This window comes from Cyprinodon tularosa, unplaced genomic scaffold (genome assembly GCF_016077235.1).
Source record: "Cyprinodon tularosa strain WSP-4 unplaced genomic scaffold, ASM1607723v1 ctg449, whole genome shotgun sequence".
NCBI lineage: Eukaryota > Metazoa > Chordata > Actinopteri > Cyprinodontiformes > Cyprinodontidae > Cyprinodon > Cyprinodon tularosa.
Window position 1 is genome coordinate 95864 of NW_024039173.1, and position 60948 is coordinate 156811.

Below are 60948 nucleotides of genomic sequence, written 5' to 3' on the forward strand. Positions count from 1 at the left end.
TCGATGAGCAATAACAACTACTAGCACTAATATATATATATATATATATATATATATATATATATATATATATATATATATATATATATATATATATATATATATTTTTTTTTTTTTTTTTTTTTATTATATATATATATATATATATATATATATATATTTATTATATATATATATATAATAAAAACCTAAGCCTGGGAGCTTGAGGGTTCTGCCCCAATTACCACAGCTAGTTTCTCATATTCTTTTTTCCTGATGTTGCCATCACTTGGTATTGCTATGTCAAGCACCATGACTTTCCTCTGCTTTTCGTCCACCACCACCATTTAGAATAGAATAGAATTCAACTTTATGGTCATTGCACTGTCACGAGTACAAAGCAACGAAATGTGGTTTGCATCTATTCAAAAGTGCTATACAGGATATAAATATTATTACAGGGACTGTAAAAAGTCGTGTATAAATATGAATATGATTATACAGAATATACAGGAATGTTAGGAAAAGGATTATGTATTAGCGGGTTTATAATACAAGATAGATAATGGCAGATAAGAGTTACCTTTATGATTATAATTAGAAACTGTTTTTATTATTAGGGTAATTGTTTTGTTTTTTGAGTTATAATAGTGTTGATGATTTTTTTTTCTTTTAATGAGGCAGGGAAGTTTATGAAATGTTTAAGGGACAGCTTTACCATTTGCTACTGGTGTGGGGGAGCCGGAGCACCCGGAGAGAACCCACACTTCACGGTGTGCCTGTTTGCTAAACAGTGCTCCACCGTGCAGCCCCAATGGTTTTGTTAAAGGGCTTTGAGCTTTTTTTTGAGAGGAGTGTAGTTAAATGTTTATTTAATTTATATATATATTTTTTTGTTTTGTTTTGTTTAGTTTTATATATATTTTTTTTAATATAAATGTATGTTTTATATATTTATATTTTTTTGTTTTTTTTTGTTATATAAGTTTGTTTGTTTTTGTTTTATATATCTATTGGTGCAACCTTATTTTTCTTTTTAAAGCAAGTTTTCCACCATCTTATAATTCGACGACATCTCTCAAAGCAGTTGTTAAGTATAGGGAAACACGTGGTTGAACAAGCATCACTTGGAGTCTCTGTATCAGGATCTTTTTCTGCCCCATGTACCAGAGAGGAGCTCTGAAGCAGCACGTGTTTGCCTTTTGTAAGGTCTTCAAAGAGGAGTTGTATGTCAGAAATCATTGTTTCTTTGATAGTATCCAATTGCGTGTAATCTGTAGCTTCCAAAAGTTTTTTGGTAAAATTGTCAAAGGTTCTTAGCAGCTCATTAATTATTGCTTGTTTAACGAGATCCAATCGCTCTGCTGGCTTAGAGGCAATTTTGTTGTCAACAGCCATATCTATTGGAATACCCTTCTTAAGCAGCACATGTCTTCCTTTTGTAAGGTCTTCAAAGAGGAGTTCTATGACAGAAATCATTGCTTCTCTGGTGGTACCCAATTCATTGTAAGCTGCAGCAGGAATGTTTGCCAACGGATTTTTGGTGAAATTTTGAAACATTCTTTCCAGATGGTTAATCATTGTTTGTTTAAAGAGATCCAATTGCTCTGCTGGTATAGATGCTATTTTGTTGTAAACAGCCATATCAGTTTGATTATGCTTCTGTCCAGTATGCTCTCCTTTTATGGGTAAGGCCATCTCACTTACAGGTTTAAACTCCGTTTTAATCTCCTCTTGTGCAAATCCTCCGATTTCTTTCGCACTTGTTAATTTTGTATTGAAAGAACTGAGGTCTGATTCTCTTGCCGCTGATTTTGTGCTATGCTGTTCAGTCTGTAGTGAGGGCACATTGCAAGGTTCCACTTTGATAAGTGTGCCTAGTGTCTTGGTCTTGATTAATTTCCTTTCATCTCCACTATGTTCAGAGGAATCCACATCCAGGGGACAGAGTTTGGATTTTAATTGGTCTGATGCTGTGTAATTGAACTTTTTAGTAGTTGGGGAAGGCATGCCGCATGCCATCTCACAAAGTTTAACCACTGTTTGGATCTCCTCTGGTACCACTCCTCCAATTTCTTCCTCACTCATTGATTTTGTATCGAAAGTACGGAGGTCCGATTCTGTTGCCGCTTTTGTGCTTTTCAGTTCAGTGAGTTGTGAGGGCACATTACAAGGTTTCACTTTAATTCGTGTGCCCAGTGTCTTGGTCTTGATTAATTTCCCTTCATCTCCACTATGTTCAGATGAATCCACATCCAGAGAATAAATTCTGGAGATAATTTGGTCAGATGCAGAGTAATTGGATTTTGTAGAGTTAGGGAGACATTCATCTTTTGATGTTGTAGAATTTTCTTCTGAACTTAATTCAAGTGATACATTAAAAGATTCACTTGTACTGCTTCTGTACGATGTCACATCTTCAGAGCCTTTATTTCCTTTTTGCATTCCTTTATCAAGAACTATCTTTTTTCTACTTCCCTTAATGATAGTTTCCCTCCTTTGAAAGGTTTTAAAGGGTTTGGGTTTTGATTGCTTAACTTTTGTATCTGGAGAGTTTGTGTCTGGGCTAGATGAAGATTCTCCATGTGAAAGTTTTGGATCCTGTGGTAATACAAAATTACGTGTCTTTACAAGACGTTTGTGTCTTGGTCCACTGCAATCCGATTCAGACGATTCCTTTTGAGATGTGCTTTCACTTGCTGAGTCCGTAATTTCATTTGAATCTGTCAAAGAAGAATCTTGTTGAACTCCACACAGTGGATCAGTGTAAGGTTTTTCAGTCTCCTCCAATTTGAATTCATCCTTTCCAACCTCACTGATCATCTCTAAATGGACAGGGTAGACATCACTGAAAACAGCAGATGGCGTTAAAGATCTTTCTGGAATGCCTGACTCACCAATTGTCTCACTGTCAGGTAACATTTCAGTGCATTCATCTTGTGGTCTTGTAGAATTTTTTTCTGAACTTAATTCAAGTGATGAATTAAAAGATTCACCTGTACTGCTTCTGTACGATGTCACATCTCGTGAGCCTTTATTTCCTTTTTGCTCTCCTTTATCAAGAACTATGTTTTTTCTACTTCCCTTAACAATAGTTTCCCTCCTTCGAAAGGTTTTCAAGGGTTTGCGTTTGGATTTCTCAACCTCAGTATCTTGGGAGTCCGTGTCTGGGCTAGATGAAGACTCTCCATGTGAAAGTTTTGGATCCCCTGGTAATACAGAATTACGTGTCTTTACAAGACGTTTGTGTCTTGGTCCACTGCAATCCGATTCAGACGATTCCTTATGAGATGTACTTTCACTTGCTGAGTCCATAGTTCCATTTGAATCTGTTAAAGAAGAATCAGCCTCAGTGATTTGCTCTACATTGATAGGGGAGATTTCAGTGCAGTCATCTGGTCTTGTTTGAGATTGTTTCTGAGAGTTCAAGTCAGAAAAAAACTCAAGAGCTCCATTCATTACAGTAGTAATGCATTCCTGAAATGTAAGTGCTGGTTCTTCAAATTGAGAACGAGCTTCCCTCAAAGCTGCCCGTTTACGAGCAAAAAAATCTCTCAGATAGGATGTTACTTTATCGTCATATAGATTGGTTCCATTAATCCGGTCTTCTTCTTGCCACATTGAACACAAATGCTGTAATTCATTCATATCCCTTGTAACAGTGGCATGCACCTCTGAAAAGTTAATTTCAGCCATTGTTTATAGTAAGTAAAAATACCTGCTTCCTTCTATCTCACAGGCTACTGTTCAAATGAACACCCAACTGTCTGCAGACAAGAACCAGACTGTGATGTCATCAGGGGCGGGCCTTTTCTTTGAAGTTAGATGATGTCACATTTCTAAATGTTATCTCTATCTCTACCTTAACAGCTCTGAATATTTGTGTATTTTTAAACAATTCCATTCAGTTAATTTTTCTTTTTTCTCTTTATACTGTATACAGCAGGTAAAATATGAGGAAGATGAACAGAAACGGGTACCCCAATTAAAGAATCTTCCTAATATATCTATTAACAATTTGAGTTAAAAATAGGTACATTAGTGTGTACATTTAATGCCTGGATGCATTATGAGCATCCAGCCACTCTAAATCTAAACCTTATCAAAAAGGAAAGTTTTAAAGTTGTAGGAAAGTCATATTTAAATGTCAAATCATTCTGGCTTAAAAATGTATATCAATGTATTTTTTTATCAGACTTAACAGGCTAACAGCAGCCAGGGCTAAGGTTAGCCTGTCTGCAGCAGCCCTCTCACGGCATAGCCGTGTGTTAAGTGCTTTTGGCTGACATGGCGATTGTTTTGTTTGGCTTTTGCTTAATTTGGAAAAACGTTTGATTTAATTTTATCTCATAAACTTATGATGTTTTATTACCAAAGACCTTATGGAATTATTTTTGTATCTCTAACAGCTACAACCAAGATGTCAGAGGACGAAACTCACAATTGTAAGCTAACTATTGAAGTCTTAGTATTTTTAAATTTTCACACAAGAGGGAGAGGAATTGGGTGGGTGAAAGAAGAATTTAACAAAATTAAATTTTATATATATATATATATATATATATATATACATATGTATATGTACAGTGGGGCAAAAAAGTATTTAGTCAGCCACCAATAGTGCAAGTTCTCCCACTTAAAAAGATGAGAGAGGCCGGTAATTTTCATCATAGATATACCTCAACTATGAGAGACAAAATGAGAAAAAAAAATCCAGAAAATCACATTGTCTGATTTTTAAAGAATTTATTTGCAAAATATGGTGGAAAATAAGTATTTGGTCAATAACAAAAGTTCATCTCAATACTTTGTTATATACCCTTTGTGGGCAATGACAGAGATCAAACGTTTTCTGTAAGTCTTCACAAGGTTTTCACACACTGTTGCTGGTATTTTGGCCCATTCCTCCATGCAGATCTCCTCTAGAGCAGTGATGTTCTGGGGCTGTCGCTGGGCAACACAGACTTTCAACTCCCTCCAAAGATTTTCTATGGGGTTGAGATCTGGAGACTGGCTAGGCCACTCCAGGACCTTGAAATGCTTCTTACGAAGCCACTCCTTCGTTACCCGGGCGGTGTGTTTGGGATCATTGTCATGCTGAAAGACCCAGCCACGTTTCATCTTCAATGCCATTGCTGATGGAAGGAGGTTTTCACTCAAAATGTGACGATACATGGCCCCATTCATTCTTTCCTTCACACGGATCAGTCGTCCTGGTCCCTTAGCAGAAAAACATCCCCAAAGCATGATGTTTCCACCCCCATGCTTCACTGTAGGTATGGTGTTCTTTGAATGCAACTCAGCATTCTCTCTCCTTCAAACACGACGATTAGAGTTTTTACCAAAAAGTTCTATTTTGGTTTCATCTGACCATATGATATTCTCCCAGTCATCGTCTGGATCATCCAAATGCTCTCTAGCAAACTTGAGATGGGCCTTGACATGTACTGGCTTAAGCAGGGGGACACGTCTGGCACTGCAGGATTTGAGTCCCTGGCGACGTAGTGTGTTACTGATGGTAGCCTTTGTTACTTTGGTCCCAGCTCTCTGCAGGTCATTCACTAGGTCCCCCGTGTGTTTCTGGGATATTTACTCACCGTTCTTGTGATAATTTTGACCCCACGGGGTGAGATCTTGCGTGGAGCCCCAGATCGAGGAAGATTATCAGTGGTCTTGTATGTTTTCCATTTTCTAATAATTGATCCCACAGTTGATTTCTTCACACCAAGCTGTTTACCTATTGCAGATTCAGACTTCCCAGCCTGGTGCAGGTCTATAATTTTGTTTCGGGTGTCCTTTGACAGCTCTCTAGTTTTGACCATGGTGGAGTTTAGAGTGTGACTGTTTGAGGTTGTGGACAGGTGTCTTTTATACTGATAACAGGTTCAAACAGGTGCCATTAATGAAGGTAACGAGTGGAGGACAGAGGAGCCTCTTACAGAAGAAGTTACAGGTCTGTGAGAGCCAGAAATCTTGCTTGTTTGTAACTGACCAAATACTTATTTTCCCCCATATTTAGCAAATAAATTCTTTAAAAATCAGACAATGTGATTTTCTGGATTTTTTTTTCTCATTTTGTCTCTCATAGTTGAGGTATATCTATGATGAAAATTACCGGCCTCTCTCATCTTTTTAAGTGGGAGAACTTGCACTATTGGTGGCTGACTAAATACTTTTTTGCCCCACTGTATATATTATTAACATCCCTTGTAACATTGTCAAACGTCTCTTAAGAGATTTCTTCAGCCATTGGTTATGTATGGTAAGTAAAAATAAGTTTGAAGAAATGCTTTCTTCAAGATCACAAGATAAACTCCCTCCGTCTTCTGTTCTAATTAACATCCAACTGTTTTGTCTATATTTATAGACTAGAACCATCTCTATGGCTCTATCTTAACAGCTCTGAATATTTGTGTATCAACAATTTGAGTTAAAAATAGGTACAATAGTGTGTACATTTAATGCCTGGATGCATTATGAGCATCCTAGTGCCTTAAAAAACAAACAAAATATCCATGATTTACAAACTTTGTGAGCTTGCATTTGTCGTCAATCAATTGTCCTCAGCCAATACTTTATAGAGCCACATTTAGCTGCTGTTACAGCTTCAAACCCTTTTGCTTATACAAACATTGACAAAAATGATCGTACCCTTAACTTAATATTTTGTTGCACAACCTTTTTAGGCAATCACCACAAAAAATGATTTCTGTAAGTGTCAGTGAGACTCTAATAGTCCTTTTCTAAGGTCTGACTTTTCCAGATGGCATGTTTCAGCTCCTTTCAAGGAGTCTATGCATTTCTCATAGGCTTCGAGAACGGAGAGCTCCTCAAGGGAAAAAGACGCTCATACACTGGGTGACGCTAGTGCCTTTTCTTTAAGCCCCACCACCAACAAACAAGTTGAGTGTCTGGTAACTAGTAACAACCTGAAATACGCTGAGAAAACAGATTACTGAGGTGAAATGGAATCTGCTACGGCACTATTGCTGTCTGTGTACGCCACAGGTCGGTATCGTGTGTGTGTGTGTGTGTGTGTGTGTGTGTGTGGGTGGGTGTGTCTGTGTGTGGGTGGGTGTGTGTTCTCATTTTTGTTAAGAGGCTGAAAAGTAACTTTCTAGAGCATAGACTACCTCCATCTAGTGATGTCGGTCTATTGATTTTGATGTATTGATTGAAAATTGTTCATTATTATCTTGGTTAATTAACATCTAATGTTAACTGTACTACATTTTATAGCAGTAGGGTAAAATGCTTGTCTTTGTTCAAAAGACTGTATTAACTGTAAAGACTGTCTTTTACATCAGCCTGTTTTCAGGGCCTTTTTTTTGGCTACATATTTGTTATTTTTTGCTACATGCCTCCCCATCTTCTTGCCATATGTTTCTATGGCATAAATCAGTGTCTGTGACCTGTTTTCATTTTAAAAAAAGAACATTGGCACAAACCTAGCCTGTATGTATTTTTTGTATGTCATCGAGAGTATTTAAATGATTTTCAATCAGAAAAAAAATTTGCGATTAAAATGCGATTAATCGCGAGTTAACTCAGGCATTGATGCGATTAATCGCGATTAAAAAAATTTAATCGATTGACAGCACTAATATATATATATATATATATATATATATATATATATATATATATATATATATATATATATATATATATATATATATATATATATATATATATATATATATATACAGTATATATAAAATATAAGACGTTTTCCCTTTAAGAAAAACAAGCTTTGCCCTGAGATCCTTGACATGACACACAGACGACGTCAGCTTTTTAATGTAATAAATGACAGGTTTATTGTTGCACAAAATATACAAAAGAACAAGCAAATGGAGAGCCCCTCCCCCTCCCTCTAGTTCATTCATCATAATGAAGCTGAAATTCTGAAAACCTATGACTACGGCAAGTCTGATGGTCCAAGCCAAACGCATGGTAATTCTGAGATACAACACATACCCGAATTCAGCATCACCGAACAATTAAAAATGAATAGAAACACCTTATTTACACAATCTTGTCAGAACCTTTACAACATGCCATCTATGTATGTGTTACAGGATGCGCTCCGGCACACACCCCCGTGTAGAAAATAGATTATAAATTAAATCAGACTAAGGTCTATAGACATCCAACGTACAGCACTTTTTTTTAACGTTTTCCTTCAACTGTCTGAATTGTGTCTTCGGGCTCATAGTAAAAGAAAGAAGTCTAGCTTGCTGGAGGCGGGAATGTTGGCTGAGAATCCAAGCAGAGCGTGTAGATGTCAGACAAGAAAGGCCTCGCTTATTTACATCAGAACACAGATCTCTCTTCAAATACCTGATTTCTTTCTGCTATTTCTTGTGTTTAAGATGATCAGTTATGTGTCAGGGCTACAAAACACCCCTGTAGCCCCTTTGATGATATAATAAGAGTGTAAACGAGTCAGCTTTTGGCACGAGGTGAAGGAGTGTGCTGTTGATCCCATTGATTCTAGGATCTGCTTTATTTAGCTGTAAATGGACAGCAAAACTAATATGAGAAGAACTGACTTTCCTGGTTTGTTTTTCTCTCAACATAGTGGAAAAAGCTTGATATAGTCAGTACTGAAACATCTTTTTCTTTAGTTTTGGGTGTCGTATTTGAGCCAGATGATATCTCTAAGAAGCTAGGGCTGGGATATCTGAGCAACATTAGCACCATGGAGAACGAAACGCAGATATGAAGCTTTTCAAGTAAGGCCAGAGAACTGATGAAGGTTTTTGTGCTGGAACATGTTAAACGCCGGAGCACATTTACTTGAGCGGATGTTTGTTTTTTGTGCTGAAGGAAAACTATAAATCAGATCAGATGGATGGATAAATGGATAGATGGGTAAAAATTAGAGATCCTTTCATCCTGTACCCCACAGCTGTACTGATGTGGGGGAAAGAAGGGACGGAGGCGGAAGCAAATCTCCGGAGTGGATCCATCACATTGCTTCGTTGGCCTGCGTGTGGAAATCAGTGCAGCTGAGGGATACCAAGCCACCACTTCCACCAGGAACGAGAGGGCTTCAAGGGACCACTTCAGGGGGAAAGAAGATGGCATCGTTTTTTTCAAAGGGTGTGTATCTACTCTTACATTTTGGTTCTGACCTTAATTTTCCCAATATAGCTTCTTCTCTTATCCTAGCAAACTGTTAATCTGAGGCTTGTGTTTCACTTCTTTTAATAAATATCTATAATCTTCATTTCTGGCTTTCCTTCTTTTTTTTTCTCTTTTCTTACTTTACAAAATGAGAGACAGAATGATGGACAGCTGATAATATATATAATTAAATTCTTCTTCTTCTAATCGTCAGGTTGCTCCTAAACCAGAGATGGCTCTCTCCGTCCGTTGTAAACAGCTTTTTTCAGCCTCTGGTGTCTTTTTCCCTCCGTCTTCAAGTGCGCTCCGACATTTTCCCCCTTTCCTCTGGAGTTCTTTCATTGCAGCAGGGCTCTGATTTGTTTGGAGGTGCTGTCATCGTTTAGATGCCGTGTCGTGTACCTAAAGAAGAAGAAAGAAAATGAAACAAAAAAGCCTTTTAATTACAGCAACAGCTACATATATTGGTAACTCTGGCAACATAACCTCAATCACAAAAAAAGGAGAAATATAAGCCTTTATGTTTACCTTTAAAAATCATGTTAAGAAATAATTGATTATTATTTAATCCCCTTAACAAAAACAATACCTGCTGCATTTTAAATCATATTGATCTTTCTGTCAGCTCGAATATTTGGAAATAAGGTAGGGTGGAAGATCTGTGATGCTGAGGGCTTTTTCTATTTTAAAGGCCCTGAGGAGCTTGAGAATAATAAACTCATTGAAATTCCAGAATAATTTTAATAAAATAAAACGGTTTGAACGCTGGAAATAAGTCACTTTTGAGTTTTTCTACAGGATAACAAACGATCCGATTTTCTTCCTGTATAACTAAAAGAAAAAAAAATTTCTAAATTTCTTAAAGTCAATCGTTTCCTTTTATTCTTTTTCTGTGTGTTCTTAACAACAGGAGCAGAATATGGGTCAGACTTTCAAATCATTTGCTGTATTCAGTTTCTGTTCTAAATTGTAGTTTAACTTATTAGAAATCAACTAAAAATGTACGGAATAAAGAAGGTTATTTAAACATGAATCCATTCCAATTTTATTTGTTAATCCCTTAAAAACAACCATATCTGACCAAAGTGCTGTACAGAAAAAAAAGATAATAATAAAATAAGTAAAACAAAGAACAGTACAGATAAAAAAAAAAACCCAAGAAAACAGCTAAAACATTGGTAAAAAATAACATTCACACAATCAAATCAGTAAAATTGGGTAAAAGAAAAAGGAATAAAAGATAAAAAATGATAAAATAAAATAAAGCCCAATGTCTTGCTAGGTGTTAAAAGCCAAAGAAAAAATGTTGGCTTTGACAGGAGATTTAAAAACAGCCAGAGTCCCCTCTGAGCTTCAGCTTTAGGCTCTCTCAGGAGAACCTGACCACCTGGAAGAGCCTGTAGGTCTATAAGGATGAAGAAGCTCAGAGAGGTACGGTGGGGCAGCAAACATTCAGGGATTTAAAAGCAAATAAAATAATTTTAATATGAATTCTAAAATGTATGGACAGGCAGTAGAGTGAGGCTAACATGGGAGAGATGTGCTCATACTGTGTGTACCAGATAAAAAGCGTGCAGCAGCATTTTGAACCATCTGGAGACGGGTGATGGAGGAGGCACTAACCCCCACATAGAGGACATCGCAATAATCCAGCTGAGTGGTAACAAAGGCGTGGATTACCATTTCAAACTGTTTCTTTGAAAGAATTAGCTTTATTTTGGCCAGCTGTCTCAAATGATAAAAACTTGATTTAACAACTGCTCTGATCTGGCTGTCAAACTTCAGATCTGCTTCCACTCTTACCCCTAGGTTAGTGATAACTGGTTTGATATGCTGGACCAAAGAGCCCAGATCTATTCATGCTGTATCACCAAAAAACATCACTTCAGTCTTTCTTTTATTAAAATGTAAAAAGTTCAGAGATATCCAGGCCTTTATGTCATCAATATGCTTGATTAAGGCAGTGATAGAGTGGGCATCTTTCTTTTTAAGAAATTTTTCGTTTCAGATGATGCTACTGGCAGCCGTTTTTAAAAACCTTAAAGCTTAGATGCTAGTCTCTGCTTTACATCCATCTGTACTCACCTCAGTGCATTCAGGAGACCCTCCACGCTGTTGGACGGTTGCTCTTTCAGCACCTTGATGCAGCCTTTCATCTGCCAGCCAACAGAGATGACAGGACATTAGAGGAGAGGAAAGGTCAGCCGCCTGGGATCAGCCTCTTCTACAAGCTGCTGTGTTTATTTACAATTATTTACTGTTTTAACATGGATTTTATTGAACTTTCAATTTTTCTTACCGTTCTATTAAATTATAAACTAATTCAAGTGTTTCCTTTTATGATGGCTTCCCATTTAGACATGACTTTCTTGTTGCCACGGCAACAGAAGAAAGAGAACAAGGTGCACGAATGCTGAGTCATGTTTGGTTTTAAAAAGCTGAATCTGGTCACCAGCAGTGGAGATCAGAAGATTAAATTAAGAATCGGTAATTTATGGCTTAAATATTGAGGCAGAGCTCATACCTCATAAGTTGGCAGGTTGTGTAAGATCCAGTAGATGGAGAAAATCTGACAGTGTCAGGCTTATTGGTAGGTTATCAGATTCGGCCATAAGTTTTGCATTTGTGCTTTCAATTTTTTTAGATTATAAAGTGCCTTAATATCCCAACACTGCTTTGAGTGTTTGACATTTTTCTGAAAATATTTGCAGCACTCACATCAATTTTAGAGGTTTTGGCGAAGGCTCCGACGGGATGGACATGGTCGTAGAGGATGATGACGCCCACCATCACCCTCATGCAGAACAGCATGGTGTCTGTGTTGGTGAACCGGCAGCGGTACTCCCTGCAACATGGAGGATCACAGAGAAAAACGACTTATCTTACAGCAAGTCATCACTTCAAATTAAAAAGGGGGACATAGGCTAAGGTGTGGGTGGTTATAGAGCCGCTGTAGTGAAAACATACAGTACAAATGTTAAAATAAAAGTCCTTTTTTCGTGCAATAAAGGTATTTTTCCTTCATTTGAGCAGGAAGGTAAGACAGTTTATAGCTGGGATAAGATGATTTACAGTTGCAAAAAAAATATATATATATATAATCTTATTTGAATTGGATAATATGTAATTATCTTATTTTAAGGGCACAAATACTCGTTCCATCTGCAGATCATCTTATTTACCTACTCAGTGTTAGGGCAAATACACTGATTTTTCAGACCTTTTTTTCGATCAGTTTTTGCAGTATAATGCTACGTTCACACCGGACGCACTTTTATCAAAACATCTGCTGCTTCATTTTTCATGCTCGTACACATTGAGGTCAGACGCGCGTCAAGATCATGGTTGATGTTCCTGAAGTGCGTCCAGTAAGGTGTGTACAGATACTTCTGATGCCTCTGCTGCTCCTGTGATCAATGGCAGAGAGCGGCTTTGCTATATTTGCTGTGATCAGCTGGTAAAAAAAAAGTTTTATTATATTTTCAAGCGAGAAAATCCACCTCAAAACATCGTCTGTGCAGTCAGTTCATCAAGAGGACGATCCTGTGTTAAAATATTATATTGCTGTGGGAGCCGCTCAGATCCCCACATACTGACGGTGCTGTCACTGGATATCCCCAGCAGCAGCTGGGGGGTTTCTGCTACAGTTCATTGCAGCTGGAAGTAGATGTTATCTCAGGCATGTGGTACAAACTGCAGGCACCAGAATAATAAAAGTAAACATATTTTGCTGGCAGGTTTAAAAATTTTAAGTTAATTTAAGCATTAATAAACTGGTTTAGAGAAGTGATGATAGCGATCTGCATCAGCAGTGATCTCCGTCTCCCTGCCAGCTCCCAGATCAGCTTCTTTGATTGGTTGATATGCGTGTCGAGCACGTCCAGCGCCTCAGATACTCAGACCCTGGTAAGGCGCTGCTTAAGCTGCTCTGATGCGACGACACGCTGCTCATGCTGCCCTAGATGCGCTGCAGGACCTTTTGATGCACCTTGACGCGTGTAAACCATTAACTTTGCATGTAAAACAGCTGTTTCTGCTGCTTCAATCGCGTGCAGTGTGAACATTAATGTTCTTTCTTGTTTTTGCATTGTTTATTATCTATTTTTTTCCCTACTTGCTTTGATTCTGCTTTTTTTCCCCTATATTTTAATCATGTAAAGCACTTTGCATTGTACTGAATTGTGCTATACAAATAAATTTGCCTTGCCTTGCCTTGCCTAATAGCAAATTAGTTGATATTCGCTGACAGCAGGACATTTCTGATTGGTCTGATTTAATGTTTCACCTTTGCAATTTCCTTCGAGTGATTATTTAGAAATTGCGGTCAGTTTTATGCTTCAGTTGCATCAAGATAGGATAAGAGTATTCATCTGATCAGGAGTCCGAAACCTTGGATATGTGTCTCATGAGCGTCCTTGCCCTATTGTTTTGTGTGTCTGAGTTTGTTATTTTTCTAGTTCTCTGCCCCCCATGTAAAAACACTGGCCCCCCCTGCTCATTTTTCTCTAGAACCGCCACTGGGCTGAGGTGACCCCAGATAACAGGGAGCTGAAGGAAAAATCCAGTGAAAAGGAATTTTCTACATTTAGAATCTGTGCATATTAGACTGAAGCTGTTGGATTAGCTCCTCATAGTTAGATCAGCCTCTTTTCTTCACTTTGAAAGCCTGCTAATTATAAAGTAGGTCTCTGGCATCATGAGGGATAGAGAATGAGAGAATGATTATTGGGAGGGAAAACACTTACGGGGTCTCCAGCATGACACGGCACACACAGGCCATGGTGCTCAGGCAGTCTGTGGTGTCCTCTATGGGCAGAGTCTTGTTCTGCACAGAGACAACCACAGAACATATACATATTTAAATCACAAAAAAATATACAAAGAAAGAAAAAACCTGCAAAGCTGTGAAGTGAAGATCATCTTAAACACTAGGGGGAGACAAAACACCATGGAAGAGTTTTGGCTAAAAGGCAGCAGTGAACAGGCTGTCCTCTGCATTTTACATGAGACTCTGCAGGACCCATGACCAATCGGAAAAATGGCATCAAAAAACTCTGATCATGTTTTTATTTTCTAAGATGCCCATAGATGATCATAGAGAAGATCTAATTTCCTTTACAAGAGCACCATCATACTGACAAATATGTCAATATTACCTAAATAAAACCAAATGGAACAATAACAACATTCGTAGAAACTGAGAAACTCTGGGTTAAAATCAAGGAAACTATTGGGCAGGATTTATTTTTTAAACAATGTTATTACACCTTCATGACACTTTCATGTTATTACAGAATGCATGCATGCATTCTTAGGCGCTAAAACAGCTTTCGCTCTTTTAGCAAGGCTTTGAGTATCAACATTCTTCCAGAGACGTTGACGATCATATTCCTAAGAAAGCTGTTTCATATCCTGATATTTTAATTGTTTTATCTAGAGCTGCATTGATCCATTGGTGTTCGACAGTATAGCACCATGCATTGGTGCCTTGTTAAAAAATGTAACTGATTAACACAGATATAACTGTACTTCATATTATTTACTAACAAATAAGCAGCAATAGAAAGAAAAACAGCTCTATGTAAAGTACACTGGATTGGATCTCTGATATCTGAATTAATTTGACTGCATGTTCTGGTTGAATTATAAAGTGCATTGAGCTGACATGTGTTGTTAATTGGCACTATATAAATAAACTGAATTGAATTAATATCTAATTATTTACTAAAGATCTGACTTGATATCCAATTCAGGAATCAGATCAGTGCATCTCTAGTTTTATTATAAACTTTGACTTTAGTTGTCCATCATAGGGCCATATAAAAATCAGCCGTTATTTTAATTGGGGCCAAAGTTCTTATACGTTACCTACAATTAGCAGCAACATTTTAAAGTTAATCCCCCAACATACTTCAGCTGATATTTTCTGCAATGAGGGGCTTTAATTTACTAATTAGGTCCTTTATTCGCCAGGTTTATTGATTGCATTAATACCTCCTTCTTTCCCCTATGTGATCTTTGTTTGTTTTGTTTTTTAAAGTTAGAGTTTGACCTCAGACGACCGTACCTCTGAAACGAACTTGGTGGTGGCGTTACTCAAGGTCTTCAGCATCGGTGTTGCTTCAGCGTAAAACAGGGACATCCGGTTGGCCATTTCGTTGTTTACCTCATTCTCTGCATCCAGCTGTTTGGACCCAAGATGAGAAGCAACAGTTTAATAATCACAACTCACAATAACAGCTGCATGATTATGCCAGCTATGAGACAAGTAACATTACTCTTAATTACTTATTGTGTCAACTAGAATATGGATTGTTGCTAAATGAATGGAAGGGAAGCAGAAGACCCATTTATAATCAATAAATAGTCATTTATTGACTTGGTTATGATCCTACCTGCTGGTTATTCAGCCTGTTCCTACTTATAGTCCTCCTGTAGTAGCTGAAGTCATTCTGAATGGCTGGATTTGTCATCTGCCAACAACATCAGTCAGATTTTATGACGTTATAAAATAGAAATGTCTTTTTTATACATGCAGCAGTGGTGATTATTGGAACAAATGTGGACAATTATTTTCACCTTTAGTTCATCAAAGCTGAGTGTAAAATGCAGAATCTCAGCAAACTGCTTGGCCAGGGCCTGTTCTCGCTCCAGGTGCTGCATGGGCGCGTAGGGTGGGCTGGTCAGCGCCTCCAGCAGGCTGCGCAGAGCGTTCTCTGCAGAGAAAAACACCAAAACCATCGACTTTAACTACCAAACTATCTGTTTGATCAGGTTGTTACACACTTCTGAACTTTTCAGATCATTTTAAAACAAGTTTCTAACAGATTTACAACCTGTTGTATTTATGATACGATATATTACATTCTTTACTGATGTTTTTAATATCATCCATAAATAAATCCAGTAAAGCCAAATATTTTCACAGCTGGGCTAATGTCTCAATATTAACACACCGAGGGATATTTCATAAAACTCAATCATTAAAAGTCAGAATTAGACCCTCAGTTCAGAGATATGTTAGGTCACGATCACTAGTTTCACTAAAATAACTCTTGCTTGCTTAATATCAATAATTCAGGTTCAACTAATCAGTGTTGCTTCTCACATAAGTAGACCATGCAGTCGATCACAGAGCTCATTTAGGAACCATGGTGAAATGTGAATGTAAATCGTATTTTATAAGTAAAAGGTTATGAGGAGTTTAGAAATTTAATGGAAAAATAAAAGTGAAATACTGTTAAACAGGACAAAGAGGATGGCAGGCCATGGCTGAGAGATTAACACACATTATTTCACAATCCGTCCAATTTAAACATGAAATTTAACCAGTGTCAGTTCTTACAACATTTCAATACGTATTAGTATCAGTGTTTTAATGGAAATGTTAAAGATTTTAATAGAAATGTAGTTAAATCTAGTGTCAGTATGGGAATCTTAGTCATAGTTTTAGACCAGAACTGCATTTTTTTAAGAATTAGTCAGATTTTAGTCAGCTACGACCTTGTTATACATATATATATATATATATATATATATATATATATATATATATATATATATATATATATATATATATATATATATATATATATATATATATATATATATATATATATATATATATATATATATATATATATATATATATATATATATATATGTCTGTGTATGTCTGCATTGAGCCAAGCCTTTATATGGTGCTATACTGTCTGACACCAGAGTCTGACCTCTGAGGCTGCATGGTGTAGAGATGCATCAAAAGCAAAGCCTTCTGTCACCTCATCACTTCCCCTGCATTAAAAATGCATTATGGCCTCCTATAAATACAACAGAGAAGTGTTTAATCTAAAGGGCCAGGGCAGAAACCCCTCTCTCCCTCCTGCTGCTACCATAAAGCACCTGCTCTCCATCCTGTGCACTGACTGCTATTGATTGCTGCGTTGCATCAAGTATCACTTTGCTGAATTGTATTCTATTTTCTACGTATAATCTGACAAAATATGTTGAAAAAAATGAAATAAGTACAGGTTGCAGAGAGAGGATGTGGAACATGTAGGATGGATCATAAGGATTGTATCCTTCCCTCTCCATCATGATGGAGGCTGAGCTCCCTTCTGATAAGGTGGAATCATTCTCATCAATTATTAGCTAGCCCTCACTTTATGGTAAGCTGAGAACACCGTGTCCCTGAAATGGAGATATTATTGGAAGGCAGAGCAGAGGCGGCTGCTGAACTCCGTTTCGCTCTCTCTGTCTTTTTCAGCACCGGACAAACCATGTACCACTGTTTCCTTAGCAACGGCAGCCTCGTGGCTTGGTCAGGATGCGGCAGAGATGCTGTCGAGGACAGGGCTTGGTTTTGAGCGTGAATGCATGTTTAGGAATGCTGAGGAACTGAAAAGCGCAATTCCAAAACATCGGAATAGCTTCAAACTAACATGACAGCACTGCCATCTGACTGTTCAGTTTTCCCAAGGTGTATAACAAAAGCTTCATTTACCACTTTTATGCATCTTTGTTTTCCCTGATTTAAATGAAAAGTATACTAGCAGAGATTAAACTCACAAGAGTGAAGGATTTCAGTCCCCTTTAGCAGGATGTTGTGGCAGAAGGTTAACTAAACGAAAACTATGCTTACATTACAGTGACTTATATAGAATGTTTGCGTGACGGAGGATCTGTCAGTTCAATCATTTTCTCATCCATACAACCATTTTGTCTATTACTTCAGAACAAGACTTTCCATTTCTAAACTTTCAGCCATTCCTTGGTGGATTTGCGCCATTGTCATTTTAAAGAATCCAAATCTGCTTCTACTTTTTAAGAGACGATTTTTACATCTTCCGTAACCTGCCTCTGGGACACGGTGATAATCATGGTGGATTCTAGACTCTCTATTAGGGTCATTTCCTAAAATGCTATATTTGGTTTATTCCCAACAAGTCTTGTTATGGTTTTGGTTCTGTTTCATTTTTATCTTTGAGTTTTAATTGGTTTTATTTATATTTTGTTTTAGCTATTTTTGATTGTATCTGCGTTCTTATGTATTTTCCTGTTTGCTCTCTGTTGCCCTCTTGTGTCAGTCTCCTTTTCCTTAGCTCCCTTCTAGACTCCTCTGTTCACACCTGCTCCCAAACTGCTGATTAGCCTGGTCTTTGTTTCTCTCTCCCATATATGCACCTCCTGCTCAGTAACTGTTTGCGATTTGTTATCATTTCTTTGCCCTCTTGTTGTGAGTATTCCCGGTTCTCCGTTTTTGTGGATTTATGTTTTTGGATTTTTGCTTCTGCTGAACTTTTTTGGATAATAAATCTTCTGGTCTTCTGTTCTGGTCTTTAAATAGTTAACTTCAAAGCTAATTTGTTCAAAGAAAATTATTCCAGAAAACCTAGTCCGTGTTAATTTAATGCTTTTCTTAAAAAATTTGTGCATCAAAGCCTTTGTATTTCTGTTAGAGAGCAGACAGTTTCTCACCTCCCAAAACTCAACTAATGCCGCCGCCTCTTTCTAGTTGTACAAAGAAACCCCTCTGCTATAGACAGCATCTTTCAGCATCTTGTTTTCTGCTGTCTTCTAGTATTTCTATTCTATGTCATCTACTTGAAGACTATTTTTTGGAAGCTGTAAAGGCTAATTTCTAACTATTTTCATCCCTGTAAAGCCTAATCCAGTGAATATTAATCAGAATGTTTTGTTTAATTTTTTTAAACTATAAGGGTTATTGAAAATGCTGACAAATATAAACAAAAAATGTAATGAGTCACATTAAATATGCAATTTGTATTATTTGTGATACAGTAGGCATTACTGTGCAGTTAAATATAGATGTTCTGTCCAATACATGTGTCTGATGTGACACTGATGATAAAGAGATCTCATAAATTCAGGTATCAAATATGATAAAGTGGGTGTTAAAGGGTTAACACCTTTTTAAATCCATACTGGACTCATAAGCTGCTTCTTTTCTCAGAAGGCAACGGAAAGTTTAAGTCTTTTACACTTTAATTCTGCTCTCCTTTGTCAGGATTACACCAGTTCAAACCCTCATGTGCTCCGGATGTAACAGATGCCTGTGATTTTAACCATTTTAAGTCGAGAATGAGCCAATGCATTCCTTACCTAAAATTGAAGTTTACTAAAATAATTAATTGTATTTCCCTTACTTTCAGTTGTTGTAATAAAGGATCACTTACTGAAAATCAATAAAAAAAAAAGTCTATATTTTATTTCAGGATGCTGCATGGTTTCCTAATTTCCCAAATTGAATGTAGCTGATGCATGGCTATAAAGGAGTTTAAAGTAAATATTAAATTGTTTCTGTTTATCTACATGTTATAAAGTTAGTGCAGCAGCACAGCTGGCTGGTGTAAAAACATAGAAAAGTAGTAACTTGTGCTTTTACATTCTCTACCTTCTATTGCCATTAATGAAAGTAAACCATGGCAGTAAAACATCTATCACATTTCTGCTGCATGCCACCCTGCTGCAGTTTTCTCCACATCTCCAGTAGTTCATAAATATTCAGTTGCAGTAGCTTCTTTGCTTAGATTTAGTTTTGAGTTCTAGTTAATTTCAGGTCACTTTGAGCTTCTGATCCGGATTAGACGGCCATATTGTTCTGTCACCCTCTTGGATAGTTTTCAGCTTTGGTTTTTAGGCTCACCCAGTCTGAGGGAGAACTCATAGAACCTCTTCAGTTTGGCCACCAGGGGGCAGACTGCGTTCCAGGCTTTCTCCTGAAGAGCAAGGTCGCCAGGGTTCTGGATGGCCTGCAGGAGGGTACACAAAAACAGATGTCATAATTAAAAATAAAAAAAAAACCTTCTCTGAACTCTTCTTCTGCCATTTTTTTCACGATAAAGAAACATTTTCCATATTTGGGTTCAAGGTACTTTCTTACCACAGCATCTCCAACTGACGGATACATATCTAGATCTAACAAGTTTGCATTACAAACCAGATATATGAGGATGTATAGGTTCTAAAGAAGGAACTCAAATCTGGCTAAATTACTTCGACTAAACTAATCAAATTCAGGGGCATCACTTGAGTTAATTTGGTATTAAGTGATTATACATAAATCTATTTCTCATGAGACGTAGGCAGCAGCATTTAATTATGTTCATACTTCTATTGAAGTAAAAGTCTCTCTCAGAATAAGTGGGATTTTCTCCCTTTTCTTTGCTTCATGCTTCACTGACTGAAGGTGGGGCGTGAAAAGTGAACCAGGTCCAGAGAGATGAAGACTGACTGAGATTTTTGTGCTTTATAACATTTCTTCAAGGTCTGCGCGTCAGCAAAGCAAAGAAATGATTCAGCGCTTGTCGCTGAAGTCATAAAAGTAAAGTCAGCAGCAGAAAGCATTCCTGCTGAGGATAAAACACATTTTCTGGTACATGTTGCTGTGAAAAAAGCTTAAAGTACTTTTCCTGCCAAAAAGGTTATCGTATACTGTGATCATTTAATGTGTAACAAAAAAAAATGCAATGTGTTTTATCTGGAGTTTATTCAAAAGAGCAATGCATATGGAAAAAAGTCGAATGTGTGACCTTCATGCATTTATGGGATGTCACAACTGTGCCCATGGAGAAACATGGTAATAAAGATGTTTTTCTTCAACAAGGGTATTAAAGCTGGTTAAACGGAGGGAAGTTGGAGCTAAAACAGGAATACAGGAGATAAAACTGTAAAGAGATGGAGTCACCTTTAGGTTTACCTAAGAATATAAATTGATTTATCATGTGTGGAAAGAGTTAAAGGTATAGTGGAGGATGTTCTTTTTCCGGGTGGATCATCAAAATAAGTGGTCCATGTTTATGTAAAGCCTTCCTACGTGCTCATCCCCATTTTCACCTACTGGTGAGAGTCTGACTTAGTGGAAAAAATGCTAATTTTCTTGTGGAAGCTAAGCTTGTATGAGCGATGAACACAGCAACTTTTAAACAGAGCGTGCACGAGGAGAAATGGGCTTGTGCTCTTGCACGCATTCTCGGGAGTGGATACAGGGTTGTGCATGTGCACTTTTTTTTTAAAGTGCAGAGGGCAGTTCTTTACAAGAATTTAACAAAATCCTCCACTATACCTTTAAGTTAAAGTTCAGAATCTGTGGCAAGACTTTAAAGTTGACTTGACTTGATGTTTGAGAAGGATTTGAGCTTCTAGATATATAAAGCTGTTAAAGATTGAATAATATTATGGACTTGTTTTGCTTTGCTGCAGCATATATAATCCTAATAACATGCCATGAAGGTTGTAGCTTAAGAGAATGTGAAAAAGTCAGAAGACTATAAACCAACTTTTGCAGGACAATTTGCTTTTTGAATTTCGTTGGCCAATATTTTGTTTTTCCTGTTCATCTCTGAGCTCCTCACCTCTCGTATCTCCTGCCCCGCGCCGTTATAGGACTGCAGCTCAGCCAGGATGCCGTGGGCCTCCTCCAGGACGGCACTGACCTGGTTCCACACGGCCGTCTCTGCCTCGGTGGGCTGGGCATCTGCCCCGGTGGGGAGGGAGAGTGGAATATAAGGTAAAGGGACCAGATCAAAGTGTTCGTAGAGAGAAGGCAAAGAGCAAGAGAGAGGGGTGAAAAAGAGCAGAGAGGATCGGAGGAGAGAAGAAGGTTAATAAGGCAGAAAGAGTTAAAATGTTGTTCTAGACTAGATAAAAACCTGGGATTAATCTCTCTGCTGCTACAGCACTTTATCAAACTGAGGCTTGAATCTGACCCAGGCATCAAAGATTCACTCTGACTTTAAAAGCTTTCTAGATTTTTATTTTTTGGGAAACCCTCTGTCACACAGTGAGGTCTGATTACATGGTGACCGCCTGAAAACCGAACTACAGCCTGTCTTTATGGGATTAAAGAATTAAATGAAGGGTTTTTAGAAGCCTGAATGACATTACATGGAAAATATGTCTCAGCTGAGGAAAGATTTCTACAGATCGTCTCGCATCTACAGGATTGTCTTATTAATATTTGCATCCCATGTATAAACCTCTGCTAAGTATTTGGATTAATTCACACTGGCATGACAGTGTATTTAAACTTTTCAGTTATCTCCATTGAGTCAACTTTAAAAATAAAAATAGTAAACATTAGGTTTGATTTCACCACGATAATGTTTGGATAAATGCAGCCTGTTATTCTGCTTTATTTATTGGAAAACCAGTTTGTGACGACCTACAGGTGCCTTAATCTTATTTATACATTTTTTTTCATCGGTTTTGTCATTTTTTTGTTGTTAGTTTCAAAGTACATTTAATTTTTTTGTGCATTTAGATTTTAATGCTCTCAGATCACTGGTTGCATTTTATCTGTGCGTCAACTCAGCTTTATTAGTGTAAATTAGTCCTTTTCTCTCAGCCTCTCTGCTTACCACTTGTTTCTGCTGTTCTTAATTATTCCATCAGATTCTATGTCTCTCTCCACACTTCCCTCAGCATTGGCCATTGTTTCCAGCTGGATCCTCCCCCTACACTGCCTGCCATCTCCTATATTTCACATTCTCCTCTTGCTCCATATCATCTTTATCTTGTTTTGTTTTAGTAATTTTTTCTCATTTCTATCATTAAATCTTCATTTTGCACATCCCATAGTCCTGTTTGTGCTTCGGTCCTGCAAACAATATTCAGATAATGGGAATGGTTGGTATGATTCTCTTCTTTTTAACCAGTTTCAAACATTTTACCCCCCTCCAAAGAAAGACAATTGTCAGAAAGCCACCGAATATAAGGCCTGAGATGCTAGAATACCCAGGTCACAATGTAAAACTTTTTTTTTTTTTTTTCATCAGTAAGGATTAAAATGATGCCTAAGTAGAAATTAGTAACTTTAGAAATTTCAGCAAATGGAAAAGCCAACTGTTTTCTTGAGATAGGTCACAGTGACAAGAAGCATGTTGGAAAATATCAAGATGCTTTTAGACCCCCAAAAATTTTATTAATAGCCTAAAGTGGTGGCAGTATCATGCTGAGGGCCATCACTGATGCATGCATCTTTACAACTTCACCTCAAACCAGCTGCTAGATAGTCTAGGCTTGTTTCCAACCTCTGTGTTAGTAAATTAAACTTTATTGTGCAGACATAATTGCTCATATTAAAGGTTTCAAACTGAACAATTTAAAGATCAGATTATTTTATATGTCAGCTGATGAGATGATGTAACGTTCAGGACGTACCAAGTCATAACTAAGTTTGGTTTTATTGTCTTTCTGAAGGTCTCAGGGGGGATGGAGGGACTGTGGAGCGTTACCAAGCAGCTCACTGCAGATGATTCCTGCACCCGAAGGCGCCGCCGCCCTGCAGAGAGCCGGTAATCATTGGAAATGTGCTGTCCTGTGCACACAGCGGCTGCCCTAATAAGCACAGCAACCTTTTCTATATTTATAAAGCCTCATTACAGCCTCCTTTATTCTTCAGACAACATGCTGTTTTTACTAGGTATTAATTAGAGAACGATAACAAACCAGTCTCAAGAGCTAAACGGGAGGATCAGTAACTCTACTGTAAGCTTTATGTATACCTGGACTCAAGAAGCTGTTAGTTTATCTTAGATAAATAAAATAATAAAAATACAAGCAGCTCCTTACAGTTTAGCTTCTCTCTGTAGCATTAAGATAATCCATCTCGTAATTATTATTTATGAAATTATTGTCTGAATGAGCAGTTGCTCTGATCTCCTTCTTCCAGTCTGCCGGATCAGGATAATCTGCATCCTATAAAATGTTTTATTTCTGAGCTCTTCATTTTTTTTAAGGGCATTTCAGACCAGGAAGGCAGAAATGAGATCAATGAAACTCATATTGGAAAAATCTGGAAAATAAAGACACATTAGATATCAATACAAACTGAGGTACATCTAAAAAAAAAACCTTCCCAGGAGTGGCTGTAGGTAAAAATACGCCCAATGCTTGCTAACGCTTTTATACCTGTGAGAATGTTCATATCTCTCAACATCATCTTTAATCATGTCTAAGTGGACATTTGGCAAAATTTTATTTTAAATTTTATTTTATTCTAAAATGTATTTTAGTTGAAACATTTATCTTATTCTATTTTTATGTGTTTATGTATTTTAGCCTTTAGCTTTTATCTTATGTTCCTTAACTGTGATTCCTGTACAGCACTTTGGTAAATGTGCTTTTATAAATAAAGTTTGAGTTGAGTTGAGTTATAAATCTTTTACTTTGTTTTAGCAGCATTTTTAAGTCATAAAGAAGTCATCTTCCAGAATGACCCATTTTCAATGTGCTAACACCATATATATATCTGTACCGGAGGCACCATCAGCTCATTTGGACATGTGCAACCTGATATTCATCCAGATCACCATTAATAATGAATTTACAGTACATAATGTTCTTGTGTCCTTAAATCATCAAATAATGCAAACTATATTGTATGAAAAATGATTAATGACTTTTGTGAAAGAATTGGATGCGTTTCAGACTCTTAGTTATATGGCTTGTCTGACGTCCTGATCAAAATGCAGATTTATTGAAATTATATAAATCCCCAAACGCTTCTATTTTATGTTGTGGTTTTAAATTCACATATCCACCTGAGTCTCTGTAACTATTGATTTATTTCAGCTAAAAACATTTTTTGCAACATTTAGACATTTTCTTCCTGAAGTGTCATGATGGACCCCTAAATGACATCCAGCTTATTCTTTGTTGATTTTCTCTCTCAAACATGGTGCTGTAGTTAAGTTTCCAAGCAAAAAGGTCGCCTCTTATGGGAGCTGAATGTAGCTCGTACCAGACTTGTGTGACAGAGGTGAGTGCGTCCCTCGGCTCCGCAGAGAGAGCTCACAGATGGCCCAGAGGTGGCTGAGGAGGGGGGAAGGTCTTCTAAAGCTGCCATTCCCGTCTCTGACTCATTCCTTTTCACTTTTGAAGTCGAGTGAATCACATGCATAATGAAACGGGGGGGAAATTCAGCCTATTTGAGAGTTTGACGTCTCTCAGGCCAGCTCCCCCCAACTCCCCCCACCCCCATCCCCAACATGCAGCTGGCAAAGGAGGAGAAGGAGGAGGATGTCAGCTGTTAAAGGAGGAAAGTGGCAAAAAAGGGGCAGGATATGAGGGGATACAGTGCAAATACAGCGTAGTGAGAAAGTATTTTCCCCTTCACAGATTTCTTCTATTTCAGATGAAGAAAATTACAATTACATAGAACGATAACATCACTAAATACGTAAGAAAGCTATCAGAATCAACCTGACCACGTGTGAAAAAATGCTTTCTCTTCACTATTTATACAACATTTTTGTGGTTAAAAACAGGTAACCACTCTCTGGTGCCTTGGCCAATTACTCTTTTCAGTTGTGCTAATTTCATCCATGTTGTTCAAGCGAATGAACAGCATTTTTAAGGTCATACCAAAGCATCCTAGCCGGACTTATGTCCGGCCATTCAGACATAGACTTGCTTTTGCTGCTTAAAAATCCAAGTCCACTTGAACCTGCTTTACACCTGATGTTCTGCTAAACAGTTCTGAGTCAAAGCGAGCCCCCTTGAGTCCTTAAGCAGTAATGCAGTACTAAAGCAGACCGTATTTGACTGTATGATATTCTATGCTATGGCGTCACATTTATTTCAAAACTCCTATAGCGAAATAAACACACTCGTATGTATGTTAACCTACTTCTGCACATGGTTTATCTACCACTGCACACGATCACACAGGAAGTAGTGTCAGGAAGGCTTTCGTGTCTGCAAGGCCCAATCAGGAGAAGGCTTATAGAAGAGATTTGTCTGTGTCAAAAAACTTTTCTTTGCGCAAAGAGAAAATTAGTCCGAGGGCAGAGATGCTTTGGAGAGCGCCGCTGTCCTCGACCGTGGCCGCTGGACAGAAAATCATGGGCGCAGTGAGATCCCGAGCACAATCCAGAGCGTCCGTGGAAGGAGCTGGTGCACATGTAGAGCGATGTTTCTCCTCTCAAAGTGGCGTTCTCGTGCATGTGTGATTTAGCTGTCCATTGATAAATAAAACATGCGCAGAAGTAGTTTTTTGTAGTTGTATTTTGTTTGCAGGTTTTGAACTAAATGTGACGCCATACTTGTCCTCTTCTGGCAATAAAGGAAGGCGAGCCGCTCCTTTGAAGATTGAGCACCGTTCCATGTTTTCTCGTATATTGATAACTGTATGTTGTTCAAGCTTTAAAAATCCTTTATGAATTCTTGGTAGAATGATAGAAGCAAATGGCTCCTCACCAGATTTTGGAAAATAATTTAAATGCAGGTAAAAATGAGATTTTTTAGATCTTTTAGCCTACTTCTTGGTGTCAGATAATTACGATACATGTCGCATCTGCAGGTTGTTGAAACGACACAACCAAAATTTGGTTAATTGAATTTGATTATTGATTTAAATAGGGGAGCAAACAGACTTTCAGAAAAGGTCAGGTTAGTTTGGATAGCTTTACCCCACAATTAATAAAAACTGCATGTTGCTATTTTATGATTTTAACAGTAGATTGGTCTGAAAAGCTTAAAATATAGCAAAAAGCAAATCTTTAGGGAGAAATACTTGTTCACCACATTGTGTATCTACATCCTAACAAGCTCTTGTCACTTGTAATCAATTTTAAAATACTCCAGGCCAACTTCTTTTAAGGTAGAGAGAAAAAAACAGCCCAAGAAGATGAGAAAGATTTGAAAATCTAAAAGATCTTGTTAGGATGGGTGATTTTTGCACTGCAACGTCTGAAGAGGGAGAGAAAGAAGCACAAGGGACCATTTTTATGAGTATTTTCTCCACAATCATTCTCTCCTTTCCAATCTCTTCATCACGCTCATATACATCAGCATTTGTTAGTGAAAAGCAAAAACACGCAAGTCGATCTGACATCCAGCAGAGGATGAGGGGATGAGGATGTGCTTGGATGACGATAGACTGTAACATCGTCATACATGAGCAACAAAAAGACCCACGCAGGACTGACATTTGCTGTTTATTTGTTCTCATCTTTTTTGGCTGCGAATACCAAAGCGTATTGTTTCCCTTTCTGCAGCAATGTTGGCGTACTTTTGTGCTTCTCTGTGATAGAAAGACTCTTTCAAAGGAAGCCAAATGATTTTAAAAAATGCCAGTCCTTGAAAGAAAAGATAAATTGTGAGGAGGGAAAAAAGAACAGAGAAGATGTTACAATGGTTAGCTAAGATGGATGGAACGATGAGAAAATAAAGGGAAAGGCAACATAGAGAAAGGTATAACTCAAAAAAAGAAGCTGATGGTCTCACGTTCAAAGTCAAGGAAAACTATTGGCCCATGCTCAAGTTCGGCGCAAGCCAGCACTTTCAGGAGGTTTCCCATGAGCCCCCTGGAACAGAGAGAGGGAAGAAGTCTGTGGGTGATGAGGGGATGGCCCTGTCGGGGGTGGTGCGCACATGGGTGTATGGATGTGTGTGTGTGAGCCGTATTTGTGTGTGTGGCGTGCAGGAGGTGACGTGGTGGAGGTGGGCGACCGGATGAGAGAATGGCATGATGGGAGTAAGGCCTGGGTGATGCATGAAAACACTGACAACAGAGCGGCTTCAGTCGCACTCTCATGGATGCTAAACAATTCAGAACAGACCCACATATAAAGGCCCTGATTCAGAACCACAAAGTTCTACCAATGAAAATCAAACGTGTAAGATTTAATCCCATTAATCTTTGGCCACATGAAACAGGAAAATGTTAAGAAAAACTCTCATACAACAATTTCTAATTTACTATGATAGGCATAGGCTGGTTTTAAAGTATGCCACTGTCTAAAATGATCCTTTTTTAAAATCTATTGATATTTCATCATGCTGTTTTTTAAACGCCTTTAAGTAAGAAAAGGCTAGCTTCCCATCCCCCACTTGTTGCTGTGAGCTGATAGCTTTGTATGAAGGTTCTAATTAAGATGGTTCCCTTTAACTTTAATGATTAAAAATGTCAGTTTTTTTGTTTCAAAATGGCGTCTATAGGCTTGCTAGCAAAGCAGCTAATATAGCTAAAGCAGTTATTGTAGCTAAAATAACCTTGTCGGGCTCCCAGCATTAGCATAACAATGCTGTAGCATTACTTTATAACTAAATTTAGTTGGTCTTCTCCTTTTGTTTTTATTTACCACATGTTTAGCTTTAAAGCTAGTTTCTTAGCTTTTTGGTGTATTAGCTAGCATGCTACTTGAGACTAAATTAAGATTATTTAAACAAAAATCCACACACTTCCGATTCTGTGCTCGTGTTGCATCCTGAGAGCACCATTTTTCATAAAGTTTGTGAAAAAAAATATATATTTGCAATTTTATTACATCCAGAAGAAGTGCATGCACCTCTGTCACTAAGTTAGACTGAGGATGAGGATTTAAGCAGTTTTGTCAGTCTCACTTTTATCACTCGGGCATGTTTTAGGAGGTGTTACAACACGGTGGCATCAGAGGGCTTCTGATAAGCCTCAGGAACATTGAAGGAATCCAAATATGCATCAGGTGGAAGTTTAAACTGCTGAGTCATTTCTTTGACAAATGCATGAGGAATTTTCTATAAACATTTGTCACTAAAGCCTCAGTTAGCTAAAGCTGTCAAGTAAATACACTGCAAAAATGATCTAGAAATAAGTAAAAAATTCTTAAATTAAGTGTATTCACCCTTAATTTGAGTAGGTAAATGAGATAGTTTGCCAATGGAATGAGTAATTTTACTTTTAAAATAAGATAATTAGATAATATGCACTTGAAATAAGACAATGCAATTGTGTTTTCTTACTTTAAGTGTAAATTCTCTTGTTCCATTGGCAAAATGTCTCTTTTACCTCCTTAATTCAAGAACAAATCAACTTATTTTAAGAAAAAATGACTTATCAAGATTTAGATTTTTGGCAGTGTATAACTTGAAAGCTCTGAACTGCAGAGAAAATCAGACTTTATCGGAAACTATTTGGGTTTAAACATGAGTTGAGTAAATGCCAGAATTCCTGTCTTCCCTAAGCATGTGTGGGATTTCTCTGGGTACTCCAGTTTTCTAGCCATAAGGCCTGTTGTCTGAAACAGGTACAATGTCCCCCAATGACTCCAAAAACGATTTAAGTGATTTTTTTTGGCAGCACTTACTATACAACAGCAATTTAGTTATGCTTATTTTTTATTTTTGCTAATGCCATAATACTTTAAAACCAAAGTATTTTTGACGGTCAAGACATTAGAATGTCCTTCCCGCCTATGCCTCGCCTGCTGCAGATAACAGTGTTCTGATTCACAGAAATGCACGTGTCTAAAGATGGTATCTACACGATTATCTGACTGAGAGTGGGACTGAAGAGCATCTGATAATGAGAAACAACACCCTCAACAACACTCCATCACACCATCAATGACTAAGCCGATTGCATCCGAGCGTGTCCCCCTCCGAGCCCCGTCAACCCACCTCCCACGGCGCCACCTTCCGCTCCACACCCACAGTTCAAGCACACAGACACGTGCACACACACCCTGGCGCTCACTTACTTTCAAAGTCCAGGAAAAAATGCGGACAGTTCTCTAAATCCTTGCCAAGGACCTTAATGAGGTTCCCCATGGCCAGCGACCTGGACAGGAGGAAACAACAGAATGCATACAGAACCTGGAAGCCCGCTTGGAAAAACACACAACAGACACATGGAGAGCACCTCAGGTTTGTTCACCTATCTGCCTATTCCCTCTTTGTCTCTGCATCCTTCTGATGAAGCAGCATCTTCAGAGCGGAAGCAGACATTCCAGTCATCAGTGACACTGATCACAGTTTATGTCCAATACGCTGTATCCACTTACAGCAGGGTCTAAATCCAGCACTGAATCATTTAGTTCACTTAGTGGGAGTCACTAGAGCTGGGCAGTGGTTTTAATCCATTTACATCACAAAAGTAACCCAATAAAAACCCAACATATAACGACTGCTCCCATCTAATGGTTTTTATAAGCGGTGGTCTATAGATGCTTTATGGAGAATTTTCTTAAACCCTCGAACCGCCAGGGCAGATGCCAGGGCTTAAGAAACCACAAACAGCGTAAGAAGTAGAGTGCTTTGCAAAAGTATTCAGATAGGTTGAATATAACGTGTATTTTATTGGGGATTTCATGTGATAGACCAACAAAAAGTAGCACGTAATTGGAACGTAATGAGAAACTATGTATTTTCTCCATCAACCAGCTCTTTAAAATCTAGCCACTTCTTTCTAGAGACAGATAGTTCTGCTCATCCTTGTTTTCCAGATAGAGTGGATGGTTCTGAATTTCTCTGGACTTTCTCTTGTCTATTTTCTCACACATGAATATTGTCTGATCTAAACCAGGGCATTCAGCTGTGGCTGAAACTTTTGGGTTGTTTTCCTGCTGAAGGATAAAGCTTGAGACATGCAAGTCTCAAGTTATCTGTTGAACTTTCCTTTCAGAATGAACCTGTATTTGGCTTCATCTATCATCTCATCAAGCCTTAAGCATCCTCCTTCTTGCTGAAAAACAAGTATTCTTTTTAAATTGTCTCTCTATTTCTGGATATCTTTAGTTGCCAGATCCTTGGACTGCATAACTTAAAAGATTTCCTGTAAAGCAGTGGCGGATTTCTTATCTCTGAAACAGGGGAGGCTCAGCGGTGTTAATTAAATCTGAACGCCACGTATTATATTTACAAATGTTGAAACGCATTGAACACATCACTGCAATGGGTGAAAATAGCTGCTATGAATGCTCGGAAACAAAAAATCCACAAAAGATGATTGCTGTGACTGATTTATCACTTTTCCCTCTCTACTCACGAGTTAAACCTCCTCTCTGTCTGGCCACAGTCAGACCCTCTAAGAGGTTTATCCTCAGCGGAGGTGACATAGTTTAGCGTCTTATCCAATCAGGGCTCTACTGTCTCGCTGCTTCCCTCCCTTGATTGAGGCTCAAACCACAACAGGGATTTCTGAATGGGTCCGAGACACAAAATAAACAGTTGATTAATGCGCAACATACTCATGAAATCAGGCGCATTTTAGAGCTTATTTAAGCCTGGTTCAGCTGGAGGTTTCTTCCTGTTAAAAGGGAGTTTTTCCTCTCCACTGTCGCCACAAGCATGCTTAGTGTGAGGGATTGCATTTGAGTCAATGAGTCGATGCAATCAACTGGTTTTCCTTAGATGGAAAACTTTGAATCAATTTAACTGTATGATCTGGTTGAACTGTAAAGTGCCTTGAGATGACATGTGGTGTGAATTGGAGCTATATTAATAAACTGAATTGAATTGAATTAATGCAGTTTATTGAGTACAGTTAAGAGGTTTAGCGTCCCTATTCAACGAGAAATCGCCACTGCTTTAAAAATAAAATCTCCCACCTCCACTGTGGATCTCTATAGCTCCATCAGAGTTAAAATGGCTTTTTGGCTGCTTCCCTCATTGATTCTCTCCTTGCACAGGGTGTCTATTGTTGTGAACGGCCATATGTCGGAAAATATGCTCAGTCTAATGTTAGTTCAAAGCTTTAAAGGTAAAGAATACTGTTTTATACCATTACCTTGATTTAAACTTCTAGTTAGCCTTATCCTTAATCTTTCTGCTTTGGTCTTTCATCATGCTGCTATTTCTCTATTCTCTAATTAAGCCTCTGAGCACAGAGCTGCATATTTACTATTAAATCACTGGATCAATTGATCAAACAGGATTTTGTTTTGCGTTTAACAAATTGTGCCGCACTCTTGACAATTTATATCTTGGTTTATCACATAAAATTCACATTTAAAGAAAAAAAACATGTATGTTTGTCACTGAGCCATGTCGTCGTGTGAAAAAGCCCCAAAGGCATTGCTTATTTTAAAAAGGCAATGTAGGTAAAGTATAATACAAACCACAAACAGCTAATTTTTGTAACATTAGCATGAGAAAGAGGAGGCTGCCGACTAACAAATGAAAGAAACACTCGAATATAGCTGTGGAAGCCTAAAACCTTTTTTCCCTATTGAACAACAGGACTTTTGCAACAGCTGCCAAGTTTTACTTCCTCTGCTGTCTTTATGTGCTATGTTAGCACTCAGGAGGGGCCTGCCGGTTTCTGCAGGAAGGAATTACGTCCAACATTAGCATGTTTATGAGATTCTACTGTCGCGTGTGCAAGAGTAAGAACAAGGACCAGTCTTGTTGTCGTTATTCAGCAAGAACGGCTGTTGCAATGCAGCACCCTGGTACCGCTCGACGAACCTGACATTCACCGTCATCTCCAATGATGCCCTTACCTCCTCCAGAATCATCCTGTATCTACATCAGCAATGAGGAACATCTGCTGCTGAGTCACACATGAGTTTAGCCCACACCTCATCTAACATTGTCTTATAACCTTAGAGAATACATGAATAGGAGAGTTTGACAAGTGGGCTGCCGTGAAGCAGCCGAGCTGAGTTTCATACAAAGGGATGAAAACTCGGTGACGCAATGTTTCTCTTTGTCACAGGTAGCTTTGCGTCAGGCTGCATCCACACGCATACATGTCAGCACGCTGAAGAATCTGAGACTGGAGCAGCATGAGGTCCATCCAGAGAGCAGCGGATGGTTGCCAGGATACCGTTGGGCTCGTAATGCTGCCAGCTCGCCGCAGCTGAAGATGGAGGGAAGCTGCTTCTGATATGTGTCCATGAAATGAAATCAAACCTTGCTTGGTGGAAGCAGGAGGGCAACACATATCAAGAATAATGAAATCTTAAAAGCACCTGGAGTACACAAACGACTAGGTCTTACCCTCTTTTCCTCTAAGAGTAGCTTTTCTTCCTCAGTTTCACCTCAAACTCTCTCCTTCTACTGTCTTGGTTGTCTTTGTGTTTTCCCAAATCGCCGCAGTAAGTAAATCCCCAGTTATTCCAGCTCAAAATCCCACAGTGGCTCCAGTTGCCACTCGTCGCCTCTCCGGAGATGGATGTAAACTCGTGCTCTCGGTCTCTCTGCCTCCCTCTCTCTGAGCATAAAGTCCACTTCACACTTCTCTTTTCTCGATCTATTTAAAGCCCCGTGGTTTTCTCTATTAGCTTCGACCCAGATGCTGCTCTGTTCCTTCTGTCTTTTTTCACACTGGGTTTTTAGGGGATGGTGCTATGCAGGGTTGAGGTTTTCGCCACTCACAGACCAGAAGCCGTGCTAATTTATACACCTATTGCTCTTTCTGATGTTTGTCTGTCACCTTTTACAGTATGTTGTTCTTGCACAGGAAAAACTCATTCTGTCTTTCAGTTCATGACATCGAATTGGGTTCCTCAAAAATACTGCCCAAAGCTTTCCTTTCTGCCTCACTTCTCCATTCCATTCAGTAAGCAGTACTCTCTCAACTCCTTTGGCCTTGTTTTGTCAAAGCATATCTCTGTCAGGGGGCACTCACTCTCGTTGGTGACCGTTAGGTGCAAAGACGTCTAAGGGGAAGGAGGATAGCATTGCATAATAGTCACTGGATCCATGAATGCTGGGGAATTGAGGCACAGCATTCTTGGAATAGGACATCCAGTCTGTGGCTTCTGGTTGCAGTTTCTCATACACACAAACAGACCCGTTTAGACAGCCAATGTGAAACTGGAGCAAAGAGCCTCTCTTATGCAACTGAGAAGCAAAGAGAAAGCAACCCGAGGGGCTCCTTGAGTGTCAATAAGGACACATCTCTGGGACCACAAAGCAAACCTGGTTTAGACGGCGAGCCAAGCAGCTGAGCTAAGCCATTCCTGGCTCCTTTCAGCGTCCTCCCAAAGAATCCTCCTTTTACGGCTCAGCAGCTGAGCAAAGACACCACTGACTCTCTCTGCCAAGTCTAACCTCTATTAACTCACCAATTCGAGCTTCCTCTACCCTCAGAGAGTCTTATTGAAAGCCGCAAACTGCCCATAAGTGACGGGATACTTATTGGCTGGGGGACCAAAGCCACTCAGCAGCTGCCCTGACTAAGCCAGATAAAGCAAATTTTACATTCTCAGCTCTCCTCTCTACTCCGACCAATTTAACTTTATATGTGCTGTTAACTATTTGCTCACTCTCTTTCACTTTCCTACCTTCTTTGCTTGTCTTTATCCCCCTGGAACACTTCACTGCATCAATAAGGGCTTCTCAGCTCCTCACTCTGGTTACAGCATCCGTGCCCAAAACCTGGAAAAGACAGACAGAAGGAAAGAGGATCATCATCAAACAGTAGACCTCAGTGAAATCCTTGGTGCTGAGCAGGCAGGCAGTGAAGCAAAGCTTTCTGTTTCTGTTCTGTCGGGCAAAAAAATGATACCCGTTTTGCATCAAGGTGTTCTATTAAAACGCTATGGTTCTGCAGTAATTGAGGTGTTAGACAAGTTAGTGGAGATTGTTAGGTCTTCAACAGTAACCAAAAAAAAAAAACAAACTCAGAGCAGCTCTTCTGCAGTGCATTATTAATAAAAAACACACCTTGCAACACATTTTAAAGCTTAGACTAGGCCATCTGTGGGTCTTTTCGATATGAACCTATAGCATGACATAGAGACTGTACATATCAAGAAATGTAGAGTTAATTTTGTAAATTGATCTGCATCCATCTGCACTTTTAATATACGCTAGACGTGTCATGTGGGTGACAGAAAAAAGCAGAATTTCTGCTATAAATAGTTCTACGAGAAGTGCAAATGTTTTTATACAGGAAGTAATAGACGGTCAGCCCCAAATAGACACAATGCTGAGACAGATAAGACTCCTTAAGGTTGGTTAACTTTAGGATTTAATTTGATAATGATATATTATGAGAAGTGAATGAATCCAGAACTTTTTAAATATTGTATTTACGTGGAAGATACCAGAGAAGAGAGTTCGGCTTAGACTCTGTCTTGTAGGAGGTGAAGACATAAAGACATGGCTGTGTTTTTGGGCTTAACTGGGCTTAAGTAATCTTAGCTTTAACCCAAAAACACTTATTTGCGATGTAAGGTTTAAGCAAATTTAGAGAAATGGGTCATAAAACAAAAAATGAAAAAAGCAAATTAGCATTTTTTGCTTGCAGAAACGAGTTTGTTTTAATAGAATCACAATAAGTTACAGTGTCGAATCATAATTAGTCACTTAAAATGAGCTAAGGGATCAAGTAATGTTTATTCTTGTAAAAACGTCTTCTTTTCTCTATCCTGAGAGAAATGTGCTGTTAAAGCCATAGAGCTTATAAATCAAAGTAAGTAAAAAAAAACCCTACACAACCTGATCTCAAAACTAACCGTTAAAATACTGCCTGAAAAGCAGAATTTACATGTTACATTTTCTTTTTGCTTTAAAGCGTGTTAAATAATCTCATTTCTGTTCATCTCTCACGGCCTGAGCCCCGTCTTACAGCCGCTGACTGGTGTAACTATTAACACAGCTGCTGCTGCCCTTGCATCATCGGATCTCATCAGCAGAGAGTGCAGACTGGAGGAAGGTGGGATATTTGCAGAGTGGTTGCTAGGGAAACACAGCCTCTTATTCTCATGGCAACGCACAGTCCGCTATGGCTGGCTGTTTTCAGCATTTGTTGGATGGTAATGGACCATACTTGGTTTGGTATTTTTCTGTTTGCAGTATTTATCTTCAGAGGGAGGTATAAATCATTTTCCACTCCTGGAAATACACCCAGTGTTTTACAGCTGGAATCTAACGTTAACTGATCCAGGTTAAATCATTAATGACTACTAAATGTCTGTGTATTGATAAAATCCTTTTTAGGTGAGCGTTTGATTTAAAGATGTGGAAAGACGAGGTTCACACCTGTGGGTAGTGTGTAGGAAATTGCATCTGTTAAGTGAGAGTTATCTGATTCACTCTGTTCATTTGTGTGTATAAGAATTATTTGAAAAAAAATTATAAAATTGCATCAGCCTACAGTATGCAAAACCTCTTGTGTCATGATCTTTGAGTTTTAATTTCTGTTTTGCTCTTATTTTTCCCTATATTCTGACCCATATTGACTCTCTTATATCAGCCACTAATGCTATTTCCTCAGTTGGGAAAGTTGCTTTCTAAATTTGAAATATTCAATGTATGAAAATGAGTACAGGTTTCCAATTTTATCCTTCCCCCAGAGCACTTACAGTACTGATGGATTATTATTTTCAGTTCAGCTAATTAGTTAAGAGCTTCCTTCTCCTGTTTAACCTTCTGTTTGCATTCTCAGCACTTTATAATTCAGCTACGAGCAAAAGTTTGTATTATTGTATTTCCCATATTAGTTTTTACACTTTATATAGAGGATATTTGCACCTGCAACTCTCCTTTACTCTAACCCATGACGCACATAAAATAATTGAGCAACAAAGGGTGTTTTTTCTGTCATTTATTATGTCATTTTAAGTAAAAATGTGGTCTATTAGTATCAATAGGGTGTGACTTTATCAAAGCATCGTTGCCCTAAGGTTGTTTTTTTTTGTTTTTTTTTAATACCTGCTATCAAACGGGAAAAAAAGTCTCACCAAGTGTCTTTCCTGTTGTGAATAAACAAGTAGTAACTTAATGAAGACGTTGGATGAATGGAAGCAATGGGGCATCAACTACATGTATTCTAAGTAAGCTGTGTCTCTATCTTAGAAATAAACAAATCAGACTTATTTCTGTATTGCTACAAGGTCAGCATACTCCCATTGTTTTTCTTTTCCATTGAAAGGACTCCCTGTAGTTTATTTTAACCAGCAGTTCTTAACCAGCAGTAACTTGATACTAAGACTTTTTTATTATTTAGCTCAAGTTTAAGGATTCCTGTGCAGTCACAGACTCAATGTAACCGGCTATGCTCATCATGAAACTTCATATGTGGGAAGACAGTCAGATATGATATGATGAGCCGATAATTGCGCTTGTTGTCTTGGAAAGAATGTGGATTCATCTGTTTTTAATATACACCCGACTGGTCTTAATGTTTTTGTCTTGTACAAAGTGCTTAGAGCATTTAATCTTTGAAGATTTGTGTTGCATGAAAAACGAAGTTGTGCTGAAGTGACACGGAAGACATGGTGTCCAGAGACTGGTCCAAAATAAAGACGGTTAAAATTTAAAGCTACGTTCATAAAAATTGAATTGAAAGGCTCGTTTTGGAACCCGTCTACAGAGCCGTGACAGGCCAGGAGGAAGCTAAAGGCACTGAGGAGTTGTTGGGTTTTAAACATGAGGATAAACTGGAAAACAAAGCTGTTTTAAGAATCAAGAATGTACATTGTGGAAAAAGTATATATATATATATATATATATATATATATATATACACTCACTGGCCACTTTATTAGGTACACCTGTCCAACTGCTCGTTAACACTTAATTTCTAAGCAGCCAATCACATGGCGGCAACTCAGTGCATTTAGGCATGTAGACATGGTCAAGACAATCTCCTGCAGTTCAAACCGAGCATCAGTATTAGGAAAGAAAGGTGATTTGAGTGACTTTGAACGTGACATGATTGTTGGTGCCAGAGGGGCTGGTCTGAGTATTTCAGAAATTGCTGATCTACTGGGATTTTCACGCACAACCATCTCTAGGGTTTACAGAGAATGGTCCGAAAAAGAAAAAACATCCAGTGAGCGGCAGTTCTGTGGGCAGAAATGCCTTGTTGATGCCAGAGGTCAGAGGAGAATGGCCAGACTGGTTCGAGCTGATAGAAGGGCAACAGTGACTCAAATAACTACCCGTTACAACCAAGGTCGGCAGAAGAGCATCTCTGAATGCACAGTACGTCGAACTTTGAGGCAGATGGGCTACAGCAGCAGAGGACCACACCGGGTGCCACTCCTTTCAGCTAAGAACAGGAAACTGAGGCTACAATTTGCACAAGCTCATCGAAATTGGACAATAGAAGATTGGAAAAACGTTGCCTGGTCTGATGAGTCTCGATTTCTGCTGCGACATTCGGATGGTAGGGTCAGAATTTGGTGTCTACAACATGAAAGCATGGATCCATCCTGCCTTGTATCAACGGTTCAGGCTGGTGGTGGTGGTGTCATGGTGTGGGGAATATTTTCTTGGCACTCTTTGGGCCCCTTGGTACCAATTGAGCATCGTTGCAATGCCACAGCCTACCTGAGTATTGTTGCTGACCATGTCCATCCCTTTATGACCACAATGTACCCAACTTCTGATGGCTACTTTCAGCAGGATAATGTGCCATGTCATAAAGCTGGAATAATCTCAGACTGGTTTCTTGAACATGACAATGAGTTCACTGTACTCAAATGGCCTCCACAGTCACCAGATCTCAATCCAATAGAGCATCTTTGGGATCTGGTGGAACGGGAGATTCGCATCATGGATGTGCAGCCGACAAATCTGCGGCAACTGTGTGATGCCATCATGTCAATATGGACCAAACTCCCTGAGGAATGCTTCCAGCACCTTGTTGAATCTATGCCACGAAGAATTGAGGCAGTTCTGAAGGCAAAAGGGGATCCAACCCGTTACTAGCATGGGGTACCTAATAAAGTGGCCGGTGAGTGTATATATATATATATATATATATATATATATATATATATATATATATATATATATATATATATAAATCAACAAGGAAGATAATATTGGAGCTGTTGTATATAAGGTTGGTATGGATTTCTGAAGTGGGTCAAACCTATAATCAGTCATTTAACCGGAAGACTTTGATATCGACACTGCACCTATGAGCGTCGTCATGAATCAGTGTCCCGTTAATCAAATATTAGACTGCTCTGCCTTCTCCAGAGAGCAGACGCTACCAGAGGGGTCTGGTCAGCTGGAGGGGAGCAGCTTTAATCGAACAGCAGCTCAGCCACATGAAAATCCACAAAGTCGTTGGTGAATTAGTAATTGGTGAAAAGAAAAAAGGCAGAAGTCTCGAATTCCCCATGTTATTACTGAAAGCAAAAGAAATCATCATGAAATGATTTAATCCAATCCATGTTTGAATTTGTTCTCTCTCTCCAGCCACCATTGATCTCCAGGCTCCACTTTTATGCATCCTGCTTGGTCCACCTTCAGATCGCACACCTGTTTGACCCGTTCCTGTGATGCTCTGGCCTTCTCAGCATGTTCTCCTCTATAGTTAGAGGCGATTTCAGGAGTTTGTAGTCTTAGAAGAGAAATGTGCATAATAAGTGGTTTGATTTAGGTAGTTTTTCATGGCTGGTGTAAAGCTTATAGTGATATTTTTAAATGAAGTTGCTGATATTTTAAGGTAGTTTATAGATAATCTCAGAGGAATGTTAAGGCTATATAAAGACAGAAAAAAACAATATATATATGGGATTCTGAAATAAACTGGGACCCGATGCTGTCAAATGTCACTAGACCGTCACTGCTAATGGAATCCTGCAGCCAATTGGCCCCGGGCCAAAGACACACTTGTTTACTGACAGGAGCTCAAAAAGATCCTGCAGAAATATTGCTGATGCCTGGTACTTTTACTGTGTTGCAGCGTGTAGCACCAAAATGCCTTTCCAATCTGGATTAATCCCAAAAGGAATATAGAAGGTACCTTTATAGCATTTATAACAAATTGGTTTCAAATACTAAACCTAGTGGTTTAGATTAAATATGAAGATTACTTCTGCAGTAATCCAACAAGTATTTGTGAATTCATTTTTTTAATAATCTGCTGCATCAAATATGGAGGACTTTATAAAGTATCTGTAAACCATAAATCTGGAACTCACTTTGGGGAAAAGATAAACAAAAATTTTTAACAATTGCTTTTTCTGTCTAAAAACTTGGATCACACTTCTATGAAACCATGTCTTTTATTTTGAAGAGTATTTATGAAGCTGTTATAAGAGTTCCCTTTCCTTACAGTTTAATCGCTGGTTTATGCTCAGAATTTATGTCTGAAATATACTCATAATAAGCCAACAAATGTAAGAGTTAGTTTCCTGCTTTATTTTATTTTGAAATATGATTAAATTTTTAGTGCCAGTAGTAATGACCTAAAACAGATTTTTTTTATTTTGAAGAGAACCTAAATTATATTTAAAAAAATGTGAGAATGTAACTATTCAACTTAAATATAATATAAAAATTAAAATAATTATTTTTTACTGCTTTATGCCAGTTTTCACCTTTATTGTTAAAAAAGTATTTAGAGGCTTATCTTTGAAAATCCTAATGTTGTCCTCTTAGGAACTAATAAACCTAGATGTCTCTTAATAAGGGGTGAGAGAGAAGGAGAGTAACAGAAACGGAGAAGCTAAAGCGAAGCCTATGATGCTCTTGCACCACCCCTCCCCCTTTACTCTTTCCTCCTCTCAGCATATGCACCATCCAGAGCCATGCTTGCATGGTGCCTATTTAAAGGGCGATTGCAAATGAGTGTTGTGAGCACACGTATGTGCTGCAAAGCTGAGAAAGACAACAGGAGAGGATGCCTTGGGAGACTGAGATGGATGCTATGGCACTTTTATATTTAAAAGCCTGTTCTGTGGTCATTTTTTCAAGCAAACTTGAAACCTTAGGTGTAGGTACCGCTAGAGTATAAACAAAGATCCCATTAACACCTACTTTAATTCACATTTGTTTTAGGAAAATAATAAAGTTTATTGCTTTCTTATCATTTCTTTTTACCAGAGAGAATAATAAATGCTTAAAACTTTATGTACCCATGAATATTCAAGTACTGCAATATGGCTTGGGGGCATTTAAAACCCTAGAAAAGTAGAAGCACTGCTATAGATTTCAGATTTAATAGTGCTTGAGCTGTCAGAGGCTATCTGGATGTGCAGGAGCTCCTTCTATCTTTATTTAAGAAGTGGGATGTTGCTCATTAGCATCCATCAAAGAAAACACACATAGCTCTTAGGGTTCTGCGGGCGTTAGGAGGGGGATCATGATGCAGTCGTGTTGTTATTGTTAAATACCGTTTCCCAGAAGCCCAGCTATCTGTAAACAAAGACAGATGAGATGTACGTCTCTGCAGGCAAGCTGCTCTTTGTCCTTGATGGGATGCTTACACATTGTTTTATTCGGGTCAGAGAATGCTTGCATGTGTGGAGCTTTTATGGACCCAATTAGACTCAATGGGGTGAAAACAAAAGGATGCTTGAGTTGATTTGAAGGGACAGATGATGCAAATGGGTCTGGGTTAACCCAAATTATATTTAAATGTATTTTCAGATATTTGTTTTGTTTGCTAGTAAGTGAATTAAACAGGGACTGGATTCAGATTTATATCCGTTTTGTTCCAAAGATGAGAAAGATGCCAGTGTTTCACTTGATATATTAACTAACAACTTTAGCAAACACCTTTTTTTTATTAGAAATTCAGCATCTTTTCCTAACATTGCTTTATTAATAGAGCAATCTTTATTTTATATGAACCATTTTAGTTTTGTTTGTTCATACATAGATTTCAGCAACATATAGAGATAAAAAGATGTTAGATGTATTAGAAGCAGGAAATTGTCGGGGAATATTATTGCTCAGAATATAATTTTTTGCCACTTTAATCTTTACAGAAAAAAACAAGCTGATTTCAGCAGGTTAATAAATCCACTGTTGGGTTACCAGCCCATCAAAATCCAATATGGCTGCAGCCCATTTGCCTTGTAGGCAAGATGAATTGTCGTAAGATTTGTGAATTTGCAAACTCCCAAAAAATCATCTTGCTTAAAGCCAACAGTTGCAAGAATGAGTAGGACCAATGACATGCAGTGACGTATATGATGTCAAATAGTAGCTGAAGTCTGAAGCAAAATGAATATGGCTGCGCCAATTTTAGGTAGAATGCCATTTTATGCATTTGCCGATGGGTAAGGTGTTTGCTTATTCCTCCACCAGATTCCGTAAGACTTTGAATTATCAGTTATGAAACAAATCAAGAATGTGACAGGCTACGTCACAGCTGGATGCTGCATAGTATTCAAATTGAGCTACGCCTATAAATCTGACTTAGGTCGGTTTCGCCTAAAACAGTTAAAGCTGCAACTATAAACCTTAACTAGCACTTGTGGTTTTTATCTTGTTAAATTCTAAACATGTTTGGTACAACATCTGTATGTATCCATTCCTTTAGAGCTGCAAATTTAAAATGGAGGGTAGAAATTCAAATTTCTTATATTGCTACTATTGGTTAGCATCCAGCTAACGATTATTAAACCATTATAAGATTAATGGAAAGTTCTTAACTAGAGTGTGACATCATTTCTAGATCTGAGGTCGAGAAAAATCAAAGAAAATAAAACTTTACTGTAATTCCAGGCATGACGTTTAGCTGGATCCAAAACATCTGTATTTTATTTTTTTTAAGGAAGGGAGGACAGTGATTTCTTATAGTTACAGGTGCTGGTCATAAAATTAGAATATCATGAAAAAGTAGATTGATTTCAGTAATTCCATTTAAAAAGTGAAACTTGTATATTATATTCATACATTACATACAAACTCATATATTTCAGATGTTTATTTTGTTTAATTTTGATGATTACAAATGACAACAAATGAAAATCTCAAATTCATCATATCAGAAAATTAGAATATTGTGAAAAGGTTCAAAATTGATGGCCCCTGGTACCACACTCTAATCAGCTAATTAACTCAAACCACCTGCAAAAGCCTTTAAATGGTCTTTCAGTCTAGTTCTATAGGCTACACAATCATGGGGAAGACTGCTGACTTGACAGTTGTCCAAAAGACGACCATCGACACCTTGCACAAGGAGGGCAAGACACAAAAGGTCATCGCTAAAGAGGCTGGCTGTTCACAGAGCTCAGTGTCCAAGCACATTAATAGAGAGGCGAAGGGAAGGAAAAGATGTGGTCGAAAAAAGTGTACAAGCAAGAGAGATAACCGCACCCTGGAGAGGATTGTGAAACAAAACCCCTTCAAAAATGTGGGGGAGATTCACAAAGAGTGGACTGCAGCTGGAGTGAGTGCTTCAAGAACATCCACACACAGACGTATGAAAGACATGGGTTTCTGCTGTCGCATTCCTTGTGTCAAGCCACTCTTGAACCACAGACAGCGTCAGAAGCGTCTAAAGAGAAACAGGACTGGACTGCTGGTGAGTGGTCCAAAGTCATGTTCTCTGATGAAAGTAAATTTTGCATTTCCTTTGGAAATCAAGGTCCCAGAGTCTGGAGGAAAAGAAGAGAGGCACTTCATCCACGTTGCTTGAAGTCCAGTGTAAAGTTTCCACAGTCAGTGATGGTTTGGGGTGCCATGTCATCTGCTGGTGTTGGTCCATTGTGTTTTCTGAGGTCCAGGGTCAACGCAGCCACATACCAGGAAGTTTTAGAGCACTTCATGCTTCCTGCAGCTGACCAACTTTTTGGAGATGCAGATTTCATTTTCCAACAGGACTTGGCACCTGCACACAGTGCCAAAGCTACCAGTACCTGGTTGAAGGACCATGGTATCCCTGTTCTTAATTGGCCAGCAAACTCTCCTGACCTTAACCCCATAGAAAATCTATGGGGTATTGTGAAGAAGAAGATGCAATACACCAGACCCAACAATTCAGAAGAGCTAAAAGCCACTATTAGAGCAACCTGGGCTATCATAACACCTGAGCAGTGCCACAGACTGATCGACTCCATGCCACGCCGCATTGCTGCAGTAATACAGGCCAAAGGAGGCCCAACTAAATACTGAGTGCTGTACATGCTCATACTTTTCATGTTCATACTTTTCAGTTGGCCAACATTTCTATAAATCCTTTGTTTTTATTGGTCTTCAGTAATATTCTAATTTTCTGATATGATGAATTTGAGATTTTCATTTGTTGTCATTTGTAATCATCAAAATTAAACAAAATAAACATCTGAAATATATGAGTTTGTATGTAATGTATGAATATAATATACAAGTTTCACTTTTTAAATGGAATTACTGAAATCAATGTACTTTTTCATGATATTCTAATTTTATGACCAGCACCTGTAATTCAGTAGCTCCATATTCCCTGGCTGTATGCATAAATACTGTGTGTGACCCCAGCTAACTGCAGAACTGGGTCATATTCAGTGTTTAAATCCAGAGTCAGCAGCTCATGACCCCAGAGAAGGAGTGAATGAGTTGACCCCTGACCCCAGCAACCAGCAGTCTATTTTCAGCTCTGGGTGCTGAAGCCCACCGGAGTGAACTGACCCGTCCTTGACGGAGGCGATGCTCCATCACTGGTGCTGCAGCATGTCTCCCCGGCAGGGGAAGCAGCAGTTACACCATTCCCTGCTCCACTGAGAGGAGAAGAATAACGGCAGCAGCACCTTCAAACACCGGAAATTGGCTCCAGTGTGAGGCAGGGGGGGGATGATGGAACAGGATGAAAATGGACTAAAAATGGATGCGGTCAATCCCTGGTGGGGAAAGTGTGAAATCTTGGCTGTTTTTCAGGTTTATTCTGGTCTAATGGGGTATTTTCTATCCCTGCTGTGTTTTGGTTGTTTTGATGAAAGCAGTGGAAGCTCACTAGATGAGGGCCTATAGTGATACAGAACCAATAAAGGGAACAGCACATTACAAAAAAAGGAAGAAAAAAAACAGTTTATATTGTTTCAAACGTCGAATCAAACATGGAAAAAAAGGCAGAGCTGCCAGCATCCTGGTGTGTCTATGGCATGATCATTTCTGGGACACCCACATGAAAAATCTCCCCGTTGTTTTAACTTTAAAGCATTGTGCCAAGTCACCATCAAACACAATCACTGAAACCTTCATAGGAGAAAACTATAAGTGGAACTGATACATAAATCCAACAGTTCCTAATGGTCTCTGTTCTCCTATCACCACTGAGCTTCCATAAGCTCAGGGTAAAAGCTCAGGCAATTAAACAGAGCGATCACATGGACATAGGGTATTGATTTTAGCCTTTAAAGAACGTTCTCTACATCTGCCATCAGATCACTGTATGAGGAGGGAAACCAGAGAGCCTGGATGGTTGTGTTTCTGCTTCATCTGCAGTGTTATTCAAAGTAATTCAGAAATATGAAGCTACAAACCTGACTTGGATGGGGAATATTGAACGTTTCTTCTAGGTAAACTACAACTGGTGCTTATTGGACTATATAAATCCACTCTGCTGCAGCAAAACCGAAAAGAACGGCATTTACCTTAAATATGTGGACAAGAAAAACTTTCCTGATCTAATACTTTACATCAACAACCTGCAGAGCCGAACATTAGGTTATTTATCGTTCTGCTCTCATCAACACAACACTCAAAGTTTTAATTCGGAGGGAGAGTAAATCAACAATTCAAAGGCTGTTAGATTATAGAAGTTACAGGCACATTAATGATGCAAGTTAAAAAGGAATGTGCATTGCAGAGAATATTCATTTGATCTGCATGCTGTGTTGAAACACTGATCTTGGTTACTGAGGGCCCAACGGCTTGTAAATCGAGCTCCTCCTGTAAAAACTCTCATTCCTAATGATCATCTTCCCAAAGATCCTGGATCTCCAGACAGAAGGCCATTTGTTGTTATTTTATTCAGTTCCAAATAATCACACCGACATCTGTCACAAAATTTTGACACTGCAGTCTTTGTCCCTGCGGTCCTCAGGCGGCTCCTGAGTGTTGAACAAGTTTAGGTTGGAAAGGAAGAAACTAAATCAGTAGATTTATGAATGTTATACATGGAAAACAATAAATAAATGGAAAGAAAAATAAATAGAAAGTGTTTTCAAGTCATCACACCAATCAGTTCAATATTCTGTCTCCACTATAAAATGTGGGATTAAAATCTTATTTGCCTCTGGTGGAAATTTTAATAGATATTTATCTTCTCTTTAAGCTTACTAAAAAACTAGCTGCAGAACAATTCATCTTCCTCTCCTCCCACTCGCCTCACTTCAGCCTCCCACCTGCTCCAATTGGCTTCGGTTTCCATGGATCCGGGGTATTGATCTTAAATACGTCCAGAGGGCGAACATTCGGACTATCTGTTGACTTTAGCGGACAGGGATTGATCTCATTGACTGACCACAGGCCATGATATCTTCGGAGGCCCCGCCACGGCAGATCTGAGGTAAATGGATTACTCTCAGAAGTCTGTCCACAGCAGAGAAAGTTTTACTGTTTAAGTTTGCTCAGGGGCATGAGAGCTTTCATTGTGGCCTGTTTCAGCAGAACACATTTAGAGGTAAGCACAAAGACTCCTTCAATCTTCTCTGAATCAGTTTTCTCTCACATTTGAGATTCCTTCATTACACACCAGGTTAAGATGTTTTTCATGTTAATATAAAATCTGCTAATTTTCTGCTCTTTTTGCCTGTCCCAAACATAAGCAGATTGAGCAGCCATTTTTATGGCCTCCAGGTCAGCAGAGGGCCCCAATGCCCATTTGAGTTCTCATACAAACTAAAACGGTTTGTTCTATTTGTCACTGGAAAGTTGGGCTTCAATTGGTTACGGAACGGAAATTTAAGAAATCTGGCTTCAAAAAGTTTAAAGTCTGAACTGCAGTTTCCAATATGGCCGCCAAACATAGAAATCTTTATGAAGTTGAACAGAACATCCATCCTAACCCCTAGATCCCTCAATCACTATATAGAGCGGGGACTATATAGTGGACTTTACAGTGAACTCAGTTAACTGACCGTTCAGACAGATGATCACTACTCTTCGCTTCCTGTTGGTCATGTGACTCCGCCTCCCCGCATTGGTGCCTGCACCATTTTTATTTTTAATCGCCACTGTGGTATAGTGACAGCCATAGGCGACAGCAGGCCTCTGTGACAGCAAATATCTGCTCGTCTAGTGACCATGGATGATCACTTCTTTTCAAGGTGCATTGTGAGACATTTCAAGTCCACTAGACATTTAGACACTCATTTAAAATGGCGTTAGGGAGGGCGTTCGGACACGTCCATAGAGTATTTATTAGCAAATTTCAGCAATTTAGCAACGTAGAACTCATGTTCCTCTATAAATATTATTTTGATGCAATAATGCATACAAATGAGACACATAAGATGTCATTGGGTTATAGTTGGGGTCACAAAAATAATTTTAGTCCTGAAATATGGTTGTGACAGTTGAGATTAATCAAACAGAGCTCTAATGGATCAATATGAATTTAAGTCCTGGTTTTTCTGTAATAAAACAAAAAAAAACATAATTTTCACCTAGATCTCACTGGGTGCCTTTACCTGTGACTCTAGAAAATGAATCAGTTACTTTTTTTTTTACATCTTTTTTTCATGTCGTTTTGATTAAGAAACTATCTACCAAATGTATTAGCATAAACAAAAGGGCCCTGCGAATAATAGTGAGGGGAGCTGAACAGGTTTTTTCAGCTGTTCTTCGGATCAGCTGCGGGTAAAGCACCCTGAGCGTTGTCAGAGGCTCGTCACATAGACATAAAGTGCTTAGTGCTTACTAAGCTCTTTATGTTTTAGCAGCTATTCTAGGTTTTATGGATGTTTTGATTACAAGTACTTCTGTTTTTGTTTAATTTCTTTATATTCTAAGAGAAACGTCTAATTCCATCATTAGGTTGTTATGGAAGAAATGAGATTAAACAGATTTGATTAGGTGTAAGAAAATAGGTCAGTAGGATGCTATTTTCCTCTGTTTTATTTTCCTCATTTAGCAGAACTGCTCCAACTGGAACTGATGCAATAATTTAATACAAAAAAAAAACTGGAATAACTTAATAGCAATAGGCTGAAACCACAGAGATCTGTTATAATCTATCTTTAAAATTAGTTTGTTTCTACTTAAATGCTTGTCTGAATACCTTAGATATATTTAATAGATGCCAGAGAGACCGACACTTCAGGTTCACAAAAATAAATACATTCCATTAAATTCACTGATCATCTGCTCAATCAAAATAAGGCCTTGTTGTTAGTTTGTGATGGTCGGTTTCCTCTGGAGACAAAATGTGTCATTAAAAGATTTAGATTTTTGCCCAAAGATGAATTATTATCAAACTGAGATGAATGTATTGGTTTCCTTCTGGATTCTGCCTTCAGGCTACTTCAGTAAACCTGCTTCTAAGGTCGTTTTATTTGTATTGATCTCTACCTTTAACTTCATCCTGAAGGCAAATGAATACTTTTGTAAAGATAGCAGCTTAGTCTATAAAAGATTTCCGAATGAATCAATGCAGAGATTGTGCTCTGTGTTTTTTTAACCCCTGCACTGGGTGTAGTAAACAATACTCTGTCCTAATCTACAGCAGATTAAGACTCCAGCTTTCTATCTATCTGCCCTTCTCCAGCCTGGGTACATCTTTAACGGGATCATCATCAGCTCGGAGGGAGTAATCCCTAAATCCTGACAACAATGGATTAAAAACTTAAACACAACTTACAAGGTGAAGATGGGTCACATTTCAGGTTCTGGTATCATCTCTGCTCTGTAACTGATCTAACTCAGGTGGAAAGTTGGAAGGATTGCACAAAACATCTATAAAGTGATGTTGGACTTTTCTTAATACACTGATGAGGGAAAACATTTTTTTCATAGTTTTATCGTTTTATCCGTTTAGCTGCAGCCTCATCTGCAGAGGTGAACATTTCAGAAGGCCTGTTCCGCTGCTCCTCCATATTTAAATGATTGGTAAAATCAAAGCATAAAGTGTCACAGCCGGATTAGGCAATGCAGGTTTTCTTCTTTGCTCTGAGCCGTGTCTAGTTGGGTAAATGATTTCACGTCATTTTACCACACAGTCAGTGCTACCATATACCGTAGGATAACCAACCATCCCTTCCAGCTCTTCCAGCTCATCTCATGCAGCTGCATCCACTGTTCAAACTGACCGTTAAAGTATTCATACCCTTTGTACTTATTCAGACCTGCCATTAGACGAGAACATTTTCTTTTCTTTTCTTTTTTTTCAGCTTATTAACAGGAATGCACGAAATGTAAAACTGCTCAAAATGAAAATCTGAAAACTGCAACTTTCTGACACAAATGAAAACAAATATAAAGTAATCTACGTGGTATCGTGGGATTCATTTAACCTGGGAATCAGGACAGGTGTGTTGCAAAGGACTAGTCAAAGCCCCCATCTAAATCCAAATGAGAACCTGTTGCAGAAGTCGACTGAGTTTTAGCCACTTTTTTAATCTTTACTTCATAGTTATTAATTTCTTTAGTATAGTTTACTGCAGGGATTCCTAAAGTAGGGGTCAGGACCCCCTGGGGTGGGCACGAGACACCAAGAGGAGGTGGAAAAATGGTTTTCACAATCATTTTGATGTGATCTATGAGCTATATGGAGGGCCAAAAATATCCTGAATTACTAAACACTTGTAAATGTAATAATAATAATAATATATTTGATTTTTAAATCACTTTACATACGAATATTAAAGTGCTACAAAATGACAATGAAAACATCAATCACCACAGAAAACAGTTACCGTCCCTTTACGTACTTGTGACTTTATTTTTAATGTATGTATATGTTAAAGGATTCACATATTAAACATATACCATTACCTTTTAAATGCAAAATTAAATATCCCTGTAAATAATGAAGAACACGTTTAAAATGAATGAACTAAATATTTAAATGTAATTTAGAAAGATAACTTTTCTTCTAAAACACGAGTATTTAATGTCGTATTAATTTATGAGTATAGAGTGAAATAATCCTATGTATTTTTAGGGGGTCGTCAATTTGTTGCTCTATTATTTTTGGGGTCACTGTTTGAAAAGTTTGACAAATAAACTCAAGATTGTAATTTCAGGAAGCTGGAGGAAAAAAAACTGAAGCTTTCTCTTCTGTGACACATCGACTCTTCTCCCTCTCTGATGCCATGTCAAAGCTGCCCTATCTGACTCATGGCTAATCTGGTACCTCACCCCATATAGACACCGGAAGTGGGTTATTGTGGGATGCACATAACCAGTAAATCCTCCACTAAGACAGCAGGAGAGAATGATTGTTCAGTCCCACATGCTGCTAATACAATTTAGCAGCAGACAATTAGGCTTTATGAGGGGGAGAAAAGTGACACAGAGCACCGAGTTCATCAAGACCGATACGAGCAGAGGATTACTGAGATCAAGAATTAATCAAATATTGGGGCAATAACAGAGAGGTGAGAAGGGTAGGGAAAGCGGATGGCCAGATTGCTCCCAAACTGGAGAACAGGAAAGGAGAGAGAGAAAGAAAGGAGGAGGGAGCATGAGACAAAAGAGTGACAGCGAAGGAAGCAGCGAGGAGGAAATGCAGACAGGCATGTTTCTATGGGCGCTCAGGACAGATTTGGGGTGAGGGAATCTTGCATCACCACAGTGGGCCAATCAAAAGGCTCGGTTAAGATGTTCAAAGGGAGTGTCCTAGCAACAGCCGAGTAAATACCATAGCAGCAGCTGACAAAAAGCCTATAGGCACTAGCACATGATTCACAGACTCGTGCACTCTATTTAACAGGAGCTGTAGAGATCAATAAAGATGGAGGACAGTTTAGTGCATCACTGATAATGAATATACACATTTAACGCTTTCCATAACTCTCTCTCTCTCTTTCTCTCTCTATATATATATATATATATATATATATATATATATATATATATATATATATATATATATATATATATATATATATATATATATATATATATATATATATATATATATATATATTTCTTTCCATTTGGTAATTTAGGAGGAACATGCACAGGGCTTAACCTTCGATAGATGTCTACTGACAGGTGCCATCCCTCCATTCCCCTTTCCTGTTTTATCCCCAAAAATACACTTATTACATTTAAAAGTTGTCATGCTTATTATTAATATAGTCTGATTACTATCAATATTATTCTAATTTATTCTAATATCAGTTGTTAACACAAGTACTATTTGTGTAAATGTCACTGTTTTATATATTTAGTGTGTGAACCTGCTTCCGCTTTTTTTCTTCTGTCCCTCCAACCTCAGCTTCTCTCGGCCTCCATCGCACACAAAGACCTGCAGAGTCACAAGGCGGCTCGCAGGGTTTCTTCACCCTCCCCTCCGTACGTATTCTTGCTTTTTTTCAGCACAACTCCCTGAACAAAACTCTCCTGGAAAGCCTCTGCTTTCATTCATTTATTCCCTCCATTCAGCCAACCCTCTCCTCCATTTCTCCCTCCCTCCCTTCCCCCGGTTTCCCCCCCTGGACGCCTGCAGCCACACCGTCCAGAGTGCCATTACAGTCCTGTGGAGGCTATTGTTTTTAGCTAGCTGTTTGCAGCTGTCTCCTTTTCTTGCTGTAATGCATGTGAAGGACTGAGCTGAAATGAGTGAGGGGGGTCCACACGCTGCTCATCTATGCATGTGACATGTTCCTGTGCGATGATGGTTCACGGTATGTCCTACATCACTGGGAAAAAAAGCATAAAACTTCCTGTTTGCCTTGTTAAGCTGAGGATGTAGATCATTAATTAGTTCAGATGTGTGTGAATTTGTGCCAAATGTGGTTTAAAACCCTAATGGGGGTTTACAGTTAATGTACTGCCTCTCTGCCACAGGGGAGATCCTGACCTACACCTCCATCTACCCACCGTACCAGCCAGTCACATGCAGACCCCCCAATCATGACCCACATCCTGCATCCCTCAGCATCCTCTCAGACTGATGCTGCAGGGTGCGACTATCCAGCTTTGCCTTTCCTCTCACAATTAGAAGTAAAAGGTCAGTCAGCTTACCGGCTGAGCATGCAGGACAGGGAGGACGTTGCCTCTTACTCCGATGCTCCTTCCTTCCTTCTCTCTGGGGCGAAACGGATGCAAACGAAATGAAAGAGGAGGATGGGGAAGAAACAACTGCAAAAAAAAACACCGGCAGCAGAATGAATGAAGGAGAAAAAGAGAGAGAGGGGAAGCAGAAAGCAGGAGTTGGGAAAAGGTCCCTGTGCTGCTGCTGTTCATGCACTCAATGAGGCTGCTTTATGGTTTGTGAGGCAGAGGGCTGTAGATTCACCTAAACATGGAGCGCACGCTCTGCCTGACGCCACGCAGCCCTCCCTCTCCCTCTCTCTGTCTCTGCACTAAAGGCAGCAGCTGCTGCTCTATGAGAAATAGAACACTGTGTCCCCCCTTCTCCTCCTACCTCGCTCACTCACAAAGACCCCCATCTCTCACACACATTCAAACCCCCCCCAACACCCACCACCCTCGCCTTTTGACTAACATCTCCCACCAGCCTGCTGGCAGCAAGGCTCAGTGACTTATATTTGTATACATATGCATTCAGAGGTTGCACTGTGTTTGACATGGTTTCTGCTGTGGGGTGACTTTTTCTGTCCACAGAGTGTGAAGATGAATCATGTTGGGGAGAGGATGCGCTTCTGTGTATTTTTATAAAGTGAGTGGGTGACTGTTGTGCATCGTTTGCTACCGTGCAGATGAGGGGAAGGAATGTGATGTTTGTTTTATGTTCTGTGGTTATCAGCAGTAGGTGTGTGCATTTATGGCAGAAACAGAGGTTAATAAACTCTGCTCTTGCTCTGGTTGCGTGTGCATCTCTTCTCGTCTTGAAGTGCCTCGGAAAACTCTCCATGACCCTTCAACTTTTTTGTTTTTGTTTTGCCAGTTTCGAAAACTGTTGAATCGATTTTATATCCTGCTCTATTTCCTTTGATACCCATAAATAAAATCAAGTTTGACTGACTGCCTTTAGCACACTGCAAAAACAATCTAGAAATTAGTAAAAAAAATTCTAAAATTAAGTGTATTTACGCTTAATTTCAGTAGGTAAATAAGACGATTTGCCAATGGAATGAGTATATTTACTCCAAAAGTAAGATAATTACATATTATGCATCTAAAATAGGACACTGCAATAGTTTTTTCTTGTTTTAAATACAAATTATCTTGGCAAAGTGTCTCACTTACCTGCTCAATTCAAGAAAAAACAATTATTTTAAGCAAAAATTACTTAATTAGATTTCAATTTTTTTGCAGTGTAATAACCTTGTGTGTGTAATTTGATGTTTGCATAAATACAGCTTCTCTTTAAAGGCATCTGAGCTGTTTAAGAACAATTAACAAATGAGAGGACAGATCAAAAGTGAAATTAAAAGCAGCGTCACTATTTTCCCGTTTCCATAAGTCATCACATCCCTTATGGCACAACACCCCACAATGCAACATAGAAGTGGGAGAATCATGCTGAGGGGAAGCTCTTCTTATTGGTATTTGATGTTCTGTAGAACTAACTAAGATTTACATAAAGAAAAAAAAAGGTAAAATTAGTCACTAGATGGATGTAGCTCATAAGGAATAGCATAAAGTTGCCTTAAGGTTTATTTCCCAACTAAAAAAGTCTGAACTTTGTGGTAAAAACATTTAAAAATGCCTGTTAGGGACACTGACTTCAGGGTAGAAACCTCAACAAAAAGGGCTCTAAGCTGTGATTAAATTGTCACGTTATCTGCGTTTGTATGTGTTTCAATGGACAGAATGTCTATTGTCTAGAGCCCTGGTGCCCTTGCGGAAGCCCACCCGGGGGACTGCAACCTCTGTGAGGGACTGGAGACCAAATGTTACAGTGCAATACTTCACCACAGTTTATGATGGTGCCACAGCTGGGCCAGAAGGTTATAAAGATGGGGTGCCCTTTTATGGCCGGGTCATGGGAGGGACTATGGGGCGGTCCTGTTGATGAAGTCTTCCCACTGTGGCCATTGTTAATGTTTGAAAAGGCTGTGGGGTTAAAGAGGACACCATCTTGCAGTCAGATGTTGGATGACTCTAAAGCTCAATGTTTCAGACTCATTTCTTGTGCACCTGCAGCACCCTCTTTAAACTAATATATTTTTATGTTTTGTTCTCATTGTTAAAAAATACAAACCTCAATGTTTTTTACTGGGAACTTAAGAATTGATATGAGGAGAAAAATTATTAATTTTGAAAACTTAACACTGAAAAGTGTGGGGTGCATTTGTGCTCATTCTCAAGCCCCCACAACAGTGCTTAGTAAAACTAACCTTTACTGTGTCTAAAACAAGCAACTAACATTTTTAGACACATATTCTCAAGATGTAACATTGGACTTTGACTAGGCCATCCTAACAAAAGAACAGGTTTTAATCTGTATACTTACGCTGGGTAAAAAAATCGATTTAATCGATTTTGAATCAATTCCTTTACATTTTTGCAAAATCGATGTCTAGGGAATCAGATCGATTAGTTTTATAGTGACGTGCGTGACATTTACAATCAAATGAGCAGGAAAGATGAACTTAAGATGACTTCAAGCTAGACAGCTGCAAGTATAGCTAATAGGTTGACTGAAGACGTTAACAAATGGAGGCTGACCAGCAAACACCCTATAGTTGTTACAGACAAGGCTGCAAATATGGTGCAGCGGAGATAATGCAGCTCATGCATGTCTGCTGTGTCACGTCTGTTTGCTCGAGTGAGGCTTCACTTTTCACAAACAAGTTTGCACTAATGAGACAGTTTTGTTCACATCCGAAGTTTAAACTGTCCGATTTACAAGTTTGCACTTTGTCTTTAATATGAAAGGAAAAAATAAAATACATGAGTGTTTTGAAACACAGTTGAACCACTTTTATTATTGTAAAAACAGATGGAATCGAAATTAATCGATTTAGAACTGTATGAATCAAAATCAAATCGATTCAGGACTTTGGAGAAAATACCCAGCCCTAATTAGAAATGTGAACCTCCACCTCATGCAGTCCCAATAATTCTGCTTCCTCCTCCGTGTTTCCTTAAGAATTTCCCTGTATTTACCTTCATTTAAAGTAACCCCAATTTAAATCAGTTTTGCTTGTAGGCCAAGCAACTTGACGTATTCTGTTTTCTCTCATTCTTTCTGTCTCTCTTAGTTGCTCATATGATTAGCAGTCTCCTCTACTACATAAAAAAACAATAAAAATACTAAAAAATTGTGTTTATAGGGTGAAAAATTAGGGAAGAGTAGTAGTAAAAAAAGAAACTGTTTATGGGTTAGTCCTTATCTGCTGGAGCCTGACGGAAGAGTGAGAGCCAAACGTTAATCCGGGGGATGGTCAGATGTCCAACATCACACTCAACTCTTCCTGTTTTTGTGGTTGTGTCTGAGAAGTGGATTTTCTGGCTGCTACTTTCACATCACCAAACAACGTCAAACATTGCTTAACCAACAGCACGATAGCAGCTTGTAATGTCACGCTATCCCTACGAAAGTTTCTGTCTTACCTCATCCTTACTTTTCATATTACTCATACTAACACATTGTCCACAAATCATGTGAGAAGGCATGAGTCTCAACCTCATTAATGGTGTTTGATTTACAGTTATATTCAAGTCAGTTTCCGCCGCTCTGGTTTTACAGTATTAATAAGAAAAAAATGGTGCCTGATCAGCTGAAAACTTCCTCAGCCTCTCAAAATAGATCCCAGAATGTAAAAATTTGTCATTTTATTTGGGGATGCTTCGCTATTTTCACGAAAAATGAAGCGTATAAGGTGTTAAAATGTCAGATTTCACAAGAGTTTCTCACTAAGTAGGAACAACCCCAACTCAAACAGCCATCCAACCAGATGTTCTCTAGAGGAAAAGAGAGGCTGGGGGCAGGTTTGGTTGTTTTGTGCTAATAGCCGTTGTCTTTGATGAACCGGTGTGTGTGGAGGGTTTGTGTGTGCTGCTGTTTTAGAATAGGACTTAGGACCTAGGGGGGGTTGGGGAAGTTGCTCAGGATGAAGTAATCCTGAGTGTTGCCAACAAATGCATTGTTCAGATCTCACCGCTGTTAAAGGTAGATTGTTTGCATGTCATGATGGACAACATTTTAGATGTCTTCATGGACAGGTTTTGTCCAAACTGCAGTCCTCAAGGGCAGAATGTTTTTTTTTTTTTTCAGGTTTAATATGTTCTTTAGGTTTAAGGTTTTTAATTAGGGACAAGCTCTGCCCAGCCAGGAAGATTGAACCCCAGGCAGTCAATGGTTTGCTCCATCTCTAGGCCGAGCTTCAGGAAGTAGACCCGCCATTATAAATCTAGACAACATTCCCATTTTTTTTGGTTTTATCTTGCTCTCCAATCTTTGGATCTTTGTTTCTTTCACATTTCCTGTCCGCTCCTTTCAGATTAAAGGTCAGTAACCAAATAGTTTAGTTCATTGCTCAAGAACGATTTTGGTGTTTCTCTCTGTTAAAAGGGAGTTTTTCCTCCCCACTGTCGCCACAAGCATGCTTAGTGTGAGAGATTTTCTTGGAGTCAATGAGTCGATGCAATCAACTGGTTTTCCTCAGAGAGAAAACTTTGAATCAATTTGACTGGATGATCTGGTGAACTGTAAAGTGCCTTGAGATGACGTGTGCAGTGAATTGGTGCTATAGAAATAAACTGAATTGAATTGTTTAGCTGACAAGAAGTTGAAAGATGAAGAAGTTATTTACAAGACCTACATATTTGACCCTTGCTTATGATAAATGAATAAATCTCTGTCATAAACTGCTTGAGGAAAGATTTATGTGAATGTTACCTCATGTTGTGCCTCCTACCTGACGGACGGATGGATGGATTTAGATCATTGTTAAGGTTTGGGTTAATTCATTAGTTTTCTATAGTTCAGGAGGTGGACATGCATCATAGAAATTAATTTCTTTCCAAATGAAGATGTTGAAGTGAATCATTCTGTGCATATTAATTTGCAGACCCCCTTCTGAGACACATTATTATGACCTAAAGCATGCACATTGTTCCAGAAGATAACATTTCTGCTGCTAACCAACCCGAAATGTCTAAATTCCTCGTATCCAAGGATACCGCTAGTGGGTGATGAGTAAGTCCATTTGCATAAGCTTCTGGGGAAAGTTTGCTTACAGTGATAACCACTGTACACAGCCCTTTATTAAATAAAACACAAGTAATGGCAACTAAGCCTGCTCAACGAGGGAGTGTTTTGAAACCCGCCGTCTCTTTGATTTCACTTCTGTTAAAGAATGAAAGCCGGTTGTTTTACCTAGACAGGAAAAGGAAAGGTCGAGCTGTTTTGTTTTTTTTTTCTTTGGAGAGCCAGATGGAAGCAGAGAAAGTTGTAGCTAAAATATTAATACCTGCAGAGCAATACTAACTAGTGCAAGGTGAACCTTGAATTAATTACACAGGACAATTCTTTTACTTCATGATCGGCAGAGAAGGAGAAAAGTCCTTATTAAGTCATGCTTGAGGAATTATGAATACATGTGAATGACTTTTTGCTATTTGGGTGAATGATATGAGAAGAAGAAAGCTGGGCAACATTGAAGAGATATCTTTAATTTGGCTGAATACTTATTAGATGGATGCTGACCCTGATTAACGATAATGAAGCACAGTAAAAACAGGTGGTTTTATTGTTTCCATTATCCTCAAAAACACTTCCAGCAATGACTTGCTATATCCTCTCAATCCTTAGAGGGTAAAGCTGATGTCTGACACTTCTTAAATTCACTACAGACACAAAAATAACAGACAAGATCTTCATCCAACCACCTCTTCTAGGGGATAAACACATTTTTAAGACCCATTTAAATGGAGCAAGTCATCTCTAATCCAGTTACTTTTACCGAATGAAATAGTGGCCTTTAAATGGTAGCCTGCTCCTTTAGGTTGCTCTAACTAAAGGTAAAACCAACCAGGAAGCCAGTAAACCCAACAGACCTGAATACTGAAACTAGCTTATTGTTCAAAATAGTTATCAGTTGAAACAGGTTTTTTTTTTTCTGAAAATGCATGTAGTACCACATATGTATAACTAATATGCCTTAGAAATAATCATAGCTCCTGTTGTCCCCAGTTGCCTGCAGTAAATGCCTCTAATGTCTTATCTGGCTTTTCTTTACTAAATGGCTCAGGATCAAACATCATTTGTAGAAAAATCTGTTTTTAAGTCCTCCCACACATCCTGTGTTCTGGTATTCAGCTCTATCCATCTTCCAATCACCTCTGAACAGGGTTCCTATCCCTTCTGCAGGGAAGCATCCACGCAGCATGATGCTACTACCACCATGTTACACCATGTGTTTTGAAGGATCTCTAATTTTAGCTTTAAACCACGCTTTAAGTTTGCTTGCAAGATAGAAAGTTAAGTTTTGGTTTCATTTGACGAGTGTACTTCCTTCAAAGTCATCTTCTCCTACATGCCTCATGACATCCGTAAAACTGGTAGTTGGTTCCTCAAGCAGACATTCCTGTCTACTTCTAAAACCAGGCTTAAAACTTTCATTTTTCTTAAGCTTAGAGTTACACTTGCTCAGGTTATCTTGAACTATCTCTATAGTTTTGCTGAACTACTGTATGTGTTCTGTTATTATTTTTGACATGAAATATAGCCTAGAGCTAATCTGCTTAACTAGACAGAGCCTCCAATGGAGCTGATTTGCCATTTTCTTTTTCAACAGAGAAGGTATTAACAGATCAGTGCTTCTATGTTCCTTTTGTATGTCTGCTTCTGTCTCCTTGAACCCCCAGTTGGCCTAAGCAAGAGGCTGCTTACATTGAGCCTTGTTCTGTTGGAGGTTTCCTGCTGTTAAAAGGCGGTTTTTGGTCTCCACTGTCACTGCATACATGATGAATGTGACAGATGCTTTGGAGTCAGTGACACAATCCCAGCTAATATCTACAATCAGCTGGTTTCCTTAGACAGAAAACTTGTAACCATTCTGACTATTTGATGTGATTGAATTATCTCTGTAATGTGGTCAAATTAAGGTTAAACTAAATCCTTTCAGCCGTCCTTTGGTGGTGCAGTGTTTAACGCACATGACCCATTGCCACATGTCTCTCTCCTCTACTCCCTTTCTTGTCAGACTCCTGCACAATAATGAGCCACTAGTTCTGCAAAAATGTCAAGAAATTGTAATCCCTCCATAAAGGCCAGAATTAATGAATGCAATAACAGCAGACTCTCCCACCTGAGCTATGGATCTTTGCAGCCCATCCAGGGTAACCATGTTTTAGCAATAATAATGTGAATATACCTTTACTATTGTCCTCCAATATGATGAGAAAAGATAGAACAACCACAAAACTCAAACTACTGTTTGATCCGACATGTGTAATCAAAATCCAATTCTCATATAAAGATTTCTTTGCTTTCAGAAGTCCAGTTATCATAAATGAACCGATTTTCTTCTACCAGTGTCATCCATCATGTTTTTTCTCCTCCTATCTTACTCATTTCTTCTACTTCATCGCTGCCTCCTCTTCATCACATGTCTGTTTTTCTCTGGCTTGAGCCACTGTCCCCCTACCTGCCTGCCTGAGCTGGCACAGCCCCCTCTATCTGCCTCTGTCAATGTATTTTGCCCTTATAAGGAGAGACTACAGGCAGACTGTACTAACGGTGGAAGCTCAGCAGGGGTGTTGCAGGGTCGGGGAGACCACGTCGACTGTTAACAGCAGGGGGAGGTGGGAGGAGGGGGGCAGAAGGGAAGAGGTTGGAGGGATGGGAAGATCCACCGTAACAGAAAAAGAAAAAAAAAAGAAAAAAGAGGAGAGATGGAGGTAAAGTGAGGGAGACAGGCTATAGACCAGGGATGTTTAGATGAGACAGGTGGATGCAGTTATCAAAAAAAAAACAGGCTCATTTGAAACTCTGAGGCAATAAGTGAAAAAATTCCTCCGCGAAATATTGAAATGAAGCAGAAACATTTACGCCACCCTGAAAAAAAATAAATCAAAATGTTGAAAATATTCATACTGAACTCAGCAGCTGCCCACATACTCATCTACATACAAAAAGCCTAACGTTTGCTTGGTGACAGTCTAGAGTAAGAACGTGGGATTCAGTCCAGAGGGTTTTATATTGCTGTGAACGACCCAGGCTTCCTTTGGTTAGGTGCAGGGGAAACCAGCTCTATGAATTACTCTTCAATCTAATTCCAGATCCTTTATGGATAGAAACTGAAAGTTATTTTACATTTATTTAAATAGCATTCTTTTCATTTTCTCAGCTTTCTGTTGTTTCCTTGGAAATTGGTCATATAAAAATGCAAACATTTGTGTTCAGCTGCCCTTCAGTCTGATATCACTAAATAAAACTCACCTTAGATTTTTAGCTTGAGAAATTAAGATGTGTAAATATAATCTCATCATGAATCTAAATGCTATGTTAAGGTCTCAGGTGGTTTTCAGGCAACATTAGAGACATAAAAATGATAATGGAGACCAAGGAACAAGGCAGACATCAAGCAGTCTGTAATCCTCAAATGATACCCACACAAACACAGATGTACTGGTAAAATTAGACCTAAATTAAACTTTTAATCCAACATGCAAAACATATTTTGTCTACATCTCATAAAATACCAACTAAACACAATGAAGTTGATGCTTTTTACTTGACAAAACCAGAAAAGTGGAAGGGTGTGAATACTTTTTCAGTTTTAGTCCCTGGGTGGACGTCCCTGTCTACTTTAAAACTAGGCTTAAAACTTTACTTTAATAAAGCTTATAGTTATAATGTCTTAGGTTATTCTGAGCTATCTCTGTAATTATGCTGCTATTTGGTTAGGTTGCTGGAGGACATAGGGACCACTTTTCATCCTTTTCCTTCATTCTATCTGCTACTCTCCCATTCTGCAGTAGTTGTTAGTTTAACCCCCGACTTTATGTTCTCTCCACTTTTCTCATTAGCTTAATTTATCTTGTCTGTTCCTGTGAGGCTGTGACAACAACATTCTGGAGGGAAATAGCTGGACTCTCACCATCAACACCTTTGGTTATAGTGGAAAGAGTCGCCTGCTGTAGATTAATCTTTTTGATAGAACGAACACTACAGGAACCATCAGACGGACCTAAATCTCAACATTAGTTAAAATATATATATATATATATATATATATATATATATATATATATATATATATATATATATATATATATATATATATATATATTTTAATTCATCAAAATATTTAAAGCTTAAAGTTTAACTTGTAGGTTTGGAGATTTGAAATAGAACTAAAATAGAATTACAAGATGAAAAATAAAATAATTTTTGCTGCT

General features: G+C 38.6%; 1 protein-coding gene across 6 annotated transcripts; it reads right to left on the bottom strand.

The window, feature by feature from the left end:
- Positions 1–9185: 9185 nt before the first annotated feature.
- Positions 9186–52061, bottom strand: fam49al (family with sequence similarity 49 member A, like). Of its 6 annotated transcripts, none has more exons than XM_038300378.1 (13): positions 51926–52061; positions 51652–51768; positions 34125–34218; positions 27361–27440; positions 21486–21607; positions 19778–19883; positions 15691–15827; positions 15507–15584; positions 15179–15295; positions 13857–13936; positions 11830–11956; positions 11197–11267; positions 9186–9513 (listed from the first exon to the last, which is right to left on the bottom strand). In XM_038300378.1, the coding sequence occupies exons 4-13, from the start codon at positions 27431–27433 to the stop codon at positions 9450–9452; spliced, it is 975 nt and encodes a 324-aa protein (XP_038156306.1). In that variant the 5' UTR covers positions 27434–27440; positions 34125–34218; positions 51652–51768; positions 51926–52061; the 3' UTR covers positions 9186–9449. The 6 variants fall into 6 exon arrangements, with proteins under 6 accessions (XP_038156306.1, XP_038156307.1, XP_038156305.1 ...); XM_038300379.1 differs by adding an exon at positions 29595–29674 and having other exon boundaries at positions 51652–51994; XM_038300377.1 differs by having other exon boundaries at positions 51652–51994.
- Positions 52062–60948: the final 8887 nt, after the last annotated feature.

Excerpts from the sequence above, each read along its gene's own strand:
- fam49al (XM_038300378.1), bottom strand. The coding sequence starts at position 27,433 with ATGGGAAACCTCCTGAAAGTGCTGGCTTGCGCCGAACTTGAGCATGGG. Across the intron at positions 21,608-27,360 it reads AGTTTTCCTTGACTTTGAAC|ATGCCCAGCCCACCGAGGCA; the intron begins GTGAGACCATCA and ends CCACCGGGGCAG. Across the intron at positions 11,957-13,856 it reads CGTGTCATGCTGGAGACCCC|GGAGTACCGCTGCCGGTTCA; the intron begins GTAAGTGTTTTC and ends TCCATGTTGCAG.